Below are 72,089 nucleotides of genomic sequence, written 5' to 3'. Positions count from 1 at the left end.
CTTCTAGAAGGCAACTAAGCTGGTTCTCTTTTCTTTATTTAAATAGGAAAATTACCCCTTTTACACCACCGTTAATCTCTAGTTACTTTCTATTATCCATTTTAAGAATACCCCCACATCCTAAGTTTGAAAACATGCACTATCCATGAATCATATCCCCTAAACTTTGTGAAGATTTATAATCAAAATATGAAGCAATAACAGACGATAGAGGGAGGTAAAGAAACGAGTAGAGCGATGGCTTTCGTTTAGGACTACTGTTATCTTTATGAAATATTCAACTTGCATACAATAGCACATTAAACTTTGATTTTCTAATGATAAGGGGTATCTTTGATATATTTTCACCTTGTTAAGTGGTTTGATTGATAAACTGGATAACTCATGGGCTGGCATTAACTAGGAGAGTTGAACCCATAACCCTTTTATATCAGTCATTGCAACCTGAGTTATAACCCTTAATGGTATGAAGACCACTTAGCCAACAGTTGGCACAAGAAAGAGCTGGAATGCTTATCCATGCCTACATCACAAATCCACTCTCTCTAAAAAGATTTTGATTTTTTCCCTATTTTTCTCCTAATTTCTATATTTTGTTTTCAATATTTTATCTCTTTGTCAGCTTTCCTTTTTAATTTTATTTTCTATTTAACATTCTATCATCTTTTATTTAAGTGAAGCTATCTATGCTCTTCCCACTCAATTCTTGTTGGATTTCACTTTCTTCTAATTCAGCGCAAGTACTCAGAGATAGTAAAAGAATGGGGAAGTTAGATCTCCTTTCCATTTGCTTGGTTTTCTTTGTTTGTTCTGTGGAGGCCACAGAAATCTCATTTCCTTCTTCAACCAATGTAACTGGACCTCAAATGAATGTTTCCTTCAGTTATGTCTGTGATCCACTTCGGTTTAAGGCCATTGGGTTGGATATATCCAAGTTTCCTTTCTGTGATAAATCACTTTCATATGTTGTCAGGGCTAAGGATTTCATTGACAGGTTGACACTACCAGAGAAAGTAACGCAACTTGGAAATCTTGCCGATGGGGTTCCTCGGTTGGGGTTACCCAAGTATGAGTGGTGGTCGGAAGCTCTGCATGGTGTCTCCAAATCAGGCCCTGGTGTTCACTTTGATGATGTTGTTCCGGCTGCAACTAACTTCCCAGCTGTTATTTTGATGACAGCATCATTTAATCAGTCTCTCTGGAAGAATGCAGGCCAGGTAACCCCATTGTCTCTTATGCTCAAACCTACAACAAAATCCATCTTTAAGAGCCTGGATCAGTTGCCAACTTAGTTATTTAGCTTTGGATAAATCTCCATCTTTTATGGAGATGAGACCCACGCCTCTGAGGTGCAAAATCCATGCATCTTTCTACCAAAAAAAAAATCTATGCATCTGGAAGGTGATTTATATATTTTCATTTTCAAAACTTGACAGTCCATGTGAATGACAAGTTACCCTTAAAATTATTTATGGTTCATGATTTCAGGTTGTTTCAACAGAAGCAAGAGCCATGTACAATTTAGGTCGTAGTGGACTGACATATTGGAGTCCAACCATCAATGTAGTAAGGGACCCTAGATGGGGAAGAATCACTGAAACACCAGGTGAAGATCCTTTTGTTGCAGGCACTTATGCTGTAAACTATGTAAGAGGTTTGCAAGATATTGAAGGTGAAGAGACTTTCAAAGACTTGAATTCTAGACCTCTCAAGGTTTCTGCATGTTGTAAACACTACACTGCTTATGATCTTGATAACTGGATGAAAGTTGATCGTGAATACTTTGATGCCAAGGTACTGGAATACTCAAATTTTCTTCGGATACTTATTATTAATGTTGCATTAGTTTATAACTTATTGTTTCATTTTAATTTCTTACGCTTTGAAGGTTTCCCAACAAGACATAGTCGAAACATTTTCTCGTCCCTTTGAGATGTGTGTTCGAGATGGTGATGCTAGTAGTGTCATGTGTTCTTTTAATCGTGTTAATGGAATGCCTACATGTGCTGATCCAAAGCTCTTGAAAGAAACCATAAGAGATGAATGGGGTCTTAATGGGTATTATCTCTCTCTCTCTGTCTCCTCCCCGAAAAACAAGTAATCTCATTTATGTTATCTTTTTCTTTTTTTTGCAGGTATATTCTCTCTCTCTCCTGAAAAAACAACTAATCTCATTTATGTTATCTTTTTCTTTTTTTGCAGGTACATTGTCGCTGATTGTGATTCAGTTGTTTCCATGGTTGACAAACATAAGTGGTTAGGTTATGGCTATGAGGATGCTGTTGCACAAACACTAAGGGCAGGTATATTGATTTTAATATTATTTTAAATTACATTACATACTAAAACCCCATAAATTTATCATTGCATATTTCTAATTAAATTTTTTATTTCAGGGTTGGATTTGGATTGTGGAGTTTCCTACCCCAAATACCTCGGGAATGCAACGTTGAATGGAAAAGTTAGAGAAGGTGATTTAGACAAGGCTTTGAACAATATCTATGTTGTCCTCATGAGACTTGGTTTCTTTGATGGCAGTAGTACTGCCTTGACATCTCTTTCCAAGAATGATATTTGTTCCAAGGAACACATCGAATTATCTGCTGAGGCTGCAAGGGAAGGAATAGTGTTGCTTAAGAATGTGAACTCTACATTGCCTTTAAACTCAAACACATTCAAAAATATTGCATTGGTAGGACCACATGCCAATGCTACAAATGATATGCTTGGAACATACAGAGGTATATATACGTCTCTGATTTTATTTATTTTTCCTTTTTTCAAATTTTTTTTTTGTGATTAACAACTTGTCTTTATTGTGAAATTTTTTTTAGGTATTCCATGCAAGGTTATCAGTCCTTTAGTTGGTTTCTCTCAATTCGCGAATGTGAAATATTCCATGGGATGTGCTGATGTTGAATGTAAAAATGAGAGCATGATACTTCCAGCCATGGAAGCTGCAAAAAATGCTGATGCTACTATTATTGTGGCAGGGATAAATACAAATTTTGAGAGAGAGGGTTTGGATAGACTTGATCTAAACCTTCCTGGTTATCAAAATGAATTAATCAAACAAGTTGCTGACGTCTCCAAAGGTCCAGTAATTCTTGTTATCATGTCTGCTGGTGGTGTTGATATTTCTTTCGCTAAGGGTAACAATTCCAAAATAGCTTCCATCATTTGGGCCGGTCAACCTGGTGAGCAAGGTGGTCGTGCCATCGCCGAAGCCATCTTTGGAAAATATAATCCTGGTAATTGTAAAAAAAATTTTTATAATTTTATTCTTATATTTCATTTTCTTGTGAACTGATGTTTTTGCTTGTTTATCAGGAGGAAAGTTACCTATTACGTGGTATGAAAATAGCTATATTGACATGCTGCCCATGACATCAATGTTATTGAGGCCAGTTGATGAATTAGGCTACCCAGGAAGGACTTACAAGTTCTTCAATGGCTCCACTCTTTACCCATTTGGTCATGGTCTCAGCTACACCCAGTTCAACTACAGCATAAAATCTGCAGAGAGATCTATTGCCATTACATTGAACAAGACCCAGCACTGTCGTAGCCTTAGCTACAGGGATGATGTGAGCAAACCCTCGTGTGAAGCTGTTCTAATTGATGATTTGAACTGCTCTCAACTGAAATTTGGTTTCGAGATTGAAGTCCAAAACGTTGGAAAAATGGATGGCAGTCATGTTCTTATCATCTACTCAGTTCCTCCTCCTGGGATTGAAGGTAGTCACTCTAAGCAAGTGATTGGATTCCAAAGGGTCTTTGTGCCTGCTGGGCAGAGCAAGAATTTGAAATTTGAGTTCAATGCATGCCAGAGTTTAATGCTGGTTGAGAAGAACAGTTACATCTTGCTTCCATCTGGCGCACATAACATCATGGTAGGAGATGGTTCAGCTTCTTTTACCCTTCAACTTGGTCTCCATTCAAATAATCAAGTGTAGTGATGGTTGTAGATTGTTAGGTCTTCCATATCTGATTAGATTTCTTGAGACAAAAATGTTTGAAGGGATTTAACAGTTGCAAGAAATTAGTGTGCTGATCATTTTACTTCATTTTAGGGTTTAGGGTTTAGATCTACCAATCAAAAAATATCATTTGATTTTATTTCAGTTCTACTTTTATATATATATATATTCATTTCGTTATTGAATTAAACGATTAAGCCATTCTTATATCAACTATAGTAGAATAGATGGTCATCAGATCCAGCTAATTTCATAACATTAGCAACGTCGTCCAGAGACTGTGGAGGTCACCCATGCTAGAAACACCCATGATTATTACCGGCCATGGAACTTGGAATGCTGAAGAACTTGATCTCTACCGGAAGAAACAAAATTTCTCTGCCAGGGAACTTAGAAAGTTCAGTACAGAACCCAGGAGAGAAAATCATTGATTATTATTATTATTATTATTATTATTATTATTATTATTATTATTATTATTATTATTATTATTATTATTATTATTATTATTATTATTATTATTATTTTTTTTTTTTTTTTTTTTTTTTTTTTTTTTTTTTTTTTTTTTTTTTTTATTATTTTTTTTTTTTTTTTTTTTTTTTTTTTTTTTTTTTTTTTTTTTTTTTTTTTTTTTTTTTTTTTTTTTTTTTTTTTATTATTATTATTTTTATTATTATTATTATTATTATTATTATTATTATTATTATTATTATTTTATTATATAAATATTGATCGATTTCATATCATCGCCATGGTAAAGTCCTTAATTTAGTTCACATGAGAATCGTGCGTAGCAACGTTTTCTCTCAGTACTTCATTTATATTCTCTCAGTAACACTTCCAGAGTTTTTCCATCCAAATTAATGAACCAGCTGTGATCACACACAGAAAACACAAAGCAATGGGCTTCAAGTAACCAGCGGAACCGTCAGATAACATATCTAACATTTGAGACCTTGGAACCCGTGTAAATCTTATTGAGAAATTGAACAATGTGTAGGAATTCCGTCATTGTTTTGCGATGTTCGTAATCATCTACCATCTGGAAGGGGAACTCAGAACCTATATATCTGCACTTTCAATAAGGCAAGCAGGAATTTGAATAGCAGAAGTTGTACCTTGGATTGGATCCAGCTTCTCAAAGCTATATTCTTCTGGTAACCTATCAAATAGATCATCTCCTCTAAATATTGTCTCTGAATTATCTCTGGTTTAGAAATTCTCTTCGTCGGATTTGATCTGACTTTAAGCAGTCATTTTGAATATAAATTATCGGATACGCCTGAAACAAAAGCTACAATACCGTTGAGCATCAAATAACAAAATAAATAGTTGTTAGGGTTAGGATTTAAGCACAAGATTGCTTAAAGCTAGCATTACACATGAGTATATAGATTGGAATACCTAAACCGTTGCTTCCAACTAGTATTTATAGAACCACATTGAGTTCTATTGATAATTGGACTCTCCCACAAATGCCCATTACACTGTTAGATCATAACTAATCTGATGGCCTATATTTGAATATAAGTTGAGTATAACTTGAATTTTTCAACATAAGTTGGATATGACACAAATACCTCAACAATCTCCTATGTTCTACATATGGCTTTAGTATTAGTCCCAGAAATGTAATGTTCAAATTCAATATAGAATCATTCATAGCTTTCCAAAAAGGAATAATATCCAATTAAATTCAAATGAATACTTTAAACTAGAATCATGAGTTTTAGAATAAATCTAAACAAAATAAAGACAAATTAAAGGCTCTATATAAACTATTTAATTTGTATGAACAATTAATACTTCCTTATAGCCTTGAACAATTTTACTCGTTAAGTAAATCATCTTCATCGAGCTCCAGATTAATATGCTCTCCTCCATTTTTGTCATTCCCTGTAAACTATCAATGAATTTCATAAAAATATGAATCCAATCATTTAAACAATATATATACGAGTATATAGTTCTACCAAAAGAACTTAATATAATCCAGATAATGACTGAAAATCATTTGCATTCTCATCAAGTTTCTATACAAGAACAAGATCTAAATGGTTTCTTTTACAAAAAACCATTCCATTTTTCTATTTGGAATGTTATAGTCATCATGTCCAACATAATTATCGATTATATCATCACATTTGGAATGACAGATCTTTCTATGGAAGACATGTTGGATTTTTGTTTTTAAAATAAAAATAAATAAAATAATAATATAATATAATATAATATATTATTTAGACAAGTTTCAAAACATTAAAACTCTATCTCCCTAGTTTTGTTTGAGGACTCTTGTTTAATTCTTACTCTATAGGACTCTTCTGGATGTGTAGATTCGGGTTTTGGCAATTCGGCATATATATTAGGTAATTTAATTTACCATATGTGTTTAGTCCCACATCGGATGGAGCTAATGATTATATCGCTTATATATACATTTATAGCTCCTAAGTGGGGTGTATGCCGGAAGAGTGTTAAGTGTGGATCACATGCATGCCCCGAGCTGGTCCGAGTCGGGCGTGGTTGCTGTTGTGGTCTGTAGACTCTAGTCTAACTAGGCCATGGGACACTATAATATTATATAAATAATATTAAAATATCTATGATGGGACTTGGGACGTGGATCCAGAAAACCCGGTTTTGGGTCTTCTGTAGGGAGGTTGACTGATCATACAGTCATAACTCTTCCTTGCAGATGTGACCTTATGTACAGATGTAACTCTCTGAAGGTGTCCATGCGAGCTTATAAATAGAGGAGAAATTCTAAACAAAGGGTTACTCTGATTTTGGTGAAAAAAACAGAAATTTCGTGTTCTAAAGTTAGAAAAATTCAGTTTTTTTTTTCTTCATTCTTGTGTTGTATACTACCTTCGTATCTCCTCAGCAAGTAGACTCTATTGGAGTGCAAGCCTTCAGATCTAAAGAGTTGTTGTATCTTGGAGGTGAGAAAGTCAAGGTCAAACCTAGTCTACACTAAAGGGGGCGTTCAAATACCTTAAGGAAAAGTACTATACGTACGCCTCAACTCACCATGTTCGAGCTCGTGCTAGTTCTGTTTTGCTTCTTCTACTTCATTCGGGTAAGTGGTTCTGACATAAGGTATATTACTCTATATTTTGTTTTTCTTTGTCTGATATTGGTCTCTCATACTGTGCCTCTGGTTTTTTGGTACTAACAAGACATATCATCAGATGTGAAATGATATAAAGATGACAATAACATCAATTGAAACATATTAACAAATTTCATATTCCTTGTTTGGAATAATAAGGTAATCAAGCTTCATATAAAAGTTGCTACATCATCAATGTGGAATGACTTCATAAAGCTCTATACTCTACAATCTTACCAAATTATCTAAAATATATAAATTTTTATGAATGCTAACAACGGCTAGATCATATTCGAAACAATTCAAATTAACATAAAAGAAATTTGGATTAAGGCCTACTTAAATGGTCTTTATCCCCATTTCCCACCACAGTTTTGAATGTTCGATCTTTGTCTAATTCCTTTGTAAGGACATCTGTCATGTTCTTCTTTGATCTCACATCAATTAGAGAGATCACTCCTTATTCAATAAGATAATTCAACACAGCCTGTCTTAACCTAATTTGTCTCATCTTAATATTATAGAGTGAGTTTTTGGCTACCACTATCGTTGCTTGATTATCACAGAACAAATTCAAAGAGGTTACCTTCAAACTAACCAATGGAATATCTGGGATTAAATCTCTTATCCACTCTGTCTCATCTCCTTCTGAGGCTAGAGCATACAATTCTGATTACATAAAGCTCAGAGCAATGTAAGTCTATATTTTAGATTTCCACACAACAACTGCTCCACCTAGTGTAAAAATATAACTACTAGTGGATTTGTTGTTTCCTATATTTGAACACCATGATGCATCAAAATATCCTTCCAAAATTGGAGGATGTCTAGTATAGCAAATGGTGTAATTTGTAGTACCCTTAAGATATCTCATTAACCTTTTGAGAGCATTCCAGTGCTCTATACTAGGATTACATGTGAAGCGACCCAGCATGCCTATGTCTGGCCTAGTGCAACTCATTACATACATGAGACTATCAATCAGTTTAAAATATTCTGATTGATTCACAACTTTACCATCATTGGGTACAAGCTTTTTGTTATATTTATATGATATCTCTATTAGTTTGCATTCACTGTATCCCCATCTAGAAAGTAGTTTTTCAATATAGCTAGATTGACTAAGGGTAATTCCTTGTCCAAAAACTTACTTTTATGCCAAAAATGGTGTCTACAACACCAAGATCCGTCATGTCAAATTTTTTAGCTAAAGTTTCTTTGATGTCACTCACTACAGATTATCAGAAGAAAGAATCAACATGTCGTCTACATACAAGAAAATAACTACGATCTTATTCGACACAGACTTATAGTAAAGGCATTTATCAAAGTTATAGCTTGGAACCCAAAGCTTTTTACTGTTTTGTCAAAATTTTGATGCCATAATTTAGGTGTTTGTTTAAACAAACTTTATATTCGAGACCTTTCATGACATACCCTTCAAGTTGGTTCATGTAAATTTCTTCAGTTAGGTCTCCATTGAGAAAGACTATTTTTACATCCATTTGATGCACAAAAAAGTGCTCAATAGATGCCAAAGCAAGAAGAATTCTAATCATGGCTAGATGATAGACCGGTGAGTAGATCAAAGTAATTCACTCCACTGACTAGAATATAGCCCTTAGCTACTAAACGTGTTTTATATTGAGCTACAAATCCATCAAGATTTAGTTTATTCTTCAAGACCCATTTACAGTCCACACACTTGGCACCTTTAGGTAAATCAATTAAAGTCCATTTGTTATTTTGTAGTAGAGAGTGTAGCTCATCATCAGTTGCTTCTGTCCATAGCAAAGAATCCCTGGATCTCATTGCTTCCTTATAGGTAGTTGATCATTCTTTGAATGGTAGGTTACATAGTCCTTACCAAAATCTTTGGGTACTCTATCTCTTTTGGAAGTACGCCTAGGTTCTGATTCAAGGATCAAATTGGGATTAATGTCAAAGTAATTGGTTCAGATTCCATAATCGATTCTGTAACCATTTCTGTTAGACCTAGTAAGGTCATGCCTTGATCTCGAAGAAACTTATCTTCAAAGAACATTGCATTCCTAGATTCTATCACCACATTGGTTGATAGATCCAAGAACCATTTTACAACACTATCTTCTGCATATCCTAGGTATATACAAATGTTTGTTCTAGGTCCCGCCTTTGGTCTTTTTGGGTTTTTTATCCTTACATAAACAGTACAACCCCAGGTCTTTAAGAGGTAAATTCTACAAGGATGTTTATGTCATAGTTCATATGGAGTCTCAGTCAATTTTGAGTGTAGTAATCTATTTAGAATGTGATTCAATTCGCAGTTAATGTTGTTTCTCCCCAATAACAGGCAGACATGCCAGCAGTGAACAACATGGAATTCAACATTTCTGTTAACATCCTGTTTTTTACGTTCAACTATGCCATTTGATTGGGTGAGTAAGGTGCAATAGTTTAAAAAATTATACCCTCAGAGGCACAAAAAGTTTTGAACTCTGTCAAAGAATATTCACCTCCTTTATCACTTCTAAATCATTTAATTTTTAAACTTAACTGATTTTCAACTCTATTCTTAAAAATTTCAAAATTTTAAAATTCTTCATCTTTTGATTTTAACAGATAAATATGACAATGTCTAGAGGAATCGCCTATAAAAGTAATTAAATACTTCCGTCCTCCTCACGTTGTGAAATTCTTAAAATCACAAAGATCAGAATGTATTAATTCTAAAAGTTGTGTGCTTCTAGAAACCCGACGAAAATGTTTTCTAGTATTTTTTGTTTGGGCACACACTTCACATCTATTAAAGCCATTAGATGTATCTAATGGTATGTTATAAGTTTTGGAAAACTAGATTATTTTCCTATAGTTCAAATATCCCAGTCTACAATACAATGTATTAAGATCATTTAGCTTGAACTAGTATGGTTTATTGTCTCATTTCTTAAACTTAGTTTACACATACCATTAATTAGATAAGCACGACCAAAGTAGTGAGAGTTGACAGTTAAAGTTACACTACCACTATGAAAAGAAATACACATGCCAGTATTGCATGAAAGGCTAAGTGAAATTAAATTCTTTTGTAAATTAGGAACTACTTTAACATCTTTTAAAGTTAGTCTCTTACCTGAAGATATAGTTATATTCACAATTCCTCTCTGGGTTATCATAGTTGATGTTCCATTTGCAACTGTTACAGTCTTTGAAACCTTAATGTTATCAATTAGCAAGTTCTTGTTGTGGCAAACATGGCATTCTCTTGAGTCCAACCATCATTTTGAAGAAGTATTGGTCTTGACCTTCCCTGCACCCACCATGGCTACAAAGTGTCTAGGTTCAGTGTTATCAATCATCATATTGACTTATTTCTTTTTAGTGTGTTCATCACTCTATTTTGGTAGTCTACAATCAACTGCAAAGTGTCTCCATTTTTCACAGTTGTGGCACTTGCCCTTCTTTTTGTGTAAGATAGTTTTTTTGGCCTCCAACTTATTGGGTTCACTTTTGTGTGGCTTGGTTTTCTTAGAATTATATTTGGGATAAATAATCATATTCTCAGTAGATTTTTGTCTATTCACCATCTCCAAGTTGTTTCTAAGTCTATTATCATCTTCGATTCGTATGAATTGTTTGAGATCATCCAGCCCCACTTGTACCTTTTTCCCATACATCTGAGTTTTAAATGAGTGCCAAGTTGATGGTAACTTATAAATAGTTACCCGAACAAGAAATTGATCCAAACATTTATTTTTCTATGACTAATTTGGATCTTAGGTCTTTTAGATCTGTAACTTGAGGGAGTATTTCTTTGTCTTCAACAAATTTGAAGCCCATGAATTTGTCTACTATATGAGTTTTGGACAATTCTTCCTCCTTATATTGAGCATCTAGGTTGTCCATATTTTCTTAGCACTTTTATATTTGCTATAGGTTTTTGCAAGTCTATCTGACAGGACATTCAACAAATAGTCTCTTCAGAAATTCTCATCTCTTGTCCATTGTATTTCATCAACATTCTCAACAATATCTTCAAAAGAGGTTTGCACCGTATAAAACACATTCAGAAACTTTAATCCAAATTGTGTTTTTTTTTCCAGGCATTAAACTCAAATCTAATAAAGATTTGCAGTTTGACCATGTCAATTGGAACAATATCCATTATAATCCTAGATATAATAAATACAGTTAATCAAAGAAGATACATATAATAATTCAATTATTTTATCAGATAAATTAAGACTTTTACACATAAATACCCTCTCACCAGAGAACTCGAAAAAGTAAACATCATCAAATCTTGACAGAATATACAAAATTCCAAAAATCAATAAAGAGTTAATGCAATTGTCAAATCTTGAACCAGCATATAGAATTAATCGAAACGTAATGAAAATTCTATAAACTACTGAATTACAAAATAAACATCATCAAATCTTGCTAGAGAAATCCGAAAAAGTAATTATGATGTACGGCTAGAAAAAAAGGAGTTAATGCAATTAATTGTCAAATCTTACTATTTTGCTAAAATACAAAACAACAATAATAACTTTCATCGCGTAATTGATTTACTATTTTGTTAAAATACAAAACAACAGCCATAACTTTCGTCATGGTAATCAATTCACTATTTTGTTAAAAAAATCAATATTTAAAAACAAAACAACATCAATCACTATAATCGATTCATGCTACAATAATCATAGGATTTTGAAAGCAAACTTATTTCTCTTGCTTGGGCCATGCTACTTCGTTTCTAACCTTTGATAAGAGATAAATTAATCATGAAAATGTTAAACCAACAAAAACAGTGTTGTCAGTACATACCCGCACGATATTACTCACAAGAAATAATATTTGGAATTTGAATCGCATGACTTCAGGCAAGGTCCGATCCCCTTCTATAATTCCACCAAACGAAACTCTCAAAGAAAATTGCTAATCCTTTAAGATTGTTAGAGTTAGGGTTTAAGCACAAGGTTGCTTAAAGCATTACACCCTGAGTATCTAGATTGAATACCTAGACAATTGCTTCCAACTAGTATTTATAGAACCACACTGAGTTCTATGGGTAATTAGACTCTCCCACAAAGGCCCATTACACCATTAGATCGTAACTAATCTAATGGTCTATATAAGAACATAAGTTAAGTATAACTTGATCTTGATTTGATCTTTGCATCTTCTTGTGCTTTGAACTCTATACTCATCTTGACTTTGATTATTTGTCCATGATTGATAGATCTTGACTTGGGCTTGAGCATCTGGTGAGTTTGGTCCAATGAGTTGGAATCGATCCACTTTAGTAATGAGCTAAACAATTACAATTTAATGTAGACATTAATAATTTGTGTTTGTTATCATCAAAACTAATGGAGGTTGATGTGGCAATGCTGACATGACATTTCCCAACAAAACCAATCCTTGCTTACCAACCACACATTGTCTAACCAAATCCAAATTCAAACAGCATACTCAACCACCTAATGACATTTGAGGGTGCCTTAGAAAGAAGCCTGATTCAAGTAATTACAACTAAGGTTACAAATCCAATCAGATGTATCCTTTTGGGAAGCTACTGATAAGGAGAATCAAGAACACACTATATAGAGCACTTATGTCATTCTAAGGATTTAAAATCCATTGAATCATTACTCTAATTAAGTAGATCCAAGTGACTAGTTTGAATTAGTGAATTATGATACTGTAGATTCCATTGATTTGAAATCCGAATCAAAATGGAATTATGTAACCAAATCACTCTTAAGAATTTTATCAACCTAACCCTTTAGTGGCACCGGATGGTTTGAATTTGGTATCCAAATAAGTAGATCCATCCCTATCCATAACTGACTCATAATTGGGTCTTCTAGAAGGCAACTAAGTTGGTTCTCATCTTTTTTATTCTTTCTTTATTTCTTTCTTTCTTTACCAATGAGTTATCCAATTTATTAGTCAGAATTCTTTACAACACCGTTAGTCTCTAGTTACTTCCTATTATCCATTTTCAAGAATACCCCCACATCCTAAGTTTGAAAACACTATCCATTAATCATATCTCCTAAACTTTGTGAACATTTATAACCAAAAGAGGAAGCAGTCGCAAACTATAGAGGAAAGCGAAGAAACAAGTAGAGCGAAGGGCTTTCAGCTAGGATTACTGTTGTCCTTTTGAAATATTCAACGTGCTTACATCAACCCTTAAACTTTGATTTTCTAATGACATAGGGTGTCTTTAATAAATTTTCACCTTTTAAGGGTCTGATTGATAAACTGTATAACTCACGGGATGACATTAACTTGATGCGATAATTCAAGTAGAGTTGTACCCATAACCCCTTTATATCGGTCATTGCAACCTGAGTAACCCTTTGATGGTATGAATGATATGAAGGCCACTTAGTTAGCCAAAAGTTGACACAAGAGAGAGCTGGAATGCTTATCCATGCCCGCATCACAAACCCACTCTTTCTTTGTCTAGCCCCCCTTCTGTGTTATATATAGTACATGATTTATATAAGGTTATTCTTCCTTTCATATAAACTTTGATTTGTTGGTTGGATATCAATTCACTCTCCTAACCGAAGGGAGGATCCGCATACATTTCATCTTTCATTTCATAATCCTGACTCGCTGTCCCTTCGTGTACTTGATTCTCATCCAAGATCCAAGATAAACACTCATGCAGTAGACACAATAAGAATGATTTGTCATTACCAACTCGACTACTGGTGAAAGTGACTTTGTGAATTTTCCTGTTTCAATAAGATTTTCTGATCTTTCCCTATTTTTCTCCTTATTTCTATATTTTGTTTTCAATATTTTATCTCTTTGTAAACTTTCCTTTTTAATTTTATTTTCTACTTAACATTCTATCATCTTCTATATAAGTGAAGCTATCTAAGCTCTTCCCACTCAAGTCTTGTTGGATTTCATTTCTTCTAATTTAGCGCAAGCACTCAGAGATAGTAAAAGAATGGGGAAGTTAGAATTCCTTTCCATTTGCTTGGTTTTCTTTTTTTGTTCTGTGGAGGCCACAGAAATCTCATTTCCTTCTTCAACCAATTTAACTGGACCTCAAAGCAATGTTTCCTTCAGTTATGTCTGTGATCCACTTCGGTTTCAGGCCAGTGGGTTGGATATATCCAAGTTTCCTTTCTGTGACAAATCACTTTCATATGTTGTCAGGGCTAAGGATTTCATTGACAGGTTGACACTACCAGAGAAAGTAACGCAACTTGGAAATCTTGCCGATGGGGTTCCTCGGTTGGGGTTACCCAAGTATGAGTGGTGGTCGGAAGCTCTGCATGGTGTCTCTAACACAGGCCCTGGTGTTCACTTTGATGATGTTGTTCCCGCTGCAACTAACTTCCCAGCTGTTATTTTGATGACAGCATCATTTAATCAGTCTCTCTGGAAGAATGCAGGCCAGGTAACCCCATTGTCTCTTACACTAAAACCCACAACAAAAATCCATCTTTAAGATCCTGGATCGGTTGCCCACTTAGTTGTTTAGCTTTGGACAAATCTCCATCTTTTATGGAGATGAGACCCACTTCTGAGGTGCGAAATCCAAGCATCTTTCTACCCAAAAAATATTAAAAAAAAAAATCTATGCATCTCGAAGGGTATTTATATTTTTTCATTTTCAAAACTTGTCAGTCCATGTGAAATGACAAGGTCACCCTTACAATTATTTATGGTACATAATTTCAGATTGTTTCAACAGAAGCAAGAGCCATGTACAATTTAGGTCGTAGTGGACTGACATACTGGAGTCCAACCATCAATGTAGTAAGGGACCCTAGATGGGGAAGAATCACTGAAACACCAGGTGAAGATCCTTTTGTTGCAGGCACTTATGCTGCAAACTACGTAAGAGGTTTGCAAGATATTGAAGGTGGAGAGACTTTCAAGGACTTGAATTCTAGACCTCTCAAGGTTTCTGCATGTTGTAAACACTACACTGCTTATGATCTTGATAATTGGATGAAAGTTGATCGTGAATACTTTGATGCCAAGGTATTGCAATACTCAAATTTTCTTCAGATACTTATTATTAATGTTGCATTAGTTCAAAACTTATTGTTTCATTTTAATTTCTTACGCTTTGAAGGTTTCCCAACAAGACATAGTCGAAACATTTTCTCGTCCCTTTGAGATGTGTGTTGGAGATGGTGATGCTAGTAGTGTCATGTGTTCTTATAACCGTGTTAATGGTATACCTACATGCGCGGATCCAAAGCTCTTGAAAGAGACCATAAGAGATGAATGGGGTCTTAATGGGTATTAAATCTCTCTCTCTCCCCCCCTCCTGATTGATTGAAAAACATATAGTCTCATTTATGTTATTCGTTTCTTTTATTGCAGATATATTGTTTCTGATTGTGATTCAGTAGTCTCAATGGTTGACAAACATAAATGGTTAGATTATGGCTATGATGATGCTGTTGCACAAACGCTAAGAGCAGGTGTATAAAGTTTAATATTATCTTAGATTACAATGCATACAAAACCCCCATAAATTTATCATTGCATATCTTTAATTTAGATTTTTATTTCAGGGATGGATTTGGATTGTGGAGTTTCTTACCCCAAGTACCTTGGAAATGCAACATTGAATGGAAAAGTTAGAGAAGGAGATTTAGACAAGGCTTTGAACAATATCTTTGTGGTGCTCATGAGACTTGGTTTCTTTGATGGTAGTAGTACTGCCTTGACATCTCTTTCCAAGAATGATATTTGTACTAAGGAACACATCAAATTATCTGCTGAGGCTGCAAGGGAAGGTATTGTGTTGCTTAAAAATGTGAACTCTACACTACCTTTGAACTCAAACAAGTTCAAAAATATTGCATTGGTAGGACCACATGCCAATGCTACAAATGATATGCTTGGAACATACAGAGGTATATACGTCTCTGATTTAATTTATTTTTCTTTTCTTCTTTGTTTTTTAATTTTATTTTATTTTTGTGATTAACAACTTGCTGCCTTTATTGTGAAATTTTTTTAGGTATTCCATGCAAGGTTATCAGTCCTTTAGTTGGTTTCTCTCAATTCGCGAATGTGAAATATTCAATGGGATGTGCTGATGTTGAATGTAAAAATGAGAGCATGATATTTCCAGCCATGGAAGCTGCAAAAAATGCTGATGCTACTGTTATTGTGGCTGGGTTAAATACACAATTTGAGAGAGAGGGTTTGGATAGACTTGATCTAAACCTTCCTGGTTATCAAAATGAATTAATCAAACAAGTTGCTGACGTCTCAAAAGGTCCAGTAATTCTTGTTATCATGTCTGCTGGTGGTGTTGATATTTCTTTTGCTAAGGGCAATGATTCCAAAATAACTTCCATCATTTGGGCTGGTCAACCTGGTGAGCAAGGAGGTCGTGCCATCGCCGAAGCCATCTTTGGAAAATATAATCCTGGTAACTATAATTTTGTTTTTTTTATTTTTTTTTTTTATTCTTATATTTCATTTTCTTGTGAACTAATGTTTTTCCTTGTTATCAGGAGGAAAGTTACCTATTACGTGGTATGAAAATAGCTATATTGACATGCTGCCCATGACATCAATGTCATTGAGGCCAGTTGATGAATTAGGCTACCCAGGAAGGACTTACAAGTTCTTCAATGGCTCCACTCTTTACCCATTTGGTCATGGTCTCAGCTACACCCAGTTCAACTACAACATAAAATCTGCACAGAGATCTATTGCCATTACACTGAACAAGACCCAGCACTGTCGTAGCCTTAGCTACAGGGATGATGTGAGCAAACCCTCGTGTGAAGCTGTTCTAATTGATGATTTGAACTGCTCTCAACTGGAATTTGGTTTCGAGATTGAAGTCCAAAACGTTGGAAAAATGGATGGTAGTGATGTTCTTATCATCTACTCAGTTCCTCCTCCTGGGATTGAAGGTAGTCACTCTAAGCAAGTGATTGGATTCCAAAGGGTCTTTGTGCCTGCTGGGCAGAGCAAGAATTTGAAATTTGAGTTCAATGCATGCAAGAGTTTAATGTTGGTTGAGAAGAACAGTAACATCCTGCTCCCATCTGGTGCACATATCATCATGGTAGGAGATGATTCAGCTTCTTTAACTCTTCAACTTGCTCTCCATTCAAATGATCAAGTGTCGTGATAGTTGTAGATTGTTAGGTCTTCCATATCTGATTAGATTTCTTGTGACAAAAATGTTGTAAGGGATTTAACAGTTGCAAGAAATCATTGTTTTTTTTTTAATCATTTTACTTTATTTTAGGGTTTAGGGTTTAGATCTATCAATCAAAAAAGATCATTTTATTTTATTTCAGTTCTACCTATATATATTCATTTAATTCTTGAATTATATCAACTATAGTAGAACAGATGGCCGTATCAGATCTAGCTATTTCATAACATTAGGAACGTCCTCTAGTGTTCAAGATAATAATGGTATTTTGTAGTCTAAGGGCATAACAGAAAAATCACAGGCAACCCTAACCGAATCTAGGGTTGTCATAGCCACTACTACTTCATGCATGCAAAGTTTCAAGAACTCCACTCAAACTCAATTACTTTCATGCGTGCAAGACTTCAAGAACCAGACTCAAACTCAATTACTCAAGAGACTCTAGTAGATTACATCTTATCCACAAGTAGATTAGATTCAGAGTTGCAGTCAAACACACAAGAAACATAGTTCATCCAAACACAAATAGATAACTTGAGTAATTCAAACTCTAGAATTAGAGTCGAAGATTAATGTTTAGCAGGACTCTTGTAACTATAAATATGTAATCTATACTATAGTCTATAGTCAATCTCAAGGAAGCAATTCACATTCCCGTGAACGCAGAGATCAACCGAATCACATAAAACTGTGTGTGTCTCTCTCTCCATCACTCAGAAAAGTGTCTCTCTAACCCTAACTCATGGCTTTTAACATCTGGGGAGGTCACTCATGGGCCAGAAACATTACCTGTGACAAAAAAACACTTCAAACGGGCCATGGAAGTTGGAAATGCTGAAGAACTTTATCTCTACCAGAAGATACAAAATTTCTCTGCTAGGGAACTTACAAAGTTCGGTAGTGAATGTAAAGATCGAATGCTTATTGATAGGTTTTCTTATGAAATACAAATACCATATATAACATCACTACCCATTACCCTACAGGTGATTTTATAGATGTACCCTTAGGGGATTTTACTGATATATCTTTAACATCCCCCTCAAGCTGGACCGAGGTACAAGGGGCAGTTTGATACACAAAGCCTCAAGATCATGACAGGGTAAAGTTCAGTGAATAAATTAGCGAGCTGGTGCGGAGAAGAGACAAAACAAGTGATCAAAAGTCCAAGGACCACAACTCTCGTACAAAATGATAATCCAACTTAATGTGCTCTTTTCAGAGATAGATATATCAGTAACAGTGAACCCAGGAGAGAAAATCATTGATTTTATAATAATCATTGACCGATTTCCTATCATCGCCATGGTAAAGTCCTTATTAAGTTCACACGAGAATCGTGTGTGTAGCAACGTTTTCTCTCAGTATCACTTTCAGAGTTTTTCCTTCCAAATTATGAACCAGCTATGATTGGAAAACACAAAGCAATGGGCTTCAAGTAACCAGCTGAACCGTCAGATAAAATATCTAACATTTGAGGCCTTGGAACCCGCGTGTAAATCTTATTGAGAAATTGAACAATGTCTAGGAATTCTGTCATTGTTTTCAATATTCAAAATCATCTACCATCTGGAAGGGGAACTCTGAACCTATATATCTGCACTTCCTATAAGGCAAGCAGGAAGCTGAACAGCAGAAGTTGTACCTTGAATTCGATCCAGCTTCTCAAAGCTATATTCTTCTGGTAACCCATCAAATAGATCATCTCTTCTAAATATTACTCTCTGAATTCTCTCTGGTTTAGAAATTCTCTTCGTCGGATTTGATATGACTTTAAGCAGTCATTTTGAATATAAATTCTCGGATATGCCTGAAACAAAAGCTACAATGCCTCGAGCATCAGAGATTTGAGGCTTAGAAGGCTACTAAATTTATTTATTTATTATTTTTTTGGGGGGAGGGGGTGGAGAGATTTGAGGCTTAGCCAAGTCAGCTTACGTGTGCACCTCCACTACATCCTGAAGGTAGCTGTTATATAGATAATTTAAATAGAAAAAATTTTAGTGCCATCCACTGAGTTCTCCAACTTATCAGTCAGACCCCCTTTTACTTACCTCGTTAATCTCTAATTACTTCTTATTACCCATTTCCAATAATACCCCCACATCCTAAGTTTGAAAACACTATCCATGAACGTATCTCCTCAACTTTGTGAAGATTTATAATTGGGAGAGGAGGAAGTCGCCTATGGTAGGAGGCGAAGAAACGAATAGAGCGAAGGGCTTTTGTTTAGGATTATTGTTGTCCTTTTGAAATATTCAGCTTACATCAGCAATTAACTCTGACTTCCTAATGACATGGAGAGTCTTTAATAAATTTTCATCTTGTAAGGAGTTTGATTGATAAATTGGATAATCCTCTGGGATATTAAAATTTATATTTTATGTGAAAGAAAATAAAAAAATCAGACGACAACTCAAGAGAAGTTAGCATGGTTCGGTTGTGTACTTCAACCTACGTCCACGGTAAAGAGCAGGTACCGGTTTTCTTTATTATATTTTAAATTGTATTTGTACATGGCTTTATATAGAACTAGTTAGAAAATGCATGTGCAAATGCATGTTTTTTTGTACTCTTTTAAGAAATCCTATAGTTGGAGATGGTTTTTAGGTTGAATGATCATTTGTATGTCCTTTCATGTTGTTTCCATGCACTCTACTGTTTTGGAAGATATGATGATTCTAGTGAAACTAAATTAAATAATAAGATATAATAGCCAACATAGAATTACCAACTTACCCAATTTAGACAGTAATCCAATCAAACCAGGTTTTAAAAACATAAAATAAAAAAATTTCAAGTTATTCAGAAATCAATTCTAACATGGAGTATGTTAAAGTTTTCTTTTGTAGGTGTGTGGCTCTCCATTATGGTGGATTTAATCTCTACAATAATTCAGTCTTGACATATTATATATCAAGCTTGCAACCTTTCCATACTTAATGGAAAACAATTCAAATGATGTTCTTGAACTATTAACCGTCTATTCTTCTTTAATGTTAGGAGTTCATTTTCAATTTTTATAAAACAAATATAATGAGAGGCTTTTTAGACTTATTTTGTATTATGTTTTGGAAATTAAACTTGCATTTTATACAGACCACTTCAATAACTAGAGTAAACCATTCAGTTGATGTATATACATTCAGAAAATTAAATAAGTATGGACATCAAGCGGAGAAACAAAAGGAGAAGGGATAGGAAATAACCAAGAGAAAGGTATTAGAAAACATCAAAGAGATGAAGAAAGATATTAAAACAAAAATCCAAAAACCCAAAACCTATTTCCTTCTAGCTTCAATTTTTGTTCTTGTCTATCAGAATTTACTGATACTCAGTAAAGATAAGCACCTAGACCTACACGTGATTCCACTAAATTCCCTTCTCCATTTGAGTTTTAATATAATCTGAATAGCAGATTTGGCCACTGCAAGCACACTAAATCTATGAATTAAATTTCCAAATATCTCAAAAGTTCATTTTTGACTTAATTCTTCAAATCTAACTTCCTTTTTAATTTTATTCTCTATTTACCATCCTATCATCTTCTATTTAAGTGAAGCAATCAAAGCTCTCCCACTCAAGTTTTGTTGGATTTCACTTTATTTGCTTGGGTTTCTTTGTTTGTTCTTTGGAGGCCATAGGAATTTCATTTCCTTCTTCAACCAACTTAACTGGACCTCAAAGCAATGCTTCCTTCAGTTATGTCTGTGACCCACTTCGGTTTCAGGCCTTTGGGTTGGATATATCCAAGCTTCCTTTCTGTGATAAATCACTTCCATATGCTGTCAGGGCCAAGGATTTCATTGACAGGTTGAAACTAGCGGAGAAAGTAACAACTTGGAAATCTTGCCGATGGGGTTCCTCGGTTGGGGTTACCCAAGTATCAATGGTGGGCTGAAGCTCTACATGGTGTCTCTAACACAGACCCTGGTGTTCACTTTGATGATGTTGTTCCTTCTGCAACTAACTCCCCAGCCGTTATTTTGATGACAGCATCGTTTAATCACTCTCTCAGGATTCAGGAAGAATGCAGGCCAGGTAACCGAGTTGTCTCTTAGACCCAAACCCACAACGTACAAAATCCATCTTTAAGAGTCTAGATCAGTACGTTGTCCACTATAGCTGTGGAGATGAGACCCACCTCTGAGGTGTGGAATCCATGCCTTCTTGAAGGTTATTTATTTATTTATATACATTGCATTTTCAGTGCTACTGTACTTGTCAATTCATGTGAAATGACAAGATTATCCTTAAAATTATTTATGCATGTCCCAGGTCATGCTGGTTTGAAATATGACCGGCCTGTTCTATATATGATACATGATTTCAGGTTGTTTCAACAGAAGCAAGAGCCATGTACAATTTAGGTTGTAGTGGACTGACATATTGGAGTCCAACCATCAATGTAGTAATCGACCCTAGATGGGGAAGAATCACTGAAACACCAGGTGAAGATCCTTTTGTTGCAGGCACTTGTGCTGTAAACTACGTAAGAGGTTTGCAAGATATTGAAGGTGGAGAGACTTTCAAGGACTTGAATTCTAAACCTCTCAAGGTTTCTGCATGGTGTAAACACTACACTGCATATGATCTTGATAACTGGATGAAAGTTGATCGTGAATACTTTGATGCCAAGGTATTGCAGTACTCAAATTTTCTTCGGATACTTATTATTAATGTTGTATTAGTTCAAATCTTATTGTTTCGTTTTAATTTCTTACGTTTTGAAGGTTTCCCAACAAGGCATTCGAAACATTTTCTCATCTCTTTAAGATGTGTGTTCAAGATGGTGATGCTAGTAGTGTTAGTGTTCTTATAATCGTGTTAACGGTATATGTACATACGCCAATCCAAAGCTCTTGAAAGAGACCATAAGAGATGAATGGGGTCTTAATGGGTATTAAATCCCTTGATTGATTGACAAAAATATAGTCTCATTTATTTTATCATTTTGTTCATTATATTATTAGATTATTACTTAGACAAATAGGCATATTGTTTGATAATTAGTTCAATAGTTAGTCAATTTGAATACTTATTTATTGATTATTCTAATATAAATGATAAATAGTATTATTGAATGGGTAATCAATGCCCTAGAGAGTTTACTATGAGAATGCATATCCTAGTTTAAATAAATAAGGCTTTTCCAAGCTTTTTGGCTAGAGATTGAATCTTTAATATTTGATACAATTAATAGGCATAATTCAAATGACAGATCTGAATGATATGTTTATTGATTAGAGAAGTAACTCAAAGGACGGATCTAAAATTTATCGAGGAAGTATGGAAAGATTGGTTGTTAGAGGACTGATCCTTAATGACCATAACCAATCTACTCAAAATTAAATTTTTTTGTCTTTGAGTCAATGATCAATTGAGATAATCAATACTAAAACTAAATATTGATTGAAAATTTTTGTTATTCTGATTTTTTTATTGATATTCCATCTGCTGTTTGTTTTATTTATTATTTAGTTTCTCGATTCAAATTCTCTAATTTTTATCAAGGAATAAATATTCATCTATCACTGTGGATTCAACCCTATTCACTACTATTATAGATTCAGTTGAGAGAATTAAGATTAACTTTAGTGGATTCGACACCATCACCCTAAAATCCAACTTCTGCACATTGGGATTCTAGGGCTTAGGTGTAATTGATTTCCAAGAATAGATCCTTAGACTACAGATTAATTGGCATTCGATATGGTTTCGATAAATGAGGCAATGTCATCTTTTTTACTTCTAAATTTTATTGAGGGTAAGATAAACATTTCATATTCAATGTTAATAGTCATATAACACCATTAGAAGTGAAGGGGGCAATAGTAATTTCATAGAGAATAATGTTTGATTAGTAATGAAACTAAAGTATAGAAAACAATAGTAATTATCCCTATATTAGAATATTTTGATTTATAAAATATGTTTGTAAACACAAATAAGTAGAACATACTAAAGTACTATAATGTAAATCTGATAGATATGCAAATCATGCACCATTAATATACATTTTTGTTCTGGCATATTACACCATAAATATAATATTAAACCCTATCAAATAGTGTTGGGGTAATTGTATTACAAATTCTTCAAACATATAAAAGTGAAATTGCAATACAATTGAGAGATGAAGATCTTTAGCAAATTTGAAGAGCTTGAAGTGGCAACCGAACGAACCACTGATTGATGAGGTTGAGTCACACCTTGATGCTGTCTTTAAGGTAATTGATGCACCCTACTACCAAGGGTTCTTCGCACCACCACCTCCAAGATAAAGCAACCTCCAACTAGAAGATGAGGTAGTTCTTCTAGTCCCTTAAAGGAGCCAAAAGCTAAATCACAACACTTAGACAACTCAAGAAAGAAATGAACTTTGTAAAACAAATAATGTGAGTGAGGAGAGTCACAATAGCACACAATATGCAAGGAAGGGTTGGGTTTATATAGGCCCAAACCACACCTCCCCACAAGGGGAGAATCAATTCTCCACTAATGGAGAATCAATGGTTTGTCCCTCCTTCACTAATGTGAATAAACCCCCTTGACCTAACCTCCCCACTATTTGGGGAAGTAACTCTCATATTCACTTCTTTGGAATGAATAGGCTTTAACCCATTCAAAGACCTTAACCCCCACTCATGGTAATGGCCATGAATGATCATGAAGTTGAAATGAGAAATAAAAGTCAAGAGTTAGAATTTGAGTAATTCCACCATTCAAGTTAGCCCACCTCATCACCATGATCAAGACCTTTAAGACCCATGACCAATGTCATAAAGAGCCTCATAACCAAAGTCATGAAGGGCCTCCTTTAACCAAGGTCATGAAGGGCCTCCTTTACTCATGGTGCCTCATTACCACCCTTACCTCATGGTGCCTCATTACCACCCTTACCTCAAGGGTCCCACACACAAACAAAACAATTAAATAAAAGAAATGCAAAAACTAATTTTGAAACTTAATATATAGATAATATAGATTTTAATAAAAAACCTAACAAATAGATAAACCACAAGGTACAATGTTGTCAAAGCTCACAACAAATACCCTCAACTATGGTGGTCTTTCATAGGCTATTTTGTAGCTAGGAAGATATGTAAGGAACAAAAATTGTTGAAAATGGGATATTGGAAGATCAATCGGCAACAACGATATTATAAGTTGTTCTCTTGATCAGACCACCTATCAATTGGTGCAAAGGTGACCATTTGGCTCCCAAACTAACATTCCTTTTCATTGGTCCCTTTGTCTCACCTTCTAGCCACACAATAACATAAAATCAAATTCGGATAGAGTAGACAATTAGCTAGAGTAGCAAATGCTATAACAAAACTGATTGCAAGTAAAATAAATCAGCCACAGTAAAATTACGTTCTAGGTTGGTCCGTTTAAAATCCAAAATTGCTTAGCAACATTCGAACAGGTGATTAAGGTTGGGGTTTTTCTCTATTTCTATTTCTTTTGGTAGAATATAAAAATACATCTCTAGAGGGGGAAAGGGTTCACATCCTTTACAATTCCATGTAATTCCAATCTAGGATTGTGACACATGGCAGTTAATTATCCAAGCATTAGAATTAGAACCCAATTAAAATTTGAATATAATAAAATTCATAAATTTTCTCCCAATTACATTTCTCCTTTTTTCTTGAGGCTTACTTTTAGGAATTTATTAGATTAAGTTCCTAATTAAGTTCTAATTTTGACTCTTGGATAATTAAGTGTCCCATATCACAACCTTAGATAGAAATAATAGAAAATTGTAAGAGGTGGAAATTGTAGAAGACGTGAACAGGGGGAAACCACACAAACCAATGTAAATTACTTCTCAAAATATATTTTGAATTTAAAGTAAAATAGAAAAATATAAAAATTAATCATATCATTATTATAATTTTATTTTGTTTTTCCGTTCTAGCTCTTTCTCTCAATTCTATTTTTTTTCACAAGGAACCACATAGAATGTGAGGGGGAGGGTATATTTGCGAATGTGAGATGCTGTTTCTTCGCGGAATGATCCTCGGAAGCATCATTAAAATCAGCCCAGAAAATTAAAAAAATAAAATTTTAAAACTTTTATTTATTAATCTCTCATTTGTTCTACTCTTTGAGTCAATCGATTTGGGAACTCTCTTTACCAGTTGGATTCTCACATAAATCGTCTCTGTCATTAGCAGAAATAGGTTCCCTCCCTTAGTACGCTAAGTTGAAGAACGAACTAGCAGACACAGAGATCAGATAACTTTATTGCCTTCTTTACCTTTTAGCTGAATCAATTCAACTACTCGTTCTTACCTACCCATGCCCACTTCGATTCTCATAGAACCTTCTCTGTCATTGATGAAAAAAACGTTCCCTCGTTGACGCTTTGGAAGTTCTCAGAAGTAGCAGACGCAGAGATCTGCCATGGGTCAGGCTTTTCGCAAACTCTTCGATGCTTTCTTCGGTAATACCGAGATGAGGGTATGCTAATCTCTCTTCTTCAGTACTTACATCTTTCAGTTCTAATTCAATTGGGTTCTTCTTTAATACTAGAATTTCTTCTGATCATGTATTTTTATTCTGTAATCTGCCTTACGCTTTGAGCTTTGATGTTCTTGTTGATTTTTTCTTCCAGTATACCTTCAATTACATTTTTTTATCCAAGTATTCGTTTCCCGCTTCCACCTTCCCGTCGCGCACTACCTACCCATCCCAAAGAAAAGAAAGGAAAAGGAGAGTTTCCTCGTGCTTTTTTCATGTTTTCATTATAATTTTCCATCTGAGCACCAATAGAAGCTGACATAGAACTAGTGGGGATATCTCATATTAACAGTGCTTTCGCTGTTGCTGCTTTTGTTCTTGCTGTTATTGTTGTCTTGTTAACTACGCATTTCATAAAGGTGTCTTTTCCTATGAGTGTCTACACATGTTCTAGCTTCCTGATTACAAAGGATGATAAAATCTTGTCTGAAGTTGGTGTTGGAAACGGGAGTCTGTAGTGTCAACATTTTTTTTTATGTAACTAGCTGTCGTTAAAGCTCATGATATCTTCAGGATGATGGACATTCTGTAATTATTTTTTGTTATCTGAAGACAGTTCCGTTTACAAAGGAACATGATTCAGGGATGAAACATCTAATCCATATGTAAGACAGTCTTTGATGATCTTCTGTATCAGCTGGGTTGGCAGTTTCTGCGGTTCTTAATTTGTTTCTAGGCCTTTTTGGCATCAAATTAATGGGCTAGTTAATTGTAAATTGGCGGGTAGTTTCCTTTCTTCAATAAGCTATATTCGATATTGTACCTGATAAAAAGCCTAACTTGTGTATCCCTTCCTAAATGCTTCTCCTATGGTTAATCTAGTCCTGCCTTTGACTCTTTTAGTCCCTTCAGTCTAAATCAAATCACTTTTCCATGGTGGAGGATCCAATGGAAATTGTCATATGTGGTATGCGGTTTCATCATTGCGATGTGGGTGACCAAATTTGTTGTCTGCACATGCCCTACCTCAGACAACATTCTCCTATCTAATCATTAAATGAGGCTACTTCCAGCTCAACTCTAATATGTTCATTCTTGACTCTATTATTCCTAGTTGGCCACATGTTGATCTCAACATCCTCATCTCCGCTATGCTTATTTTATTTATATGATTCATCTTAACTGCACAACCTTTGCATGATACATCCTTATGACAATCCTAGACAAATTCTTCTTGAGCTTTAAAGTAATTTGTTAATCACACAGCATTTGAGAGAAACTCTTGACTTCATCCGTTCAATTATAACTGTCTGGGCAACGCCATCCTCAATGTGACCTTTTCCATCTGTTATTGAGATCAAATATAAAATAGTCACTTTGTGGGATTCTTCCGTAGCAATATTTACCACCTCATTAACTGTCCTAGAGTGGCTATAGGTATACATATTTATGACCTTGCTTTTAAGGTTGATCTCTATAACCCTAATTGTTATTCCCTTCTGTTTTCTTGTAAACCAAACAATATCGTCAGCAGAATGCATACACCAAAGAACTTCAACTTATGTTTCGCTATGTGCGGTTGTGTCGCACAATAAGCCTTTCCCAACTAAATGGCGCCTACTGCCCTCCAACTTCTCCTGCGTGCCGCTCTATCCTTTCCACCACTTCTCCGGTTTCTGGTCTCCCCTGCTCTTCGTTCCTTCTTGGTTATTCCTTCTCCGCCGCTTTTGGTCTCCGTTGCGTGGCCGTCCCCTCCGACTTTCTCGCTTATCCTTTGGGCCTCCCGCCACTCTTTTCGTTTCTTATCTTTCCATCCTGTTTTGCCACTCTCCATCTTGCATTCTCTTTCTGCTCGTTTTCTTGTTCTTTTCCCCCCTTTGCCCGTCTCTCTTCCCGTCCTTTTTCCTTTGCTTTTGGTCCATCCTCCCGTCCCTCTCCACTTCTCCCCCTTTTTTTCTTTGGGCCTCATCTTCTTCACCTCTTTCTTTGTTGCCTGGTCCTCATCCTCGGTCTCTTTTCGTCGTATCACCCTTCTCTCTCCCGTCTGCTGTTACCTGTATTCTCTTCGATCTCTGTTTGCCTTTTGTTCCGCTACTCTCCTGATTCTTTTGGTATTATCCCCACTTGGGTCTCATCAATCACACATATCATCCCGCATCCCGGGGCCTCATCTTGTGTCTTTGGTTATTCATCCTTACCGGTCATGATTGGGCTTGTTGACCCTGTGTGCCCCGTTTCGGTTCCTTACTTTGTCCCCCCTGTTCTCACTAGTCACCGACCATCTCTATCCTTAACTATATCTACTTTTACTTGCACCTTCTTTTCTCGTACTTGCCTTCGCTCTGGGACTCTATCTGCTTTTTCGGTCTTCCTTGGTCTTTCCTACTTTTCTATACCTTTCCATAGTCTCCTATTGTATAGCCTCCGTTGTAGATCTTCCCGCTACCCTTGGTTCTCCGCGTGTTGTGTCTCCCGGGTTTCATTATTCTCTCCCATTTTCATCGTTGGCTCTCTTTATGCCTCTATGTTATTCCTTTGAATATCTCCTTTATTTTTGTATTGGACCCAACACTTCTCCTCCATCTCGGCTTTCCTTGTGCTCTATCTTATTACAACTTAGTCACCAACTGTCCTGGGTTCCTAGCTCTTCCATACTTCATTGGGATTTCATCGGCCTTGTGTCTTGCCGGTTTCATCCTCCTTGCTTCTTTTACCTCGGACATCGATTCTCGTATATGTTCGGCACCGTGCCTTGGTGGTGTAATCGTCCGAAACATGTGCTTGAGTGCTCTTTGTAACTGAGTGGTTTCCCATCTTTTCTTAATATCCTCCTCACAACTAATACTTTACCATCTCCATTTTTAATACATCTAACATGGTCGATCTCTACTCTTCCTATCCCTCATCTTAGCTATCTTATAATGTTTTCCCCTTCCTTTGTGCCCAACTTATTGTTACTCTTCATACTTTCTTTCCCTTGCTTTTCCCGAATTTTCTTAGCTTCATTTCTATCTAACCTATACCTTTGAAGTCCTCACATCCTTGTTCTTTGCCTGTCTTACTAGCCTTTTTATTCCTAATGGCGCTTGAACCTCACTATCCCACCACCCGTCTCTCATAGTGGATCTTTCCTTTTGATTCACCTGCATCCTTGCCACCTTCTTATACCTAGCCATCTCATTCCCTTGCATTGGTTCCCCTTTATCCCATTTTCCTTGTTTGCTACTTCATTACGGGATTTGGTACTCTCCTTTCAATTCCACCATCTTATTCGGGTTGTTTACCTTAGACCTTTTATGTGTTCTTGGGACTGCACTATCCAGACCACGTCTGTTGTGCGTTGCTTTCCCCGGTATCCCTGCTCCTTGCACACAATCTATCGTCCTTCAGTTGGAAGAATCTTTTGGCTTCTGCTGTCCACTTTTGAGTATTAATGCTCATCTCTCTTTTTGGTGTATTTATAATGATGATCAGCGTGCAAATCCAATTGAATCCCCTCGTCATTCCTTTCTCCAAACCATACCTCCATGACACTCTCATATCCTCTTTGATCTTTTCCAATTGTCCATTTAAATCACCTCCTATGATATCTTTTCTCCTGCATTTCTTGTAGTAATCCACCCATATTTTCCCAAATTCTAGCTTTAGACTTTCATCTAGTCCTACTGGGTGCATATGCACAAATTATATTTCGAACTCTTTCTCCATTCAGCTTGTAGCAATAATCCTATCACCCACTCTTTTAACATCCACCACATCATTTTTAAATCTTTATCCACTATTATACCCACTCCATTTTTATTTGTTTTATCCCCTATACCAAGTTTAAGTCATCCAACTCTTTGGCTTTTTACCCCTCCATCTAGTCTCTTGAATGCAGCTACATTAATCCTTCTTCTCCTCATAACATCTATCAATTCTAGCTCTTACCGTTAGAGATCCTATGTTCCAAGATGCCAATCTAATCCTATGCTTATGGACTAGCTTCTTTACCCCTCGTCCCGGCGCGGGACCCTTGCCTACTTATCACCGCATCCGGGCGCCGTGCGCGCGTCGCGGGGGCGCCCTGCTCCCTTGCCCACTTATCACTCACCCGGGCCTGTGTGCGCGTCGCTTCTTTTGTCGGGCGCCCTGCTGCTTTTATCATATAGGTCGAATCCATGGGTTTGGCTGTTTTTCCGGTGCCGGCTGCCGCCCGCCCAACCCTCCTCCTTTCCGGGCTTGGGCCGGCAGCCCCGGTTAAAGAACTTCAACTTATGTGCTTCTAGTTAAATCATCTGTGAAAAGTGCAGCAAATTAGGGTTGATCTGTGGTATGACCCAATTTGAACTTGGTTTTTCACTACCATGACCTAGTTCTTCTAGTCACTGGACTATCATACATATCTTTAATAATGTCCACGTGTTTACGTGATACATTCGCTTCTCCATTATTTGACATATTAACTTTCTAGGGACTTTATCTAGGCTTTTTCTATGTCAATAGACCATATGCAGATCATTCCTCCTTTTTTCCATGATTCTTTTTGGTAGAAAATAGCTTCCATCATGGATCTTCCTTGATTAAACCAATTTAATTCTCCAAAATAGTAATTTCCTTTCTCAGGTGGGTTTCAATAATCCCCTCATGTTGTCTCATCCCTTAGCTTTATGCTTCTCTACCACAGTTCTAGGTCTTGTCATCAAGGTCTTGGAATTTTTCTCCATGACAGCTACTGAGATAAACCACTACTGACGTATAAAATATATGAGGTTTCAGCTGAAACGTGGGCTTAAATTTAGATACTGCCTAAGTGTTGGCTATGCTTTAATTACTTAGTCTCAATGAGAAAGGGTCTAAATCTTGTCTTGTTTCACCCTGGCTTCTTGAGAATTTTAGAATCATTTCTTATTTATAACAGTTATCATTTTATTCATATAAGCAAATGCTACCATTTTTAATCCATTAAAAGTAGTGGGAAAAAAATATCAAATTGATATGGTAAAAACCAACTCCCCAGTTGAAGAACAAAAACTGGAATAATGTGGGTGTTTTTCTCAGTCTGAGTATTCCATAACTTTAACTTGATAAAATGTTGCTAATTCAATGATTTTTTTTTTTAAAATTTTTAATCTGACTTATCATGAAGGAGCTACGCTTTTGTCAAATCTTATTTCATATGTGCAATTACTCATTAAAATTGTCTTGAACATCAATAAATTTTTAGACACCAAAATGGAATATCATTTTCTGATCTTTTGATTTTTAGCAATATTTGATCATTTTAAGATTTATGAAATTCTTTGATTTGAGGAAAACCATCAGCATTTGGAAGTTGAAAGATTCATGTAATATGAAAAATCTAAATTTTGCTCTTGAATTGGGTTATTATTTTTTATCTTGTTGGAATTTATTTTTTATTAACTATCTTAGTGGATTCAAATAAGGGGTATTTCCTTATTCATGAATAATATCTTAAGTTAATGAAATCACATATATAATAAAAAATTACTTATTCTCCATTGGGATCCCATTTAAGCTTCAAGATTTACTTTGAGCTTTGTAAAAGATTCATTTACCTGGGACACCCTAATTAAATTGAGAACCTCTTTCTCCAACATCTACCTGATGAGTATAATCCTATTCAACTCTTCTAACATCCACTACTTCATTCTTTAGATCTTTGTCCACTATTATGCCCATTCTGTTGGAGTTAGATGTTGGATTCGTTAGGGATTATTTGGATTAGCATGCAAAATTTGGTTCTCTTCCTCTCTTTATTTTAGGAAGTTGAGTAGATATGTAGGGGATTTTGCTTGGGACCAAATTGTCTCTCTTAAAGGGTACAGAACCAGACTACCAGAGGATGTTGATGGCAGAAAATAAAAATAACAAGGGAAACAAGGATAACAGTAGCAGCAGACTAGAAGAGGCCGTGAAAAAGAGACTAGAACAGAGAGCAGAATTAAAAGGAGTTGAGCCTGAGTCAGGGATTGATCAAAAAAGAACTAGAACAAATGTGAGAATGAATGTGCTTCAACATAGAGTAAACTCAATGTTGATCCATTCCAATCTCAACCTATGAGCTCATTGCACAGTTTCATGTACTTGAAGAAAAATGAAACCCAACTGAAAAGGAAACCTACTCAAAGTTGGAAATCAACTAAAGCAAGAAACAAACGGAAATAGAAACTAAAAAATTTAGCCTTGACCCTAGAGTTTTTTTTTATCACATTTGGCAGCCACCAGCAAGGACGTGCAGGAAAGTTTCTGCAATAGGAATGGTCTTCCACATAGCAACGTTCATAGCAGGTATATTTGGAGTGGTTCCCTACTTTGCTAAGTTCAATTTTACTCATTTCAATGGAGGAGACTGCATTACTAGTTGGGTTTGCTGAGTCAAACAACTCTTTGATTTTCAGCATACACCAGAAGATGAATGGGTACCTCCAGCCACCTATCACCTTGAAGATTGCAGTTATGTTTTAAACTATTAAATGAGGAAAAACGAACTGTTACCTGTGAAGCTGATGGCAGGCTGCATTCATTGTATGGGCCTGCCAATTATGGTTAACTTGTTTGGAGATCTTACAAAGCTGATACATAATGGGACTGTAAGAGATTACCCAAACGCAGGTTTGATAGGCTACTGAGTCAGTCATAGAAGATAATAGGTAAACAAGGAGGCTACTTTTTCAGTGGCTTTAGAGATTTCCTTAGAGTGGATGTGCAATTTTTGAAACCCCACATCCTTATTAGTTTCAATAGGTATGGGTTGGTTGCATGAAGCCTGCAGTGAATCCTGAGCAGTTACAATAAGGATGATTCTGTCAGCCAATCAATGCCTCAAAATCCAGCTAAAAAGATGACCTAGGCTGAATTGCTAGAGAGGCAAGCCCAGGTCTTCCTTATGGTTGCAAACAAGAATTCTATCTTGGACATCATTGCAGAAGAGTATTTTTAATTGAGGCTTGTAGAGAAGAAGAGGATGACGGTGTAGTCATAGTGGTCATGACTGAAGGAATGGTTATTGCATTGTGGACAATGACTGATCTTAAGGTGCAGTTGAATGTTATGTTACTTAAATTTTCCTTTTTGTTTCCCTCTAATTAATATACTAGGGGAATGATGTGGGACTCTTGTACAAGTTCGAGTGTTGTGTCAATGTGGAGTCTATTGCTCTTGTTACCTTTTGAGTAGTGGATGATAGGAATGGTTAGTATGTTAACATTGGGTTTAGATTTGGGTTAGTGGTTATTTTTTTACATTTTGACTTGTTATTGTTGGAGTGCTAAAAGTGTTCAAATTTCTTATTTATTTAAGAGTGAACAAAGAAAGGTAATCAACTTCATAGTTATAAAGGTGTCCGACACCCAACTTGCATGGTTGTGGGTGTGCAGCTATGCCACCTTGTTGGTGTTGACTTGCTTTTCGAGCCCCTCCAACTGCCACGGTCGCACTGTCACCTTGTTAAGTCTGGTCAAGTTTTATTCTAATCTAAGACCTTGGTCTTAGTCTGGAGCTTGGTTATTTCCCAAAAATAACAATTATCGTCTTGATTGTATCATTGCAGCCTCTCTTTCTTTCTCTATGCAGCTCTTCATTCTATTGTTGCTTGGCAATATAGGGAAATCTAAGAAAGTAAAGTGGTCAAAGAGGATTCAATCCAGGACCTTTTTGGGGATCCTATCATGTTTGAGTCATTTGTTTTTGAAAATCTGCTTACCTAGTGATCTTCTGAACTATTGAACGCTACCATATTGTCAAGTGAAATGAAGATGAATATGATGCGGAGTTGTTAAAATGGGTTCCAGTTGAAAACAGTGAAGGGAAGTCATTTTGTCATGTCAAAGTGAAGATGAAAACCATGAAGGGAAGTTAGCCATTGAGATCAAAGTTAAGGTTGGCTTGCTTACAGTTGGAGATGGCAAGCCAACCAAGGGTTTTGGATCAGGCGATGAATTTCCGATGTTCAAACTTTGCATCAGAGCTCAACCTAAGCTCACTTCAATAAGAACTGGAGCTTCTGTAGCAACAACTTCTAGACAGATAGGTAGATCAAGATGCGATGTGTTAGTTTATTAGAGAATGTGACGTATGATTGATCCCTTGAATTTTAACTGGTTCTCAGTATGTAATTGGCTGTTCTTAGTCATAGACAGGTTTATGAAATTCGTTAGAAGCTTTTCTTTGAGTTTACTTTCATATCTCTTGCTGGAGTGATGAGAAGGGTGAGGACCTTGCTGTTGAGAGCTAAACACCTAGGGCTGAAGGAGCCTTGTTGCTATAGTGAGCTAAATCCATCTATCACCATTCTCTATTCTCTTTTATTTCTATTTTTTTATTTTTTATTTTTACTTCTAATTCTCCGATTTGTGGGTTTAATTGGGGTTATGTTATCCTGGATCTTAAACTTACATTTGAATATGGTCATTACATCTTCTATTAGATTTGTTCATGTACATTTCCATCGTATTTACTGTTACCTGCAGAGTGGTTCTTAGGTGTACTTTCTTTGTATTATTTCTGCCCCATTTCATACATATTGCAATAAATTTCTTTAGATCTCTTCTCCTCTTACATTTCAACAATCATTGTGGCCAGGGGCGGAGCCATGATTCAACTTTTTTTTTTTGAGGGGGGGGGGGGCAATAATGTGAGTCTGGATCCTCTCCTCGTTGGAGGAACACTGACGCTTTTTCACCCCACATATTGTGTGGGGCCCATGTAAGACTCCCGGGTTTCCATCTCTAAATTATTTTAGCATACTCAGAATATATAAATGTATATTTTAACACAATTATGAGTAAATTATTAGAAGTATATTGAAATAAAGCATGAGGATACAAGAGATTTGTTAAAGTTTAAAAACTTTAAAAATTCATGAAACTGTAAACTTTAAAAATTTCAAGATTAAATTGATGAGAAAAACAGAATATCTTAGGTGGTTAAGACTTAATATTGAAATTTTTATTAGGAGGGATCGAAAGTTTTGGGATTCATGAGTTAGTTTCTAATTGGGTTTCAATTGTTTCTTCTTTAAAAATAGGGTTTTAATTCTAACCCTTGGATAATTGTTGAGAATGACCTTCCTACCCATTTTCTTTACACTCAAAATTATTTCCAATATGAGAGAGGGGGGAGGGGTAATGATATTTCACACTTGGAAAGAGAAAAACAAGGGAAAATAAAGAGATTTAAGAGAAAATTTAGAAAAATTGAAGAGGGCCATGGCCCCCCGGCCCCTTCAGAGCTCCACCCCTGATCACGGCTTTATTCTATTCTTTGTTTGATTTTGTGGGCACTGAAGCTTCTTTTGTTAATTATTTTTCTAAATTGAGCTGATTTAGGTTGTTATGCTCGGCTTGGATGCTGCTGGTAAAACAACTATACTATACAAACTGCACATTGGAGAAGTACTGTCAACTGTTCCAACAATTGGTAGGACTCTTGATCATGGCAACTTCTTTATTTATCCTGACTTGCGTTTCTTGCTCTTATTCATGGGTGATGCTCTAAAATTCAGATATTTGGATCAAATTTTTTTTGGCTGGTTTGTATATGTATTAAGTTTCTTTTGCACACGACTGGCCTATTCAGGCTTATCCAGGTATCATTCTTGTAGATGGTTCAACTGGATGAAGTTAAATATTCATTTGATGAACAGTCTTATCGTATATAAAATCATTTGATGAAGCATGTCTAGGTCTTTGATGATTGGCTTATCCAGGTATCATTCTTGTATATGGTTCAACTGGATAAAGTTAAATATTCATTTGATTAACAGTCGTATCATATATAAAATCATTTGATGAAGCATGTCTTGGTCTTTGATGATTGACCACATAGCATTAGCTTCTCTTGAACTAGAATGTCGAATGTTGTATAGATTAGCTTTTCTTGAACTAGCATGTTAAATGTTGTATAGACTAACATTTGCACGTTGTCAGATGGTATGCCTGTCTAATTTTAGTGATGTAAGAGATCTGGGTATTGTAGCTGGATAGTCAATCAACAGTTAACAGCCATTGCCAGTCATAACATGATTGTCCATAACATACAGATTGAAATATTAACTAGAAAGCCAATAACCATGATTTGCAATGAGCAGAGTTGTTCAGCTAGGTCAAAACAGGTAATTTTGCTCAAATGAGGGATAGGGTTCAATGGTAGGGTAGGATTAAGTTGTTGGAGGGGAGTCTTATCTGTGTAGGATGGATTGAGTTGTAATGGTTGAAAGCAGGAGGGTGAATTTGTTGCAGGTTGGTGTTAAGGTTTGGGATTTTTGAAAGAGGAAGATGAAATCTATGATAGTCAGGGATGTAGCTTGGATTGAATTTCCTATATAGGGACGGGAAGGCTCGATCTAAAATGGGAGGGTCCTGCTGGCTGGTTTGGGCACTCTGACAATCAGGTTTGGGGATGAAGTTCAGACTTAAGAGATGGTGAAATTTTAAGGTTTGGCTGTTGAGAAGGTTAGAAGAATGGTAGGGGTTGGATGGACCAAACTTAGTATTGTTAATGAAATAAGTGTAGGCTTATATAAGTGGTCTATTACATTGGAAGAAAACTAATGAGATCAAATGCCTGACATGTTTATAAAACCGAACACTAATTTTTTTTTCCTGAAAGAGCATGTTTCAACCATTGTTTGAGGTCTCACTAGATCTCAGCGACATCTCAGGATCTCAAAAACTTGAGGCAAGTTCCACAATCCCCCAACTCAACAAGTCGTGTTGAGATCCTGCAGTATCGACTCAACTCTCTCGGTGCTTTGACACCAACTTCTTCCCAGCTGTGTTTCTTGGGTTTTTGCTCAATTTTTGTTCAGAAACCTACCGGAGGTTCACCTGCAACACTTTTATACTCTCCTTAGCTAATCTTTTCAACAAACAATCAACAACAATTAAGGGATTTTTAGGTGTTTTTCAAGGAAGGTGTTTTGTTTTTCCAAACTTTATTTTTTTTATTCTGTTAGGATTGAATCTTGGAGAAATCACTCAATGAAAGAGAAGAAGCAAAAATGAACAAATTTTTTTTATGTAGGAACTTCTTTAGGGGAAGATAAAGGAAACCATGGCCACCAACAATCCACTAATCTCATTTGTCAAAATCAGTTACATGGGAGAGGAAGTTACATATTTATATCAAAACCCTAATCCAATATATAATCAACACTGTACACCTCTCAGGGTTATTTGGGCTGCTGGATAATGAATCAAAATGCTTTTTGGGCTCCTCCAAAATAATTTTTGACATAAAGCTCACACAGCCCTCATAAACTCGGTCTTTGCTCGCTTGTAGGAGAACAACAATCACACCGCGAGCTCTGTTCACTGTGGGGGGTTGTTGCCCCCTGCTACCCCCTGCATATACATAGAACCACACCCACATACATAACATTTTTCAAATAATATGTTCTACACTTGGTGTTCAACATCATTGAATCTACACACAAAACCAATCCCACATAGATTGAATCTATGTTGAACATCTCTCTTCGATCTACAAATTCATGGAGAAAAAATTCATGATGCTTGTCCTCTACTCTATGATGTTGTAATGTTCTATTGAGTACTGATTTGGATGGAACCATGAACAATTTAAGCTGTTTGATCATTGATGTATGTTATCACTATAAACCTTTCTGTTTTCATTTATATCAATTAATGGTTGTGCATTTCATGTATTATAAGATTTCATGTTCATTCCTTCAGCACTTCAGTTTCAAAGTTATGGTCGTGTTGGAACCAACACTTGTCTTCTCACAAATCTAAGGCCACCACTATTTTTAGAAGGCCTAAAATAGGCTAAATACTAAGTTTCAGCCTAACTTTACCCCGAAAACCCACTGAGATGGGTCTTGGAGTTCACTCAAGTTGGTCTGTTTTTCTTTTTACCTGATCTTGGCCAAGATCTTGGTTTTCTGGCTGGCTGAGATCAGGCCTGAGTTTGAAGCATGGTCTCAATTATGAATCTGCATCAGTCCAATCTGATAATGATACTTAAAACTATTCTGTAAGCATCATATAGGGTTCTTTATATATCAGTATGGTTTATTTAGAGGTTTCCTATTTCCTGCTAAAAGTTCCTAGACAAGTTAAGAGTCCTAAGAAAATATTCATTCACTTCACCAAAATGGAGAAACAAATTTATAATTGGTTCAACATTGGACCACCAAAATCAAAGTAGATCTAGATCTTCTTACTTAGACCATAAATCAATCCCACCCAAAAACAGCCGCAATGGGTTGCTGCACCCTAACCGAAAGCAGGGTATTTAACCAGAAGTTTGTGGCAGTGACCTACCATGAAGGAAAAGATGTTTTTAAGAAAACCTTGATGGAGACTCCTTTAGCACGCCTTTTGATGAGTTGGCTATGATACCTTGTAAATTGGCAAGAATGAAAGAGAGAGAGAGAGAGAGAGAGAGAGAGAGAGAGGCGGGAAGCACTCAAGGCGGACCCCCACCGCGCGCCACCAATGGAAAGGAACCGTGAACTGTTAGGAAAGGGCAATTTGGGAAATGACAGATCCATCGAGTGCACTAACTCTCGATAGGAAAAAGAGGCGGTAGTTAAGAGTTTTATACCAATCGAAATTGGTTGATGCTTTCCTATATAGAATATACTTGTAAATTAGCCTATATAAAGTGATATTATTTTGAGGAGAGCTCACGAGTTCTATTTGAGCCTCCACAACTAAATCGTGGCTTCCATCTTCTCTTCTCCCTCATTCTTCCCCTTATTCTTTCTCAAAATAACATGGTATCAGAGCTGTAGTAATTCTTATTCAATTCTAAGAATTACTAGTACAAACAGTTGATTAGGGAAAGAAATTGTACGTGGTGTGAGAGTCGTTTGCAGAAAATAAAGGGATGCAGTTACGCTGCACTTGTTGGTGATTTTTATTTTGATGCAGCTCCTTATTGAAGATCGGTGACTGGTATTGAAGATCGGTGCAAGAGATTGCCCATGATTATGTCAGATCTGCATTTTTTCAGGTACGAATAAACTGCGTTTTTTTTAGATATATTTCATTTTTTGATTTGGGGCTGAGGAAGAGTGTCTGTAGTCCTCCTCACTCTCGATCTGTTTAGAGTTGAGAGAATAACCAATCTTTGGAGAAGAAGCAGCCGCCTGGAGTAGTCGCCGGTCTTGTGACTTTTCGCTTCCGACGCTGTTTGAGATCAGAGAGAGAGAGAGAGAGAGAGAGAAAGAGAAGAGTGACCTGCGACGCTGCTTTAGACCAGAAACTGGTGTGATTTTTCCGATTGTTGCTCTAGATCAGAAAGAGAGAGTGAGAGAGAGAGAGAGAGAGAGAGAGAGAGAGAGTCTTCGTGAAAGAGAAGAGTGACCTGCGGTAAACCAAGTTCGATTGGTTTTAACTTGATTTTAATTTGTTTTCTGGTTCGGTTGGTTCAAGTGGTCCAAATTCGATTGGTATTGGTTTGTTTTCTGGTTTGGTTGGCTCAAGTGGTTATGAGATTAATCTGATTCTGGGATTAATCTGGAAATTATTCTGATTTTATTTCTGATTTCTGATCTCTAATTCTGATTTCTAGGATTTGATTTTAATTGTGTTGGATATGGGAGAAACTTCAAATAAAAATACCATGACTGAAATTATTTCTTCATCCTCTCATCGGTTAACTGAGAAGAAATTGGAGGGTGGATCAAATTTCCACCAATGGAGGGCTATAGTTAAAATTGTTCTTACTGGACGGGGACAAATATATCATTTGACTAAGACTGTACCTAAAGATGATGATATTTGGGCAATTGTTGATGCACGAATACTTGGGCAGATGTTTAATTCCTTGGCCGATAATATTATAGATTTGGTTACTCACTTACAAACTGTGAAGGAATTATGGGAGTATTTGAATGTGTTGTATTCTGGTTAGAATAATCTGGCTAGAATCTACGAATTGTCCTAGGAATTTTATCGAGTAGATAGGAAAGGTAGAGATATTACCCAATATTTTGCAGATTTTAAAAGAATGTATGAATAACTAAACTCTATTCTACTTATCTCCTCTGATATCAAAACTATGCAAAATCAAAGAGAGCAATTAGCTGTTATGGGTTTCTTGGGAGGTCTTGGAAAGGAGTTTGAGGCAGTTAGAGCACAGATTCTTGGTAGTGATCATGTACCCACATTAGCTGACACATTTTCAAGAGTTCTTCGTGTTGCAAGGGAGAGTACCAATAACTCTACAGAAAATTCAGCTTTGGCAATAGTTTCTCGAGGCACTTCTAGAGGACATGCCCCTGGTGGACAGAATATAGGACGAACTCGAGGAAATAATACTGGAAAATATCCAGGTTCACACAACTCTACTGACAGTACAGGACAAGTTAAGACTTGTTATCATTGTGGTCGTCCAGGACATATTCAACGATATTGTTGGAAGCTTTATGGGAAGCCCCCACACATGGCGAATGCAATCATCACCTCTGAATTAGCATCTCCAACTACTACTGTTCATCCTGAGGGTAAGACTGTAAAGATGACTGAGGCAGATTATATTCGTTTCACTCAGTTTCAGGCCACTCAACCACAATCAGCCGCTGCCACCCTTGTTCAGACAGGTAATGCTATTGCTTGCCTTTCAACCACATCTTGCCCATGGATCATTGATTCAGGAGCTTCTGATCATATGACCGGGGCTACAGGTATATTTTCCTCTTTTGTTCCATCATCTTCTTTGGTTACACTTGCTGATGGCTCTCATATTAATGTTAAAGGAGTGGGTACAGTTCAACTCACTCCATCCATTACCCTATCCTCAGTTCTTTACGTACCAAATTTGCCATTTAACTTATTATCTGTTCATAAATTTACCTCCACTAATAACTGTTTGGTGAAATTCTTTCCTGGATATTGTTTATTTCAGGATCTTACGACGAAGAAGATGCTTGGTAGAGGACGTATGTCTGGGGGGTTGTATCTATTCGAGGAGATATCCTCTATTGCTTGTTCTAGTATTTCCATTCCCCATCAAATACATTGTCGGTTGGGGCATCCCTCTTTGGAAAACCTAAAATTGGTAGATAAACATTTTCATTCTCTTTCTAAGTTGGACTGTGAGTCTTGTCAATTTGGAAAACTTCATCGTGTGAGTTTTCCTCCTCGTATAAATAACAGATCAGATCACCCTTTCTCTCTAGTTCATTCTAATGTGTGGGGACCATGTTCTGTTAGTTCTACTTCAGGTTACAGATACTTTGTTACATTTGTGGATGACTTTTCAAGAGTCATTTGGGTTTATTTAATGAAAAATCGTTCAGAATTATTTGAAATATTTTGCAATTTTGTTATTGAAATTTGTACTCAATTTGGTGTTCCTATTCGTACTTTTCGTAGTGATAATGCCAAAGAATATTTCTCTGATCCTTTTTGTAAATTTATGGTTTCTAATGGGATTCTTCACCAATCCTCCTGTGTTGATACTCCTCAACAAAATGGGGTTGCAGAAAGAAAAAATAGACACTTATTGGAGGTCACCCGTTCTCTCTTATTTGAGATGAAGGTTCTTAAATCCTTTTGGGCTGATGCAGTTTCAACTGCTTGTTATCTTATTAACAGGATGCCTTCATCTGTCTTAAAAGGTGGCATTCCTCATTCTCTCCTATTTCCTTCATCTCCCTTATTTACTTTGCCTCTTGGTGTATTTGGTTGTGTATGTTACATTCGTAATCATCGCCCAGGGATCTCTAAACTTGATCCTCGTGCACTTTAAGTGTATTTTTGTGGGGTACTCTCGTACTCAAAAGGGATATCGTTGTTATTCTTCTGACTTACGAAGATATTTTGTTACTGCAGATGTGTCATTTTTTGAGTCCACTCTTTTTTCTACTGAATCTCATAGTTTAACTGACCTAAATGATGATTTCTGTATTTTTCAAAGTGTGTTTCCACAGGGTACAGTTCCTTCACCTCCACCTCCGCCAGACATCACCAAAGTGTACATGCGCCGTCCAAAACCACCGGCTCCCCCCTGCACATATGGTCTCTACCTCCCGTGCCGACTTCGTCTATTGATCCTACGGACGTTCCTGCCACATCTGACCTTGATATTCCAATTGCTCTTCGGAAGGGTACTCGTTCTTGTGTTCAGTATCCCATCTCTAACTTTATTTCATATTCTACTTTATCACCTGGATTCTCTACTGCTCTATCTACTATAGAGACTTATCCTATTCCTAAGAATGTTCTTGAAGCCTTGTCTAATCCTGGGTGGGTCAGTGCAATGAACAAAGAATTACAAGCCTTAGAGGACAATCAGACTTGGGGTCTTGTGCCTTTACCCTCAGGAAAGAAAGCTATTGGTTGTAGGTGGATATTCACTGTGAAAGTTAATCCTGATGGTTCTTTAGTTCACCTGAAAGCTCGTCTCGTTGCCAAGGGCTATGCCCAAGTTTATGGCGTAGATTATGTTGATACTTTTTCGCCTGTTGCCAAGCTTACTTCCATCCGCATTTTAATCTCTTTTGCCGCTACCTCCCAGTGGCCCTTGTTTCAGTTGGATGTGAAGAATGCCTTCCTTCATGGAGATCTGCATGAGGAAGTGTATATGGAGCAACCACCTGGGATTGTTGCTCAGGGGGAGAAGAATAAGGTTTGTCGCCTCCGCAAATCATTATATGGTCTCAAGTAGTCACCTCGAGCATGGTTTGGACGATTCACTACTGTTGTAATAGAATTTGGGATGACTCGTTGTGAAAGTGATCACTCTGTATTCTTTAAAAACTCTGATGCAGGCAACATCTTTCTTGTAGTTTATGTTGATGATATTGTCATTACAGGAAATGACACTTCAGGAATTGATAGGTTAAAGACCTATTTGCAAGAGAAATTTCAGACCAAAGACTTGGGCAAGTTAAAGTATTTTCTAGGAGTAGAAGTTGCCCAATCAACAAAGGGCATCTTCTTATCTCAACGGAAGTATGTACTAGATTTGCTTTCTGAAACAGGAATGTTGGGATCAAAACCCATAGACACTCCCATGGAATGTAACTTAAAGTTAATGCCAGAAGATGGAACCATTCTTGATGATCCAAAGAAGTACGAAAGGCTTGTTGGAAAGCTGAATTATTTGACTGTGACTAGACCTGACATTGCCTTTCCAGTCAGTGTTGTGAGTCAATTTTTGTCTGCCCCACGAACATCACATTGGGATGCAGTTATACGAATTCTGAGGTATCTTAAGAAAGCACCAAGATGTGGACTTCTTTACACTAATCATGGGCATAGAAATGTTGAAGGATTCTCTAATGCTGATTGGGCTGGATCACCTATTGATAGAAGATCGACTACAGGCTACTGCACATTCGTTGGAGGAAATCTTGTATCATGGAAAAGTAAGAAACAAATTGTGGTAGCAAGATCAAGCGCAGAATCTGAGTATCGTGCTATGGCACAGGTAACATGCGAGATGGTATGGATAAAACAATTACTCCAAGAATTAGGAATTATTGATGACACACCAATGAAGTTATGGTGTGATAATCAAGCTGTGGTTCATATAGCATCAAATCCAGTTTTTCATGAACGTACCAAGCATATTGAAGTTGATTGCCACTTTGTTCGTGAGAAGTTACTACAAGGCATAATATCCCCCAAGCATGTGAGGACTGGAGAACAACTCGTAGATTTGTTCACCAAAGCTCTAGGGAATACAAGAGTAACCTATATTTGTAACAAGTTGGGCATGAGTAATATATATGCTCCAGCTTGAGGGGGAGTGTTAGGAAAGGGCAATTTGGGAAATGACAGATCCATCGAAATTGGTTGATGCTTTCCTATATAGAATATACTTGTAAATTAGCCTATATAAAGTGATATTATTTTGAGGAGAGCTCACGAGTTCTATCTGAGCCTCCACAACTAAATCGTGGCTTCCATCTTCTCTTCTCCCTCATTCTTCCCCTTATTCTTTCTCAAAATAACAGGAACAAATTCTAATCCAATCAGGATATGTAGCTGAGCTAACTGCATCGAGAATTTGATATTTTCCCTTCAACAATGCTGAAAAGCAGTGTGTGACTGGAGCTCCATCTCAAATCATGCTGCACAAAGTACTCTCCACAGTATGAGTTGTCAACATCATACTCAATTCTGATGTGCTGGTTATATATATATGCAACCAATTACAACTTTGTCCACCAGCTTAAACTAATAACTCTTCTAACATGTAATACTTCCCTTACAACTTAACTAGAAAGTGAATTAATTCTTGAATATAACTTCATACTACAAAAAACAAAAGAAGAAGCCATTATGACTCCTTGTGCAATTCTTTTCCCAGATCTCTGGGTTCTTAACAGCAGGAAATGCTGATAGCTGTTTTCCCTGCATGAACCAGCTAGTAGAACCTTTATGAACGGTAGAATATGTATCACGAGGCAATTGGGTAACCTGCTCGCATGTCAAGTTTTTCATCAAAAGGAGTTGGCCAAGTGGGAAAACAAATCTTTGAAACTCCAATGCCAAAATGAAGCTTACGGAAAATGACTGCTGATGATAGGGGAGTGTCCCTATTGTGGTTTAATTATATATCCTAGTTTAGAATCCAAGATGAAGTTCAAACACAACTCTAAGACTAGCATATAAGCCAAACTACAATGTTACACCATGATAACATGAGTAGTCTTCAGCGCTTGGAATGAAATTGGTTGCTGAAAATTACTGGGGAATGTTTCCAACACTTGGGGGGATATATAACTTAGTTTGATTTGTTTCTGAATTTTGGAACATGGCAATTCCAGCCTGTTGCTTAGGGATCCAAAATTTTTTGTTACCACATCACCTTTCCATGGGGGACAACTAGGTGTTCAGAGGGAATTTGTTTTAATTTTGTTGGTTTTTATATAGACATTGTTGGCTTGGAAGTAAAACAGAGATAGGAAGCTGTTTCTTTTGTCTTAAATTTTAAATTTCACCCAAAGACAAAAATGATTCTGGAAAGTCAGCATAGCTGTCTAAGTAGGGAATTTGTTTTAACTTTGGTCGTTTTTATATAGACATTGCTGGCTTGGAAGTAAAATATGAGATAGGAAGCTGTTTCTTTTGCTGCATCTTCTGACTTAAATTTGAAATTTCACCCAAAAACAAAAATGATTCTGGTAAGCATAGCTGTTGAAGCTGCAGGTCAGGGGTTACTTCCCTACAATTTTCTTAATGGCAAATAAATAAATAAATAAATAGATAAATAAATAAATAAACTCCAATCTCGTTTTTATTTTCTTAAGTCAACAGTGGGACCTTCCTAGTTGAGGATTGATGCCTCTGAATTATATATGGTTTTTGAAGTTGGCATCATATATTGTTAGTTGGATGCACAGTTCTTTATTGTTGATTCTTCTGGTTGCTTTTCCTGTCATGTTGTTTAGGTTGTTTACTCATTCACTATGGCTACAAAAAACTCAATCTGTGGTGGACTATCATTATTGACAGTGGCTCATGAAAACTGTCCTGATCTTATGTCGTCATGCAGGCTTTAATGTAGAGAAAGTGCAGTATAAGAATGTGATCTTTACTGTGTGGGATGTGGGTGGGCAGGAGAAACTAAGGCCACTCTGGAGGCATTACTTTAATAATACAGATGGACTGGTAACTATTCATTTGCAACTGGATATGGGTTCTTAGCGTTCACATCTATTGAGTAGCCTTTCTGTCTGTCTATACTTTTTTTTGGGTTCTATTAAAGTTATTAGTTCTTGGTCTTTCTTTGTTTTTCACCCTATTCAGCGTAATGGTATAATTATTTTTTTCTAGGAGCACAGCTTGCTTGACACATCAAATTATGTTGATAGTGAAATACTCCAGAGTTGTTGTGCTGATATTGCTGAAAGGCAGCTTTTGCATTGATGAGACTGTTGCTAATCTATTTATATTTTTGAGCATGGGTGCCCTCGTGCACTTGTTTTGTTGATTCATTTTTGTGCACTTGCATCTCCTCATTTCTTACCAGAGGGGGGTTTAGTAGGAGCTGTTTGGTGCTATATTTTGGTTGTTGATATGCTCTATATGTGCAGATTTATGTTGTTGATTCCTTGGACAGAGAGAGAATTGGAAAAGCAAAACAGGAGTTTCAGGTTACATACTTTGACTTGGTATTTTGATTTGGACTCTTTGGTTTTGGTTATATATCTGAACCAACTTTTGATTATTTCAGGCCATCATCAAAGATCCCTTCATGTTGAATAGTGTGATATTGGTCTTCGCAAACAAACAGGACATGGTTTGTTTAGTTTACTTCTTTTGGTTTTTTCTCATGCACATATAATTTGAGTACATTCTTGTGTGCATCTTGATATGAATCTTGCATATATGTATGCAGAACGTTTCTGCTCGTTAAAACCCTTAATTTATCTGCAATTTTCTAGTTTGTGATAATGCTGATGCAGCCTCAATTTGATGAGGCCTACTTCTTCCAAGATCTGTTTTAAGAGAACCAACTCATATGGGACCAAGAAAAGGTTGCTTGAAACTTTTGTTATGGAATATTGGGGTTATTTGTGATATAGGAGGGAGACTTAAACTAACTTTGGGAGAAGTGATGAGAAAGGATTTGCATAGCCTAGAACTCGTTTCTAGTATTGCTTCAATTAAAGCTGATTGCAAGGCAAGAATCTATGAAGCCAACCCCATTTATTTGGGACGAGGCTTCTTGTATGTGTGATATGGGCTGTGATGGGATGATATTTTGGGAAAAAGGTTAAGTTAGGGCTTTGTGGTTAAAAATCGTAGTCTTAAATGATCTTTAGGGTATCAAGGATATTTAGCCCATTCCATGAAACTCCTTAAGTTATTGCTCTCTCCTACTTGTGTGCATAGACTACTAAATTTTGATAACGTCACTTTGGGGTATGTCACTAGACTTTTACTGCTATGGTAGACTACAAGGGAATGGGATGATACCTATTTGGTGGATCACGCCCCTCCTCTCATTATCCTCCTTTCATCCATCTCCACTCTACTTGTGATTCTACCCGCGTACATCTTCTAGCCACCTTATCATCATCTGATTCCTCCTCAGCATCTATATACTACCTTTGTAACACAACCTTCTCGAACTCCCTGTGATGTCTTTGCTTCTCTGCGCTCTTCTGTCTCTCTCAGACTATTGGCAATTGCTTGTTGCATTTCATCGGGTACTATGGGAACTTGGCCACATCGCTGTATCCCCACGCCAAGTGTTGTTTCAGTGCAGTTGCACCTAGAATTAAGCACCTTCAAACAATGCTGACACTTTGGACTTCTTTATGTCAATAGTTGGGGATCTCCCTGTTGCCATGCAAGGTCAAAAACACCACTACCACCTCCACATTTATACATTTAAACTGATACATGATACATTCCCCCCTTCTTTTTTTTTTCCTCCCCTCCTCCCCCCCCCCCCCCCCCCCCCCCCCCCGCCCCCCCGGCCCCCCCCCCCCCCCCCCCCCCCCCCCCCCCCCGCCGCCGCGCCCCCCCCCCCGGGCCCCCCCCCCCCCCCCCCCCTTATCCTCTAAGAAAATACATTAATACATATCATCAAATGCTAGTATGTAGTGGAAAACATAATCAAAGTAAGTACATAAAGCATTCACATACACTAAGTTATTTAATTTAAGCTATTACACTAATACATTAACATATTCAACAATTAAAAACACTAAACTAATTTTTCGCTAAAAGGATCATTATATTAAGCGAAAAAGAAATATTAAAAATACATCAATTAATACCTTATAAGGAACCAACCTCCCTTACCCACAACATCTGTTGCCCCCAATACACCCTTCCTCACTGGTTCTTACTCAGATTAGAAAACCATTAACTCATAAAACGAAATCTAGGACGTCTAGAGGCATCCACATCAAGTTCATTAAGGATTGAAGCTGACTAAGGAATGTTAATATCAGAAGTTCCTGACCTAGCTGCCGAATTTGCCAAAAAATCTGCCACTGTATTAGTTTCACGATAGCAATGTGTAATCTTCCAATCTATAGTCAGCAAATATTCTTGTAACTCTCTCCACATATGAAAGATATACCTAGGTATTTTCTTCTGCTGTATTAAAGTCACCACAACTTTTGAATCACTTTCTACCCAAAGCTTTGTAATTTGTAAATGCCTTGCCCAACGTAATCCGTGAATGAAAGTTTTCAATTCAGCCTCAAAGTTGGTTTTAACATCTAAAAAAATACTGAAATTGAAAAACACCGCTGCAACTTCATTTCGAAATACTCCTCCACCGCTAGACCTTCCTGGATTGCCTAAAGAAGACCCATCAATATTTAGTTTTACCCATCCTGCAGCAGGAGGACACCAAAAAATTTCTTGTGGAGGAGCAACACTAAAGACAGAGAAGTGAAGGCCCAGTCTTCTTGCATCCGAAAAAATGGTAGGAGTTACTTTTCTCCCATCCATTTTAAAGCCAAACTATGCTAAGTCTGAAAAAAATTAAACTCACCACCTCATCAGTCTTGAAATTTAAATTTTCAAACCGGATTTGATTGCAGACCATCCAAAGAAAGTATAAAAACGAACAACATCCATTAATCCAAGCAGTCCGTAAAGGAGACTGTGAAGCCTGGTGTTTCCAAGCCTTGAACGACTCTACAATTGAATCTTTTACTGTCTAGCTATAACCAAACTTTGCTGCAAAAGCTTCTCCACATCCACGTGAAAGTGAGTAGTGAAGAAAGAGATGTCCTATGTCCACTGAAGCTTTACCACATCGATTACAACGAGAGGCCAGCATAATATCTTTCCGAGTCAACAAGGCATCAACAAGTAGCCTATAATGAAAAAGTCTCCAACAGAAAACTTGTTGTCTAGGCTGCAAAGAAGTCTTCCAAATACTTTTTTCCCATTACAGTTGTTCTCCTTTTCTACGATAGAGATCCCATGCCGATCGAAAACTAAACTCTCCCCCCACCGAACCTTGCGAATGACAAACATCAACAAAACTAGCACAAGGAACATGATATAACATAATAAGAGAGATTACCTCTTGAAATTTGGCATTGTCCACTGATGGAAATCTCCACTCTCCTTGCTGTAAACAATCTGCAACAGTCAATTTCAAATGACCCTCTAGATCCAGAAGAATACCAACATAGTCTGCAATGGTAAAATTCCCCAACCATCTGTCAAACCAGTAATTTATATTCTGACCATCTCCAATTGTCCACCGTTCATGAGCTTGAACAAAACCCCAAACCTTCCTCAATCCCAACATCAAAGATGACTGCTACCCATAAATCTTTAAATTTCCTTTTTGTCCACCATCTTCCCCTTTAAAAAGTGAGCAAAACCAGAGTGTTTATGTTTAATTATCCAAGCCAACTTGTATAAGGATGCTAAATTGACATCTCTTAATCTTCGAATACCCAAACCACCCTCACATTTTGGAGTACATTGTTTTGCCCAAGACACCGTAACCTTCTTCACAACATCTATACTCCCTGTCCAAATGAAGTTACGCATCCAAGCCTCTGCTTGAGAAATAATAGAGCTAGGCCACTAGTACACTGAAAAATTATGAATTGACATGCTAGAAATAACTGAACGTACCAGCTCCACTCTACCTGCCAAAGATAACATCTTTCCACACCACCCTTGTAGCTGATTCTTAATCTTGTTTAAAACTGGCAGCAATCTGACACGAGTAACTCTTCCTTTGAAAATATCTACCCCCAAATATCGAGTACGGAAATAGAGCAATTGGGATATTTAATATGTCCACAATTTTCTGTTTTCGACTAGGAGGCACACGTCTAAGAAAAAGTTTACTCTTCTCCAAACTAATATGTTGACCCGAAAATTCTTGATACTTCGATAAGAAAATTTTCAAAGCTTTAACATAACTTAAATAAGCATTTGAAAAAATAAAAATATCATCAGCATACATCAGTACGGAAGGAACTTCTACTCCCTTGGGACCTGGCAAAGCTCTCAATCTACCCGCAGCTATCAAAGAATGAAGGCCCCTGCATAGTACCTCTTCTGCAAGAAGAAAAAGAAGAGGAGATAAAGGGTCCCCTGGCCGAAGCCCTTTCTCAACTCCAAAGAATCCAACTGGTCCCCCATTCAATAAAACTGAGATTCTAGTAGTCTGAAGCATCTCATGAATCCAACCAACCCATCTATTTGAAAATCCGAAAGCCTTCAGACCAAGAATAAAAACTCATATGATAGAGTATCACAAGCCTTCATAATATCAATCTTAATTCCCATCCCTCCTAATACAGAATTGAAGACATTTACGAAAGAAGAATCCCATTGGGTCAGGCCCATCAAAGGCCTAAAGTTGTCACCTGAATCAGCCCATGGTTTTCATGGGCTAAGGCTGTTTTAGTGGGTTAAAGTTAGCCCACATATGTTGAACCTCATAGCCTAGACCTAAGCCTAAGTCTAGTTGTTGGAAAGTCAATAAAAGGGGCTTTGGTTTGAAAATAAGAGAACTCATTGTCAAAGGAGTTCTCCTTTGTCAAGAGTTAGGTAGTAGTTGAGTTATTAATAGGTAGGTGGTGTTAGCTAGTGGTTGGATGTTGCCATTAGTGTTTATGTCTCTTTAGAATGCTATATAAAGAGACTTATGTAAGTGGTGAAGACATAACTTATGAATTGAAATCAAATTGCTTGCTAGCATTCCTCCTCTTTGGAGAACCCTTGTGTTTGATCAAGGTAGGTTGGTGTTCGATCCAATCCATCCACCTTGTGGTGTGAAGCCCGGGTGTTACGTGTTACATTGTTATTGTCACTTTCTTCATTATAGTTTTGTCCCTATTTGAAGATCTATTCCGCCCGTTATAATACCATTCTAGTTTCAGCCCTCTTTCCCATCTAAACTTTGTTTCACTTTTAAGTCCATCAAATTTGCAATTGTCTCCTTGTGAAAAGGTCCTATTTGGGTACTGTTTTGATCAATCAAATTCGATATCTACATTATTTGGTATCAGAGCCATGACAAGGAGTGAAAATTCTGGACCATCCAGTCCAACTAATCCTATGGCGGCAATGATGGAGATGGTTCAACAATTGAGCAACCAAATCACCGCGAACTAGAAGGTGATGGATGAGAGGTTCTCTGAAATGGAGGCCAGAGTTGTTGCCTCTACTCATGTTCCTCACCCTCCACTTGGTGAAGAATTCCATCCAGCTCATTCTGTAGCCAATTTTTCTGCTTGGAGAAATATGGGGAGAGGACCCCAAAGGATTCCAGTTGTGCGACCAACTTTTGAGGAGCACCTACGAAGTTATTTTGCTAGAGAACAACCTACATTCAATAAGCATGTTGGTGACTCTCACAAGGTTAAGCTTGAACTCAAAGAATACTCGGGTAAGCATGATTCTCAAGTCTTTTTTGATTGGTTGGCAGCGTTGGATGACTATTTTTGATTGGTATGAACTCTCGGAGGTACAAAAGATGAAGTTAGCACATACTAAGCTAGTTGGAGCTGCACGTGAATGGTGGAGAACTCGCGAATATGAATTGGAAGATCGTGGTAGAGCTCCTACTACGTGGGAGGAAATGAAGGAAGAACTAAGAGAAAAGTACTTGTCATCTACTTTTCGATTGTGACTACAAGACAAGTTAAATTCTCTTCGTCAAGGGAACTTGTCAGTTGCAGAATATATGGAACAATTTGACTCTCTTTCTTCTCGTACAGGAATTTGAGAGAGGGAGATCCAAATCTTGTCACGTTTCAGATTGGGTTTACGGCCTGAAATCAATAGGGCCATTTGCGTTGTGGATGTAGAGAACGTGCGGGATTGTTTTGAAAAGGCCCTACGTGCAGAAGAATTATTGGCATCCAACAACAAAAGGTTTGGATACCAAGCCGGGGAGGCTAGGCGAAATTTTCCAGCACCAAAACCTACAACAACAACCCTTACTCAACCCACATTTCCTACCCGACAAGATAAGGGCAAGGCTCCTATGACTAGTGGCAGCCAAGCACAATGTTTTCACTGTCAAGAGGTTGGACATTATGCTAAATATTGCCCATACCGTCAAAAGATTAATGCTGTTGCTGAGATAGAAAAGTCAGCAGAGGAAGAAGATCTTGATCTATTCCCATGTTCGCTCGATGATGGCGACTATGACGGAGCTGCATATGAGGATGATGCTAATAGAGGTGATGCTTATGGCATTCATATAGTAAGCCGCATCTTGGTGGCTGAAACCAAAGGAGAGGACTGGTGGCGCAATTGTATCTTCTACAGCCGTATGAAGTCCGGAGATAATACCGCTTTGGTGATAGTTGACAGTGGGAGCTGTGTCAACGTTACTTCAGACACCTTTGCGAAGAAAGCCAACTTGAAGGTGGAGAAGCACCCTCAACCATATCGGGTATCCTTGCTGAATGGGAATACTCTGGAGGTAAATCAACGGTGTTCCGTACCACTGAAGCTCCATCGATATGAGGAAGAGGTATGGTGTGATGTAATCCCTATGCATCTTACTGATGTTCTGTTTGGTTGACCATGGATGTATGATAATGATGTTATGGTCGGGGGGAAGAAAAACCAATGTGTATTCAAGTACAAAGGACTTCACATTGTCCTCCACCCAGTCAATGTCCTAGCTGAAATGCGTCAACGGAGGTCCTTGAGGACCACCAAGGGCCAATGAACACAAGTTGTTGTCCATCCGCAAAGCTGCTGGTTGTTCCTCCGGGTTCTTCCACTGCCTGTCGGCTGGTTTGGCTCTTGTTACAAGGGTAGTCACGCCTCCACCTAAGGTGACATTCCCTTCACCCATCAAAGAGTTACTTTCTGATTTTTCTGATGTGGTTCCTGATGAGTTGCCTAATGAGCTACCTCCTATGCGCGATATTCAACATGCCGTTGATTTGGTACCGGGTTCGGTGTTACCAAACCTACAGGCTTATCGCCTTAACCCAACAGAGCACAATGAACTCAAAAGACAGGTGAATGAGTTGCTACATAAAGGATTCATTCAGGAGAGCTTAAGTCCATGTGATGTACCAGCATTATTGACTCCAAAGAAGGATGGCTCATGGCCCATGTGTGTGGACAGTAGAGCAATCAACAAGATTACAGTCAAGTATAGGTTTCCTATACCGCAACTTGATGACATGTTGGACATGCTATCCGGGGCTAAGATCTTTTCTAAATTGGATCTTAGAAGTGGCTATCATCAGATTCGTATTCGGCCTGGAGATGAGTGGAAGACTGCCTTCAAGACCAAGGATGGACTATTCGAATGGAAATTCATGCCTTTTGGTTTGACGAATGCACCTAGTACATTCATGAGGGTGATGACACAGGTACTCCGTCCTTTTATTGGTCGATTTTTGGTCGTATACTTTGATGATATATTGATCTACAGCAAGCATCCAGATGATCACATCGATCATCTACGGCAAGTCTTGAGAGTGCTTCGCCATGAGAAGCTATACATCAATCTCAAGAAATGCTCCTTTATGCTGCCAAAGGTTGTGTTCCTTGGTTTTATTGTCTCATCACAGGGGGTTGAAGCTGATCCAGAGAAGATAACAAGTATAATAGATTGGGCTACACCAAAGACAATCACTGAGGTTCGTAGTTTTCATGGACTTGCATCGTTTTACAGGAGATTCATTCGGAACTTTAGTTCAATCATGGCACCTATTACCAAGTGTTTGAAGCAAGGCAAAGGTGAGTTCAAGTGGACAGCAGCGGCAACTAAAGCCTTTCATCTTATCAAGCAAAAGATGACAGAGGCTCCAATACTTCGCTTGCCAGATTTTGATTGTATATTTGAGGTAGCAACTGATGCCTCACATATTGGTCTAGGAGGTGTATTGATGCAAGGAGGGCACCCGATTGCTTTCTACAGCGAGAAACTAAATGATGCCAAGCGACGCTATTCAACATATGATCTAGAGCTCTATGCTGTTGTCCAGGTGTTACCCCATTGGAGACATTATCTCATCGGCAAAGAGTTCATTCTCTATACCGATCATGAGGCGTTGAAGTATCTACATTCACAGAAGTCGATAAGCAACAGGCACGCTAAATGGGTTGCTTATCTCCAAGAGTTTGCGTTCGCAATGAAGTACAAGGCAAGAAAGGAGAATACAGTGGCTGATGCATTGAGCCGAAAAGTACTTACTCTTAGCACATTCTTAGCACATGCAGTTAGCATTGATCATATACGTGATGAGTATGCATCTAACGAAGATTTCAACATGCCATACAAGGAGTTACAGCAAGGCAAGCAACATCATAAATACTCACTTCACGATGGGTATTTGTTTTTGGGAAGTCGGTTATGCATTCCAAATTCTTCCCTACGACATCACATCATACGGGAGCTGCATGGCGGAGGTTTGGGAGGTCACTTTGGCAGGGATAAGACTATCATACAAGTTATTGATCGGTATTATTGGCCCCATATTGCAAAAGATGTTGATCATATAATCAAGAGATGCAGAGTCTGTCAGCTAGCCAAGGGAACCAAGCAAAATACAGGTCTGTACTCACCATTACCCGTTCCTCATGCACCTTGGATTGATATTAGTATGGATTTCGTACTTGGGCTACCCTCCACAAAAGAGCGATCCGACTCCATCATGGTTGTGGCTGATCGATTCTTAAAGATGGCTCACTTTATACCATGTCGAAAGACCTTTGATGCATCTCACATTGCAAAGATATTCTTTAAGGAGGTTGTACGACTACATGGGCTATCAAGTTGCATTGTCTCAGATCATGACGTCAAGTTCACGAGTTACTTTTGGAAGACATTGTGGCTGAAAAGTAACACAAAGTTACAGTTTTCAACCGCATTCCATCCACAAACTGACGGGCAAACAGAAGTGGTGAATCGAAGCTTGGGAAACTTACTGAGGTGTTTGGTTCGTGACTATGAGAAGACATGGCCGTCCATACTCGACATAGCTGAGTTTGCTTACAGCAGCTCAGTTAATCGTACGACATGTCGTACTCCTTTTGAGAGTCTACTTGGAGTTCAACCTCGACGGCCTATAGACCTCATTCCATTACCACCACAAGCACTCGTGAGTATTGAGGCTGATGAGTTTTTGCGCCATATCGCAGAGGTACATGTTGATGTTCGCCGAAGAATAGCTCTCAACAATGATGTGTACAAGGCTACAGCAGATCATCATCGAGGATATGTGGAGTTTCAACCGGGAGACATGGTGATGGTTCATGTCAACCTAGAAAGGTTCCAACATGGGGTCAACAACAAACTCCATCCAAAGAAGATGGGTCCATACAAGGTGCTGAAACGCATTGGACCAAATGCTTATGTACTCGAGCTACCAGAAGAAATGAACATAAGCAATGTCTTCAACGTGGCTGACTTACATCTTTATGTAGGACCACTCTGATGATGGAGACACTGAACAAATGTTGAGGCTGCCCCAACTCAAGCCACCAATCACGACATCATTGAAGAGGTTTTGGATGACTCTTACAAAACCACTCGTCGTGGCATTGGATACCATGCTTTCCTCGTCAAATGGAAGAATCGTCCACGACATGATAGTACTTGGATTCATGCTGATGATTTCAAGAAACTCGATCCCGATTTGTATGAACGTTACATGTCATTCATTCATTTGTCGGAGACGAATGTTTTCAAGCCGGGGAGAGTTGATGCAGAATTGAAGACATATTTACGAAAGAAGAAGCCCATTGGGTCAGGCCCATTAAAGGCCTAAAGTTGTCACCTGAATCAGCCCATGGTTTTCATGGGCTAAGGCTGTTTTAGTGGGTTAAAGTTAGCCCACATATGTTGAATCTCATAGCCTAGACCTAAGCCTAAGTCTAGTTGTTGGAAAGTCAATAAAAGGGGCTTTGGTTTGAAAATAAGAGAACTCATTGTCAAAGGAGTTCTCCTTTGTCAAGAGTTAGGTAGTAGTTGAGTTATTAATAGGTAGGTGGTGTTAGCTAGTGGTTGGATGTTGCCATTAGTGTTTATGTCTCTTTAGAATGCTATATAAAGAGACTTATGTAAGTGGTGAAGACATAACTTATGAATTGAAATCAAATTGCTTGCTAGCATTCCTCCTCTTTGGAGAACCCTTGTGTTTGATCAAAGGTAGGTTGGTGTTCGATCCAATCGATCCACCTTGCGGTGTGAAGCCCGGGGTGTACGTGTTACATTGTTATTGTCACTTTCTTCATTATAGTTATGTCCTTATTGGAAGATCTATTCAGCCCGTTATAATACCATTCTAGTTTCAGCCCTCTTTCCCATCTAAACTCTGTTTCACTTTTAAGTCCATCAAATTTGCAATTGTTTCCCTGTGAAAAGGTCCTATTTGGGTATTGTTTTGATCAATCAAATTCGGTATCTACATTACCTCCCCCTCTAACAGAAGAATGTAAAATATTTGCAAGTTCGGAAGCTACAGCAATAGTTTCAAAAATCATCTTACCTTTCTGGAAAGCTCCTTGCTCCTCAAAAATAAGCTTAAGCAAAAGAGGACTCAGCTGAGAAGCCATTATCTTTGACAATGCTTTGCAAAAAAAATTCCCCATACATAAAGGCCGAGATTTGTCCAGTGTAGCTACATTCTCCACCTTGGGAACTAAAGTGAGGAAACAATTATTTAACCCTTTTGGAAGTTTCCCTTTTCGAAAGAAGGATCAAACTGCAGCCCAAAATCGGCAGAAACAATATCCCAGAGATTTGCGGAAAAAACTTCCCGGAAAGCCATCTGGTCCTGGAGAACTGTCAGGATCTAGGTCCCATACCACTCCTTTGATCTCCTCATTAAAGGGCAAACCTTCAAGTAATAAACAATCATCATCCATTAGCACTTTTGGAATCACAGACAGCAACTCTGGGTGACCCAAGTAGGAACCAGTTTTATGATAGTTTTCAAAGTAAGCACCACATAATCTTGCAGTTCAACCGAACTTGATGTCCAAGTGTCATCCATTCTTTGCAAAGATTTAATAGAGTTTTTATTCCTTTGAAGTTTAGTAAAGAGATGGAAATTTTTTGAATTCTTATCTCCCTGCCTCAACCACTTGACCTTTGCTTTCTACCGAAGAAGAGAGTCCAGATGATCCATTGCTTGTACAAGTTTTGACTTCAAGGAAGCCTCTTGATCAAAATATTCATCTGTCATATCAAGTTGATCAATATTAGTTTGAAAGGATTCTAGATCTTTCTCCGCTTTTCGTACTTCAATAAAAAGATTAGGAAAGGTCATTTTTGCCCAAACTTTAAGATGCTGCTTAACATTCTTCAATCTCTGTGCTAGTACAAAAATGGGATCACCAACAACCGGTTCCACCCAAGCCAAATGAACCACCTCCAAAAAAGAATCGTCAGTCATCCAAAAATTATTGAACCTGAAAGGAGAGTTTACCGGTTTGACACCTTTGTCAACAAAGACACAAATCGGAGAGTGATTTGATGAGTGTGTCGGAAGAGTGATCTTTTTAGAATCACCAAACAACTCTAACCATCTGGCATTGAAGAAACTTCTATCAAGGACCGAACGAACATTACCAACTTTGCATTGATTTGACCATGTAAATTTCCTACCCAAAGATGGAACTTCAAAAAGCTCACAAGCATCAATGGTAGCCTGAAAATCAGCTGCTGCACCCAGCTGGAATCTACCTGAACCCCTCCTTTCAGACACCCGTAACACTTCATTAAAGTCCCCCATAACCAAAAATGGTAAGCTGGACAAAGGGAGAGCAATAAGATCCTCCCAAAGCCGTCTGCGATTAGATCTATCACAACAAGCATGAACCACTGATAAACCAAATTGCACACCTTGCCACTTGAATTGAAGAGAGAGTTGTTGGTCAGATGAAGAGAGAACAGAGGGCTGCTGCAATCTCTCTCTTCCAAAAGACCCAAAGATTTGGAACTTTCTCCAGCCGAAAATTATACACAAAATTAGAAGAATATCCCAATCTATTAATAAAGAGAATTGGGCACTTACTGATATCCACTTTTGGTTCAGCGACACAAAAAATGTCTGGTTGATGAGTCATTAACAACATTTTAAGGGCCCTCCTACCAGACGCATTACCAATGCCATGAATATTCCAAAAGAAAAGCTTCATATCAACAGTTACAGAGCAGCACTTTCCTCTCCCAATAAGAGGCTCTTATTTATTGTAGAGACTTTCCCTAAAGCAACATCTACCTTCTTGAATTCCTCTGCCAACAAACCCTTTTTACTTGTGGCCACTTTCTTCACTGCATAAGCCTTTTTAGGACGACCAGGCTTCCGACGAGGAGAGCCTTCAACCCTCATTGAGATAGAAGACGAAGGAGGAGGAACAACTTCCAATTGCAGCGTTCCATCATTTTCAAACACTAAACTAATTAAATTACATTTTTTAGTTAATTAAGAAAATTTTAGAATCATTTATAATACATGGCATGCACTGTTAAAACACAAGCACAACATGCTAAGTTTAACATGATTGTATTTATTAAAAAAAATTGAAAAAAATAAAAAAAAAAAAAAAAAAAAAAAGAGCTCAACATAACATAAGAATCATTACAAAAAGAAGGGGAAAAAAATTGATAATTTTTCCATGATTAAAAATATTTTTCATAATTATCTACTGTAATTTATTGAATCTGAAAATTAAAAGCAAATAACAACAATCATGTGGAAAAAAAATCGACTCCATGAGGTTGTAACCCTTCTAATGGAGTCTAACGTATATTACAAACATTGTCATTACATTAAGTATTTTTCATGATAATTTAATTTTTATCTCTCACGAAATACTTTTTTTATTCAGAAAATTCAAAAAATAAATTAATAAGAGGAAAACGATTTCGTTTCCATGAAGTTTGAGAATAACACTCACCTTGCTTCATTTGGCTTCAAAATCCTGGTTATAAATGAGCTAAATAGCTTACTAATGCTGCCTAGGAGGAGATCTGACCGACTTTTTCCAGCAAAAAATCTGGCCAAAAACAGAAAAACCAGCAAAGGTGGAAGACTTGAATCAAGAGAGTTAAAATCGAGATATCTCAACTCGACTCGATGAGATTCTGTATAAATAATGAAGTGGCTGGATCATGATCTTTGTCAAACCGAGATCTCCACCAAGATAAACTACTCCCAGGTTTTGCACCTAGTTAGCCTCAAGTTGTTAAAAGACTAGATCTCGTGAGACCTCGAACTATGGTTGTTCTGTACACATCCTCAGGTAGAGGCTCGAAGAACCACTGAAAAGTTACGACTGTGTAGAAGTGATGCTTGGACATCCTTACGCTTGAACGCAGATGTTAATGATACAATTTATTTTCCAGATAGACAAAGTCTTAAAACTGAACCACCTCAGTATACAGTTTTGTTCCTTTAGCTCTTTAGTGACTTTACTGGGAATTTGAGACTGTACAACTGTACTTCAGAAACAGAACATATACAAGTTGAAATAATTCCTAAACCTTGATCCTCAGGAGTGTTCTTCAATTTTGATCTTCATCTTGAATACTTCAGTCTTGTGAGAGTTAGTCTAGTGTGATCTGAACATCAGTGGGATTGGTGTGTGTATCCAATCTATACTTTTGTGGCTGAAAGCCCCAGCAGTTCAAATCAAAACTCCCTCTAAGTCCATTCCTAACCTTCTAATCCCATAAAACCTAAACTACTTTAAATCCAGCTATCCAGTTCTCACCATTTTGGGCTGAACCTGCATTGTAAGCATAAAAAACATTCGATCCAAAGCCAAAGATCTAATTCTAAGTATATACCCCATTCAGTTACAACTTTTTCAAACCCCAGGAACCAAACTCCAACTTGCTGCAATTTCAAGTTCAGCCTTCAAACCTCTTCCATGAAACTCCAAGACTTCATTGTTTTCTTTCCCATCCTCTGCTTGACTAAATCCATTACTCACACCATGATGTCACCCTAATCCCAGTAGACACCCATACCAAATTCTGATCTACTCAAACTTTGCTGGTCCACAAGGATTTTGGTTTATTATCTCGTAGTTGATCTCCTATCGATGTAAGACTACCTTGTTGAGTCTCCATATGGGCTTCTCAATTTCATGCCACGAGTAATTTGAGCTTTAACTTGGATCTTTGGTTGGTATACTTTCTTAATGACTCCATCCTCTTGCTTGGGTTCGCTTTCAAGAAACCATAGAATGGCTTGATGCTTGGAGAAGGTAGTAATTATCTATTCAATCTAATGATTGTTCCATCAATAAAATGGGAAATATTGATCACCAAAATTGTATTCACTTCATAGTCTTCTCAACAGATACGTTGCTTAGAAGTCAAAATCCTAGTCTTTAGTTGTGTTGAATCTGCTAAAACTCAGCTGCTACTTCCATATTATATAGATACAAATCATTTGGTTTTCTTGCAACATATGACACAGATATGCAAATGATCCTTATACTTGTGAGAGCCATTCTCACTGCAAGCAGACTGTTCCAAGGGCCAATTTTGCATCTAAATGAATTGAAATTCAGCGCTAAAATCGTTTCATTACACAATCATGCGATAATATGAATATGTATTGAAATGTTACCTTTGGCAACCATAACATTTGTCATAAAAGAAAGAAATTGTAGTTTGTGGGTTAATGTTGACTTATGCCAGACAAGGAAGAACAGAAAGAAGAAAGAAATCTAGAATTGTTTGGTAGCTGAGTATCTCTTCCTAGAGTCAATCATGATCCAATGAAATCATACACAATTTCTCCACTATATGCATAACATCAATTTCTATATTCTTGTGGTATGCTGTGGGAGTTGTCCATTCTTTCTACTGTGAAAATAATTATTTTCTTCTCCTTTTCCCTTTGCAGAGAGGAGCAATGACCCCTATGGAGGTTTGCGAAGGGTTAGGTCTATATGATCTGAAGAATAGAATATGGCACATACAAGGGACTTGTGCTCTTAAAGGAGATGGCCTTTATGAGGGTTTGGACTGGCTGGCCAGCACGCTAAAAGAATTAAAAGCCACTGGGCGTGCCACTTCTGCAGGCACTTCCTCTTTCTAGACAGACTGTTTGCTGGTATGCTCGTCTCTCTCTTCTGCTGTCTTTCATCCTGACTTTTTGAGTAGTTGGGTGTTATCTTTCACATTTCACATTACATGTAAAATTTGGTAACTCTCAACCATATGGTCCATCATATACCAGAATACTCCCCGAGTATTTAACCGTTCAAAATTATTTCAGGATAACTGAGTTTTCAACCAGTTACAAACCTTTTAATATGTGGGAGTTCAGTTAGACCCAAAGTTGACATACACGTAAAAATTACACGGATGTGTCCACAATGTTCTTAACACCGAGCTGTCATGTGGCATAGCCACTATTGCAACCTGTTGGTTTTGGGATCAAAAGATGGAAACAGTCTCTCCTGCAAAGCATAAGGTTGTAGGTGACCTTTCCACCCTTTAATAGCAGGAGCCTTTGTACACTGGGTTGCTCTCTTTTTAAAAGAAATGTCAATGCATTGTTTTCCTATACAACTTCATTCTGTTCTTATAATCTGGTTTCAACAGGTATGCTACAGGCTTGTGGTTTTCTTCCTTGTGATGACTAAGCAGGAGACCTTATGGCACTGAAAAATGGAAAAAGTTCAGGTTATATTGGATATAAAGCTAGTGAAGTTCTGTGTTGCTTCTCCTTCTTATACACTAATTTGTACTTCAACTGGTTAGAAATATTGAGATGTGGGGCAACCAGTTTGATGACATTTACTTGGACTTCAGGGAAGTCAATACTTGGAGCAATGTTGCTGGTTTTCCCTTGTATACTATTTAGGAGGGTTGTTAATATTTTTGTTCCCAGTTTCATGGATATAGCTTTGGATTGCGAAAATTTACTTACTGCATAGTTGCTTTCCTGCTTTTGAAATACACATTAATCTGGGAATGGAATGTCCATTGGATAGCATTTTGGGCTATTACTAAGGCTTCATCCCAAGTATGGGTCTTAATGGGTATAATGGTAGGGTTTGGAGTTTGTCAAATTCTATCGAGGTTTAAAGTTCTCCACAATACAATGCAATGCAAGTTGATATGTATCCATATTGGATACAACCGATTCGATACATCTTTATATCTCTTTCTCTTTCTATCTATTTTTTTTTATTTCCCTTCTTTTGTAAAGACACGTAATAGATTGTATCAAAATATTTTGATTAGTACAATACAATACTTGATACAAGTCTTAAAATCACTTGAGTGATACGATACTCGATATCAACACTTTAAATCTTTAATTCTTCCGATAATGTTAAGTGAGGTCCTCATATATAATTAGGCTTTGGCGCAGCGATAAAGTTGATCTACTGTAACTAGAAGATCACAGGTTTCAGCAATGATAAGGTTGATCCACTCTGAACTAGGTGATCACAGGTTTGAGTTTGGAAACAATCTTGAGAAAGCAGGGGTGAGGTTGTGTTAGTTGTGTACTTTATGATGCTCCCTAAAATGGTGGGGACACAGTAACTTGAATAAATGAATCAGGAATATACTTTAAATAAGTTTTTCACTGGTATGCGTTTTCCACATTATTTTTTTTTTCGAGGGAGCTTTTTATAAAAAGGGGATGGGAATGCGTATTGTCATCAGCAAGGGTTGAATCTACAACCTCTTCACTAACTGAGCAATTTGCGTTGATATTTTCCACATCTTATGTCGCTTCATATCCAAAAACTCATTTCTGATTCTTTAATTTCTTGTCTCTTCTTTATCGTGATGTTTTAAAATGATCAAATTATCCATTCTTTTGACCAGTTCAAGTCACCATACCACATCTACCATTTCTACCACTGTTATGTTACATATACGATCCCATCAAGACAAAGAAGTCATTTTTTGCACCTTCTAAACATTGCACCACCATCTCTTGTGCTAAGTGTTTTGGTATACAGATTTCAGTGGTAGACATTAACATTTTGGAAATTCAATGGAACACTAGAAATTATTCTATTGCTCCCCTAAGCTTGAAGTCTATTTAGCCGAAGTCTCATGTTAAAAGTTTCATCTCCGATTCCCCCAAAATAATATTGAATCGTAGTTAATTGGACACATGTTCAAGAAAACCCTAACAATGTTGGTAGCAAGAATGAGGTATAGGAAGGAGACCGAGTTTTATTATTTGCAAAAGGAGCAACACATTGCTTTCAAATCGGACAGTCTTGCCCTTTATGTATGGATATCTAAGATTGATGGATTGATAGGGAATAAAGAGGGGGGGGGGGGGAATAATTAGAAATTAGACATCACATCTCTAGGAGAACTTAATTAAGGGCAAAGACTTGCAGGGGAGGCATTTGGTGAGATTACAATGTGGCCAGAAGAAGAGGGGGGGGTCAAGAGAGATGAGGGATTGTAGGGGTTGGGGTAATTGAATGAATCCATGTGTAATGGGGGTGTACACGGACTGGAGTGGATTGGGTGGTACAAAGCGTGGTGAGGAAATGTTGCACGGAAGGAAGGGCTTGCCAATATGTGACAAAGTCCGGATTGTCTCCCCCGAAAGCTGTTGACCACGAATTACAGGGGAGCCCACAGGGTTAGGGTGATGGAGTTTTTTTTTATTTTTTATTTATGAGCCCCACATAATTTGTGGTTGTAATGTTGTTGGGGGAGCGCAAAGTAATTTCAGTCAGGGGAGATGATCCACAATTGGTATGACAGGATAGTGAATGTAAGGGAGGAAGGAGGATGGCTCCCAAAGGAGAAAGGGGTGGACATTGATTGATTTTTTTCCTTTTTGATGAAGCTGAAAGAGTTCATTACTAAAGAGGTTATTACAACCAAACTGTTATATTACAGAGGGATGATCTGCAGGATTACAACATTGAATCCATGAGTGGAACCTTACATATATGCCTAAAATAGGGAAGGAAGAAATATGTACATTGGTGAGTTCCACATATAATTGACAAAAATATGTATTAGGTAACTAGTAAAAGTGTTATGTTCAAATGCACGAGGTATTTATCAATCACCATGTATTGACCATAGAAGTTGAATGGCCTATGCATAAGTGAACCTGTTAACAACAACTAAGGTTGGAATTTGGAATAAATTTATCTTTTAGATGTGTAATTTTGATTAAATGTTTTTAATGCAGTTTCTTCTTCTTCTTTAATTAACATTTCTTGGTTTTCGAGAAAACTTTTCATATATCCTTTGGCTGTTAATGGTTTCTTTTAAAAACAAGAAGGGGAGAAATTAAAAATTAAATTGATTCAAATAATTTTAAGAATTTTAATTGACCATTATAGACATCATTTATTATTAATACAAAATTCAAATTGATTGAACAGAGAGGAGTATTGGCGAGAAACGAAATGTAGCATTGTCCTTTGAACTCATACTTTTATAATAATAGCATGATAGTATAATAGGGTGAGGGATCCTTTGGTGGAATTGGCAACATATTCACCAAGTTTGAAGAGTTGATCAAGAGATGGCGAATTGGACAACCGTTTTCTTTGACTTGGCCAAAGTCCAGTTGCAATGCGTTATTGAATCGCTTTTTCTTTTGAATCAAAAGTGCCGGAGTCCACCTTGGTATACACAAACTATTTTTCATAGACCAAAATGGAGCCCCCCATCGCAGCCTCTCAACCCAAGTGGTTGAGCCCCTGCAATCATTAAAACTGAGTCAGATTGCATTGTGGAAATGAAATTAATAATATAATGATTTATACCTGGGTGTAATTCTTGTGTTCTTTGTGTTAGAGAAGCACTTGATGTCTTGATGCATGAAATTCGTTAGAGCTGGGAGGTTTTAAATGCATAACCAAAGTCCAGAAATTTATATTTTGTTGTGTTGCTTCAGGTTTTGGGAGTTTAGATAGCTTGTAGCATCGATTTCTTGCTTGCCAAATACAGTAAAACTGGATAGCAAAGTACCAAGAAAACCCAACACATAATTTGGGCTATGCCAAATCAGATAGGTACACCAAGCGATCATTTATGAGTTCTGTTCGTATGCTTAAAGCACCTGCAGCTAAAATGTGTTCTGAAAACCTTTTTTTGGTAAAAAAAAAAAAGGACAAACCCCTAGGTATCAATAACAACTTATCCTATATGTGTTTTTCACTATTCCTTTGAAGGATAATAATGTCATTATTGTGGCTTTATGTTTTCTTCAGGTGACAACTTTCTTGATTGTGTATAGTTTTATATCTTGCTGTTTTAGAAGCATAGTGAGGAATTAGAGCTCTCCTTGAAATCTTGATTGCATGAATTAGAATTTTTAAAAATTTTAAATAAAAAAAGTTTGCTCATAAACTTCCTTGAGATATGGGTGAAATTTCATTCACATATGGAACTTTAAAGATTACATGTACCACCCTTGTTTACTAAAAATGCCCTTTTTCCACTAAAAGGTCATTTGTGTTAAAATAACAAAAGAGAAAATTACAATATTTACAACATGTCAAGAACCACTGTCATTTATTCCAGAATAGCAGTTGCATCCAATACACCCAAACTCACCAAGTCCCTATAGCAACACAATGCACGCTTAATAGAAGGAGTGCTAGGGGTAAAACCAAAATCTAGATTTACCTGTTGCTCCTAATCTCAAAGCAAGCTGGATTAGCGATGGCTATGGAGCATTTACAACTGAACGTCTCTCCTTAGGTGCTAATTTTGCCTAATAATCTGTTGTTGGGTTATCCTCTCTATAGTAATGTGTTATTTTCCAGTCCATACCCTGAAAATATGGTAGAAAACCTCTCAATCTTTCCTAAATCCACCATGGGAATTGCTTATTTTAGAGTAGCACCACTAGTGCCTTCGAATCACTTTCAATCCATGCCTTTCGGAACTATCGCTGCTTCACCCATTTTAAGCTAGAGGTGAAGACTTCCAGCTCAACTTCAGATCTAGTATGCAACCCCAAGTAAACATGGAACGAATCTAATATGATGGCAATCTCATCATGAAAAATACCTCCAGCCCTTGATTGCCCTAATTCCCCTTCCAGCCCTAATATGTTCAATTTACTCATCCCTAAATAGAGCAACCCAATGTATTTTTTGTGTGGACTGGAAGACTGAGATATTTTCAACAAGATCCACATATCTTTTTCTTGAACTAGCACCTAAAAACTCATCTTCCTCCCCTCAACGATGAACTCATACTGCCAAGATCATGAAAGACAAGGCACATCACCCACTCTACATACAAACAGCCCCGTCGTACCTATGTTTGCTCATGCCTTGCCAAAGATGATGATAATAAATTAAAAAGCACCTTGAGATCCATACAGAACCCAAAATTAGGGTCTTCTTTTGTTGCTACCACCATGAAAGATAATCCTACAATGATTGTTTTACTGTCCATTGTACACCAAATCGACTGGTAAAAATATTCCAACATATGACAGCAAAATGGCAGGTAAAAAAGAGGTGGAAAATACCTTACATTCCCTTCAAACACATAGCACATCTAGAGGCCAAGGGTACCCTCTTTTTATTGAACCAATTCATCCACCTGCAATTTTGCATGACACAAATGCAAAGAAAACAATCTTTTGTCCAAGGAGTTTAGATTTCCAAATCATGGATGTTCATCACACTTTGTTTGCTCTCTTTTTACATAAGCACCAAGCTAACTTTATGGAAAAATCACCTAAGGTAGTTCCACTCCAAAAGCACACATCTGTCTTGACTTTAATCAGGACATAGTGTGTAATAGGTCAAATATTTATTTCAAAGAATGAAGTTCACACATTAGCAAGAGATATCCAAGCAACATTACTTAAACATTCAGCTACTATTATGGAAAACAACCTCATTGCATCACCCTAAGGTAGCATACTTTGTAATAGAAAGCCTCCCCAACCATTGGTCAAATCAAAATCTAACTTTTTTGTCATCACCAACCAACCATATCCTTCTCCTATATAAATTTTCATGCCTATTTCAAGCCACCTAGAAGTAAATAAGGTTGGAACATAGAATTTAAATTCCCACCAGAGTCCAAGAAATGGCCTCTCAATGAGGTAGCCCCTCGACTATCCTTGTGTTTTATCATCCATACTAATTTGCAAAGACAACACTACAAAAAAAAAGGGTATAGTAGTAGATACGCTAAAAACCACCACTATTTAAATGGTAGCTGTTTTTTAAACAGCCACAAATCTGCCACGAAATGTACCGTAACCATTTAATGGTGGTTGTTTGTAGTACTGCATGTGTAACATGTAAATAGGTACTTTATAAACTCAGTTTTTCTTCTGATCAGCTTTCCAAATGCACTTTCTTCTGATCCAAGACCAAACGAATGAGAGAGATATGTGTGTGTGTGTGTGTGTGTGTGTGTGGAGAGAGAGAGAGAGAGAGAGAGAGAGAGAGAGACTTTTTCTTGTAGTGCAAGCAAAATTGATATCGCAAAGACTATGGATATCCACCTTCATTTTTTGGCAAACATATAGTATCCCACTAAAATGTTTAATGATACTTCTAGGCCACCAATAAACTAAGAATGAGGGAATTATCATGCTAGAAATTACCGAACGGACAAATTCTACTCTACCAGCTTAACTAAGGAGCTTCCTTTTCCACCCTTAAAGGCGAGATTTTATTTTATCTAGAACATGCAACAATTTTGCTCTAGTCACACATCCACTCAAAGATTTCTGGTTGGCAAATGGGATATAGGCATGCCCAAGATTTCAGGAGCCCTCTGTTTGTAGTGAGGGTCATCTTCCCTAACAATAGCTTACTTTTCTCAAAGTTTTTATGCTATCTAGAGTAAGCTTGATTCATATGCAAAAGTGCTTTGATATTTTTAATGAATTTGATAAAAGTATTTTTAAAAATGAAAAAATCATCAACGTACATTAAGTGGGTTGGGACCTCAACATTCCTAGGCTTTAATAGAACTTTCCAACATGCAAGAACATGGAACAACACAGAAATCATTAGATGGTTTTCTCCTGAAGAGGCTAGTGGAATCCTAAACATCAAGCTGGCATTATTTCCCAATGAGGATGCTCTAGTTTGGGGCTATAGCAGAGACGAAAATTTCTCAGTGAAGATTGCATATAAAGTGCTTGTACAACACCAAGAAGAGGAGGGAAGAAGATCCCTTCTACATCTAAAACTCATAGTTTGAATGAGTTGAGGGATGAACATTGGAAAGAGATATGGAAGTGTAAAACATGGCAAAAAATCAGAAATTTTCTATGGAGAGCTTGTAATGAATGTCTTGCAACTACCTCCAACTTACTTGCCAAGAAGATTGGGGTAGATGCCTTATGTGGAGAATGCGGTTTGGAAGAGGAAACAACTTCCCATGTACTACTACATTGTCCGTTTGCGAAAAGGGTATGGTTCGGTTCTCCTCTTTCTTGGAGAATCTCGGATGACAAATGTAAATCTCTTCAAGAATGGATATCTATATGGGAGGAATTCAGCAAGCTTGGCAAGAAAGATGCAGTAGTTATGAAGAGTTTGAGTTCCTTTGTAGTGTGGTGGTTATGGAAAAATAGAAATGACCGGATTATGGGGGATAGGAGTTGGATACCCCAAGAAGTTGTGGAGAAGGTTGTCTACACTATGCAGGAGTTTTGGGACAGTCAAAAATCAGCTAAACCAACTTCAAGGAGGGGGTGGAATGTGAAGAAAATGAACGATTGACTTGGGAACCGCCTCCAAGGGGCTTTGTGAAAGTAAACACAGATGCATCATGGGTTGCAAGAACAAAGAAGGGAGGTGCGGGCATTATCATAAGAGATGCCGATGGTAATTTTTTGGGTGCTTTATCACTGCTTGGAAACTATAATTCTGCTGAAGAAGGAGAAATTCTTGCTTTCAGAGCAGGACTATTGGAGGTGCTTGCATGCGGATTTGAGTCAATTCTAATTGAGTTAGACTGTAAGAAAATAATCAAATACCTTGAAGACGAGATTCAACCCCCCATGGTAGTGGAGCCTTTGATCCAAGATATTCATTATTTAATGGATAACTTTACACATTGTATCCCTGCCTTTATCCCTAGGAGTTCTAATGTAATTGCAAATCTCTTAGCCAGGAAGGCCCTTTCGGTTTCGGGCCCGAAAGATTGGTCGTCTTCCACTGAGTGGTTGGTAGAGCTATGTTCCCCAACCCCCTTGCCCGCTTTGACTAATATTGTTGTTTACCAAAAAAAAAAAATATAGAACTTTCCATGTCCCATCAACCACCAATTTTCTCTAGCCCCTACAAAGAACTTCTTCTGCAATAAGGAATAATAGTGGAGGAATGGGTCTCCTTGCTTTAACCCCCTTAATTTCCACCCCCATAAAACCCTATAAGACGAATCAGTTAGAAGGATAAAAATTTTGGGAGACAATGGAAATTCATGCACCAACCCTATCCATCGTTAAGGGAACCCAAACTCCCTTAACACACAAAATGAAAAATCTCAAGACAATACATCATAGATTTTTTTAATATAAACTTTTAGACCGAATCCCTCTTTCTTACATAGACATGTAATAGATTTGATAATTCATAAGTGATTGGAATATTTTCAGGTATGACCTTGTCTTTCTAAAATGCTCATTGCTCTCTCAAATTTATTTTTTGAGGCAGTCTACTTAGTCTTGATGCCATCACCTTGGAGATATTTTTGACAAAGAAATTACCCATGCAAATAGTCTCCAAAGAATTTGCATTGGCACCTTGGAGATTAGAGTAACAAAATTATCATTGATATCTTTAGGCAATCTTCTTTCTTAGAAAAAGATCTCACTGCAACATAGAGGTCTAAAATGCCCTTAATACTAAATAAACCTATTTGGTTAAAATTTGCAAATTTTCCTTGAAATTGTGATTACATGAATTTAAAGATTTTCAAAAGCCCAAAAAAAATTTAGGATTTGTACATTTTTTTAGTGAAACAATCAACCTATAGATATTGGAAGACCCAAAAGATTCTTCCAATGTATCATTTATAGGTCCAATGGAACCCATAGGTATAGGAATATGAGGTGGGTTGGTTTTTGAGCGAGAACTCATGGGATGTGTGTTCAAAGAGGAATTAGGGTTTTGAGTGGGGGTAGGGGACGGTTGAGTGAGATAGAGGTTGGAGATCGTAGGGTAGGTCAACTACAAGTTGCAGAGTAGGAGGTGATGTAGGTGGAGGGGACTTAGTGGTTTGGGGGGAGAAGAATTCGATAGGGCCAAAAGATGAGGATTCGGCCAAAGGAGGGGAAGGTGGGAGTGGGGCCAAATTTGGAGGTGGCGGCCTAGGGCTAGGGATGAAAAGAGGAGGCTCAATGAGAGAGAGAAGGGATGGTTGACATGGAGAGTTAAGGAATCTCCTTAGGTTGTTGAGTTTGGAAAAGGAACTTCTGTACATCAAAAACAACATGGTGAGAAACCAATACGTTCACATTTTGAGGGTCAAAACAGCAGTTGCCATAGTGATGAGGACTGTACCCAAGAAACATATGCTTACTAGACCAAAATTATAACTTATTTTTATTATATGGATGAAGGCATGGACAACAGGCACAACCAAAAACCCGTAAAGCATTGTAATCAGGGTTTATCTTAAAAGAGTTTGTAAAGGGATGAAACATTACCCAACACAAGAGTGGGAAGTCGGTTAATTAAAAACGTTGCATCTCAAAAGTGTAGTTCCAATAGGGTTTGGGACAAGAGGAGAAAGACATAATGGAGATCTCTATTTAAGAAACTGGGGTACATATTTTTATTTTATTCTGAGGTTCTATCCCTAGATTTTGCATCAACTCAGTTAAAACTATTTACAATAATCAAATCCAAAACAAAAATGTGAGAGATGGCGATTCCTTTACAGCTTACAATCAACATGAACAATATTTTTTAATCCAGGATTATGAATACAAGAATCTCTCCTAGCGTATCTTGAAGAGTAATCATAACTGTTTTCCAATTGTTGGAAAGCTTGCTATATAAGCTCCTTTGCTCTTTAACTCAAACAATTTACTCCACTTTGAGAAGACAGATGAGCTCTCTACATGTTCAGATTTGTGGTTGCTTCCTCTTGCAATGTGGCTAAAAGATATATTTTCTCTTGATAAATGATAATCAACTACTGAAATATTCTTTTGATCGAGAAGAAAAAACCCATTACAATCGACCATGCACAGTGTCCGATTGATCATCTCCTCGGACTTTCAAGAAAATCAAGTAATAACACATATGCACTTTCTTTTCAGCTTTTTACATTGCATGACCTCTTCATCTACTCTTTCCATGGTAATCTATTCTGCGCATGTATGTAGAGATGGTAAACCCATTTAATTAGTTTATAAATACAGATATGAGTTGTTTTTTTTTTGGTAATCATATGAGTAGTTAAATTTAATTCTTTGTTGCTGCATGTATCTAATTAATTAGATTGAGATATAAAGGTAGTTGGTTAGGTTTCATTTTGTGGTTTTCTTTTTGTTTTTTGGTTATCAATGAAAACTTTGTTAGAAGAGAGATGGGATCACTTGATTGGTTGAAAACTTTTAGTTATGTTCTCTCTCTTCTCCGTTTCTCTTAATTCTTTTGAGCTCTCTTTGGTATAGTTTAGATTTATGATTATATGACATATTAACATAAATAGATGTATTTGGTATGATTTATGACTCCTATTTCTCATTAACATTAATTAGTTCAAACATAAATTTTAAACAAAACAAGAATTGTTTATGATTATTGTCATAAATTGTTTATTTTTGTTTATCCTAGTGCAATTAGTGTACATGTGCAAAGTTACAACTTAAGGAGGGTTAAGATAGTAAAGTTACAAAAAATTAGAACAAAACGTCACTTTTGCCTCTTTCCAACATCCACCTTACTTACATATATATTTTTTGGTCAATACTTATATATATACATAAGAACATTTTAGGGATATCAAAACTAATTTAAACAAAAAAAAGTGAACCAAAATCAAAATCAAAGCCGATATCATACTACTATTATAAAAACATGAACTCAAGAAAAATTACTATACTTTTATTTCCTTAAAATCCTTAATCATTTGATTTGCATGCAATCATGCTACTCTTATAAAAGCATTAACTCATGAAAAATGGTTAAGTTTAATCACTTGATCTACATATAATAATAAATAATACCCAAACTATAACTTTATCACAATATAACAATAATAAATATTAATTGCAACCTCATTTTCAATAATACATAATTATTTGATAATTATTTTTTCTTCTATTCAACAACAACAATAAGCCTTGTCCCAACTAAATAGGGTCGGCTACATGGATTCTTGCCCTCCAATCAGTTCTGCTGGAATCATTTTTTTTTTTCTTCTTCTATGTTAATATTTTTGTAATACTTTTTTTTTTTTCTTTCATTTCTTAGCATTTTGTGTAATTTAATTAATTAATTATTCTCTTCCCTCCTCTCAATTATAGGAGACAAAATAAGTT

General features: G+C 37.1%; 3 protein-coding genes across 3 annotated transcripts; all 3 read left to right on the top strand.

Annotated features, from left to right (window-relative positions):
• Positions 1–761: 761 nt before the first annotated feature.
• Positions 762–3,956, top strand: LOC149000081 (beta-xylosidase/alpha-L-arabinofuranosidase 1-like). The gene is made up of 7 exons (XM_089140857.1): positions 762–1,217; positions 1,489–1,794; positions 1,889–2,058; positions 2,203–2,303; positions 2,397–2,741; positions 2,835–3,251; positions 3,331–3,956. Exons 1-7 carry the CDS (start codon positions 762–764, stop codon positions 3,954–3,956), a joined length of 2,421 nt encoding a protein of 806 aa, XP_088996983.1.
• A 10,100-nt stretch (positions 3,957–14,056) lies between these two features.
• On the top strand, positions 14,057–17,224 carry LOC149000080 (putative beta-D-xylosidase 2). Its single transcript, XM_089139119.1, has 7 exons — positions 14,057–14,509; positions 14,794–15,099; positions 15,194–15,363; positions 15,448–15,548; positions 15,642–15,986; positions 16,094–16,510; positions 16,596–17,224. Exons 1-7 carry the CDS (start codon positions 14,465–14,467, stop codon positions 17,222–17,224), a joined length of 2,013 nt encoding a protein of 670 aa, XP_088995245.1. The 5' UTR covers positions 14,057–14,464.
• An 8,110-nt stretch (positions 17,225–25,334) lies between these two features.
• On the top strand, positions 25,335–62,188 carry LOC149000079 (uncharacterized). Its single transcript, XM_089139679.1, has 7 exons — positions 25,335–25,726; positions 35,056–35,146; positions 45,206–45,321; positions 45,747–45,806; positions 45,887–45,952; positions 60,498–60,707; positions 61,202–62,188. Exons 1-6 carry the CDS (start codon positions 25,670–25,672, stop codon positions 60,690–60,692), a joined length of 585 nt encoding a protein of 194 aa, XP_088995805.1. The 5' UTR covers positions 25,335–25,669; the 3' UTR covers positions 60,693–60,707; positions 61,202–62,188.
• Positions 62,189–72,089: the final 9,901 nt, after the last annotated feature.

This window comes from Hakea prostrata, chromosome 11 (genome assembly GCF_041222555.1).
Source record: "Hakea prostrata isolate BN-2017 chromosome 11, UWA_Hpros_2, whole genome shotgun sequence".
Taxonomy (NCBI): Eukaryota; Viridiplantae; Streptophyta; class Magnoliopsida; order Proteales; family Proteaceae; genus Hakea; species Hakea prostrata.
This window is presented reverse-complemented; position numbering and strand designations above follow the sequence as displayed.

Coding starts and splice junctions, on each gene's coding strand:
- LOC149000079 (XM_089139679.1), top strand. CDS start 25,670: ATGGGTCAGGCTTTTCGCAAACTCTTCGATGCTTTCTTCGGTAATACC. Junction 45,322..45,746: donor TTAATAATACAGATGGACTG/GTAACTATTCAT, acceptor CTATATGTGCAG/ATTTATGTTGTTGATTCCTT. Junction 45,953..60,497: donor TCGCAAACAAACAGGACATG/GTTTGTTTAGTT, acceptor TTCCCTTTGCAG/AGAGGAGCAATGACCCCTAT.
- LOC149000080 (XM_089139119.1), top strand. CDS start 14,465: ATGACAGCATCATTTAATCAGTCTCTCTGGAAGAATGCAGGCCAG. Junction 14,510..14,793: donor TCTGGAAGAATGCAGGCCAG/GTAACCCCATTG, acceptor ACATAATTTCAG/ATTGTTTCAACAGAAGCAAG. Junction 15,100..15,193: donor GTGAATACTTTGATGCCAAG/GTATTGCAATAC, acceptor TACGCTTTGAAG/GTTTCCCAACAAGACATAGT.
- LOC149000081 (XM_089140857.1), top strand. CDS start 762: ATGGGGAAGTTAGATCTCCTTTCCATTTGCTTGGTTTTCTTTGTTTGT. Junction 1,218..1,488: donor TCTGGAAGAATGCAGGCCAG/GTAACCCCATTG, acceptor TCATGATTTCAG/GTTGTTTCAACAGAAGCAAG. Junction 2,742..2,834: donor TATGCTTGGAACATACAGAG/GTATATATACGT, acceptor AATTTTTTTTAG/GTATTCCATGCAAGGTTATC.